General features: G+C 32.9%; 1 protein-coding gene and 2 long non-coding RNA genes across 3 annotated transcripts; 2 read left to right on the top strand and 1 right to left on the bottom strand.

Moving 5' to 3' along the window:
- Positions 1 to 16,435: 16,435 nt before the first annotated feature.
- LOC132741575 (zinc finger protein 737-like) lies at positions 16,436 to 54,278 on the top strand. The gene is made up of 10 exons (XM_060729777.1): positions 16,436 to 16,465; positions 22,871 to 22,995; positions 24,834 to 24,987; positions 25,534 to 25,713; positions 31,593 to 31,672; positions 33,545 to 33,656; positions 36,289 to 36,365; positions 42,726 to 42,923; positions 49,865 to 50,132; positions 50,566 to 54,278. Exons 2-10 carry the CDS (start codon positions 22,972 to 22,974, stop codon positions 51,585 to 51,587), a joined length of 2,115 nt encoding a protein of 704 aa, XP_060585760.1. The 5' UTR covers positions 16,436 to 16,465; positions 22,871 to 22,971; the 3' UTR covers positions 51,588 to 54,278.
- LOC132741574 (uncharacterized) lies at positions 19,472 to 21,899 on the bottom strand. Its single transcript, XR_009627294.1, has 3 exons — positions 21,649 to 21,899; positions 21,113 to 21,182; positions 19,472 to 20,536 (listed from the first exon to the last, which is right to left on the bottom strand). It is a non-coding gene; the product is annotated as an uncharacterized LOC132741574 (long non-coding RNA).
- Positions 44,198 to 48,005, top strand: LOC132741576 (uncharacterized). The gene is made up of 4 exons (XR_009627295.1): positions 44,198 to 45,276; positions 45,758 to 45,902; positions 46,301 to 46,575; positions 47,830 to 48,005. It is a non-coding gene; the product is annotated as an uncharacterized LOC132741576 (long non-coding RNA).
- Positions 54,279 to 54,877: the final 599 nt, after the last annotated feature.

The raw sequence follows: 54,877 nt of genomic DNA, 5'->3' as shown, positions 1-54,877 counted from the left end.
CTGATTTTTAATCTTTAAAGACTGCTGCACAATATTTAAAGTTTATGCAATGACAGTGTTCTACAAACACATAAGGAACATATTTTTCCGTTTCTTGTTCTATTTCTGTTATCCCGAGGCAAAAAAAAACAACAAAACAACAATGCTTCGTCACTATAGCACAAATTACTGAAATTAGTCACACTGTACGTGAATCTAAATCAAAGTACCAGTAGTAAATTTTGTCAAAATAGTCAAGTGTATATATTATGAGATGTCCGATATAGGGCACTATGTACGTGTATATATCATGACACACAAACAAGTCACGATGTACGAGTTAGGATCAAAATTAGTCACTATGTACGTGTATATATCATGACACACAAACAAGTCAAGATGTACAAGTTAGGGCCAAAATTAGTCAATATGTACGTGCATATATCATGACACACAAACTTGTCACGATGTACGAGTTAGGGCCAAAATTAGTCACTATGTACGTGTATATATCAACGTACGAGTAGGCCAAATAGTGAGATACAAAACAGCTGCTTCGTATACTACAAATTCTTCGTAAGTGTGTCATTATACTGTTAAAGAGAGTAAATGATCCATTCTTGTGCATAACCATATGCAGAAACACAAGGACGCAGTTAAAGCCCGTACCCGCAGGTGCATTAACCATCTATATAGTAGTAAAATAATTGACTCATACATTAGAATTTATTCAGACAATATATTTCAAAGAAAAGTACAATGAAATATTGAAATTTTAATTACAGCAAAATATAAATGGATGTATATATATTATTAAAATGTCACATCAATTCATGGTATGTAAATAAATATGTTTATGGGTATGGGTCTGTAAATGTTCAAAGTTAGACAATGCATTTTCTGTTATGTTCTGTTCTGTAAAATTGTTTGTAATTGAATATTGTATGAATGATATGAATCATAATATTACATCATCATCATCATCATCATCATCATTATTATTATTATTATTATTATTATTATTATTATTATTATTATTATTATTATTATTATTATTATAAGTGTAGCTCGATAAAATCAAAGTGCTGAAAGCACTGAATGCGACGGACAGAAATAGCACAAAAATAAAATCCATTTGCAGGAGGAATAAAAAGTTGAGATGTATTAGTTATCGGGGTATAGTATTTAAGTACCAGTACAAGAAATGGACTCTTGAATTGCCACAGTACCGGTAATAGATTTTAGTTCAGTACTGCAGTACCAATATTTCTTATTCGAAATATGAAAGTACCAGTACATGTATAAGCATTTTTATATATAAACTACATTTTGTTGAAGATATACTACCAACCAAAAAAAAAACCCTTTAAATATACATGTATTTTGATCATATATTTCTGAGCAACAAATTGAATGCCAGATGGTAATTACTTATCTATATCATAGATTAAAGCAGCATGCCTGCCAGATTCATGCTAATTTATATGAAAAATTTGAAAATGTGTTTAAAAGTTTATTTAGTGAAATTACCAAAAGGAAAGCCAATTTAAACATTATCAATGGCACTTACAAAACCACGTAAAATTACTAAAAAGAGAATAAAATATGCAAAAATAAGCCCTTTACTGCATTAGTAACGCAGGTACATGTAGTTAATATAGTTATAAAATACTGAAAAATCAGACATTAATTGCACATAACATGTAAATATTACTTGAATCTTGAATATTTTTACTTTTCCTAAAATCTTAGTACATTTTTTCTCAAGTTTGATTTTATTGAAATATTTTCGCTCATCTGGAGGTATGCAGCTTTAAGGCAAAAATAACAATCTTATAAGTTTAATCATAGAGATTAGACGTAAAATGAAAATGTAGAGCGACACAGATTATTATTTAAGGGTCTAAGTACATAAAGTGAGATACAAAAGTATGATTAACCAGATAGATTTAATACACAGTTACGAGGCCAAAACAAAATAATTAAGTGCGTGTTTTGTTTTCTTTTTTATTTTAATATCATTTTTTATGTTCAGCAGTATTGCTTTTTTTAGTTTTGCATAGGGAGAGAGAAAAAAACAACAAAGAAAAATGTATTTATTCCGTTGCTTAGGGAGAATATTGTGCTAAAAAGCACACAATTATTCGACTATAGCTTGAATTTTATCTGGAAATAACGTTTGGCACTTCAAATGAAGACAAAAACAGACTTATGATAAACAAAACGAATTACCTTAAAGAAATTTCATGATTGATACTTATATTCAACGTGATGATTGAGAGTTATCAAGTTTTTATATCAAGTTTAAAAAAACAATCCCTTATGTGAGAATCAATAAGTCAAGACTATTAGCATCGATCCGGTAACTTCATTATGCTTCAGTAACTAAGATAAGCAGATGTGGCATATTAAATTTAGATAAATATATCGGGTTCACGGCATATAAGCATTTTGACACAGTTATACGCAGTGTCTTAGATAATCAGATGCTATCTAGCCCAGGCACACAATTGAAGTTGTTTTTTTTTTTATTTCTTTTTAAGGACTTCTTTGTGAGTAGTACATTTCTTACAAATGCAAACACGGAAGAATAAAATCTTAAACTTTAAAAAAACGCGAGGGCCATTACCCTTATTTTTGAATTATGCGCCCCTAAAAGTGAGTTTTTGCTTTGTGTCAACTCTCGCAGTATAAGTTTTCTAAATTTGAAATTATTTTGAATGTATTTTATTTTATTTTTTATTTTTGTTCAAAATTTTGTATAAACAAAAACACGTTTTGCCTCTTTCTAAACCTTTAGAATAATGCGCAAAGCATGATATGGCGACAACAGGGAAAGTAAACTCAAACTTCTGGGTGATACAGACTATATGAAAAGGATCATCTGGATGTCCTTGTAATCCTAACGCTTTTTATTAAATATAGCAGTAAGAAAAATCACGATGTTCACCGAATTTACACAAGCTTTTGTGTAATAAGAACGATGTTACATGTTCTTATGACATCACAGTTTTTTTTATTTGCTTAGAAGTCATATTGCTTTCCGCATGAATTTATTTTTTTTTAAAGGATTTGTATGAAGTATGTTTATAATTATTTTGTTGTTGTTTTATTGTTGTTGCTGTTGTTGTTTAGGTTGTTTTCGTTATTTTTGTTGTTGGATTTTTTGTAGTTGTTGTTGTTTCTTTGTTGTTTTTTGTTTTCTTTGTTTATTAATTTCTTTAAAAACCAATGTTCTAGGAATGGCCTAATATTCAGTCCGGCGATGCCATGTTGTAAAAATGGGAATGACATTGCAAAAATCTTAAGTTCGATTGCTTTTCTACTGACAAGTTTAAGAAAAATTATAAGGACATTAATTTGATTTATGTTTGTGGCGGCTGTTTAATGTTCCCAGGTTAGAATTCGATATCTACCACAGAAAAACAACTTTGAACATCTTTGTTACAAAAAAAACGTATAAGAGATTACTAGCATGTAATTTTATTGGAGAAATTTATTCCACGTTTTTCAATGGTGTTGTGAAAATGATACAAAGAATCATTACAAGTTTTCTTAATTACAGCTCGGATCAAATCAGTTAAGGGATCTAATGTGATGAGTTTTGTTACATCACGTTTATTTACATGTATTATAAAATTTTGATTGAAAAATGAAATTAATTCCGGAATAATATTTCACAAGATGGAACTAGTGTACGCATTTTGGCACAAGCGATATTTTATTAAAGATATTTTGAATTGATATAAGATAGGAGACACCATGTCAAACCTACTCTGATTGGCTACTCATCAAGAAAGAAAACAACAACCCTATTTTGATTGGTTGCTAGCAAAGACTTATTCTGATTGGATAAAATTGACCAAAATTAAAGCAATTACAATGGTTGATACTTATAGGATTGCTATTTTTGCCGGTTTAACAATTACTACATTGTCTGTGTGCTCCGCCCTAGGGAACTATTTTATGTTAAAGTCAAATCTAGAGGCGGAAGTAGAAGAAAGAGTGAAACAGATTCGCAAGGAGTTTTATCAACTAGGCTCCGGGGGTAGCGCCGCAATGTTGCAAGCTGCGGACGGGTTTACGGTAACGGAGCAGATTGACAACAGTGAAAACTTTAATAAAATACCAACGGAAGATTTAGTTAAGCTTATATCTTACATGAATAGTACCCTTTCCAAAAATATCCAGAATTTGCGCAATATATCACAAGCTTTAGACGTCAGAATGAATACTAGTCAACAAAAGATGAAACTATTTGAAGATTGTAAGTAATTAAACGTAACTTCGAACTTGCTGCATAGTTTTTACGTAGGATTCTACTTAAACCAAATTTGCCACATCCGAACAGATTCAGTAACTACTTTCTTGCAACTTGAATTAATTGTGATTGAATATGAAATATGACTTGACGTAAGTCAACGACGTGTCTTTTGCCCGGTTCTCACGTAGTCCTGAACCATAGCCGATATGACTCGAGCCAAACTGTCAATCCCAAAGCAACTATGATAGTTTAGCTTTTCAAGTCTAAAGGCAGATTATACGCTTAATGTGATATCATTTTTCATAAAAGTAAAAAATGTAAACAAAGTGATACTTTGTCTCCTACAAAATACAAAAACACTGTACATTGTAACTGTACTAATTGAAAAAAGAAGGTAAAGGTAATTAGTTAATGATTAGTGACTATAAAAAGGCACCAAAGTAAAGAATAACTAACAAGGCACCAAAAAATAAATAACGCTTTTAGATCTGACCGTCACCAAATACGAAATCATTTTTGGTGACCTTTCACACAGCCAATCAACGGCGAGCTTTCATTTATGTTGAAAGCGATGTGGTTTCTAATTTTAACCCTGGGAAAACATGCAATACCTAGTAGGCAATTTTCACGATTTCGAGAACAAACATGGCGTTGTCAATTTTGCCGACAGGCAAAACAATATTGCCCATTAAAAATTGACTCTATTATTTCAAGTTCATTTATTAAAAATTACTTCATTTTTTTTTCTCTAACAAAAATCAACAATTTGTTTAATTTCCACGTATAACGGTACTGTGATACTTCTTCTTACGCCTATGTTAAAACAGTTTGATTGCATGGTTTAAAATAGCTTTCTCAGGAAATTCGAATTATAAAGAAAGCGAAACATATACGGTCGTCATCTGAACTTGAGTCAGATTGAATAAACTTTAAACTTTTATCACAAACGAGCTAAAAAAATATGTATTCGAACAAGTCAATAGCATCATATGTCAAAGTTGTTATAAAAGACTATAAAAATAATTTAAATAATATGAACTAGGCAACATATCCTTCTCCCATCTGTGAACGTAATTAACTGATTTCATCTGAAATTTCTTTGTTATTTGTACATCGTCAGTAACACGTGTCCGAAGATAAAAAAATATAAAAATAAACTTAAAACATGTATATACAAAATCGTGGCTGGGCAATATATTTCTAGGGGTAAAGCTACTTTTTTATTTTCTTCTAATGCCATGTTAATGCTATGAATAACAATAAAAGACCGTAGCGTTTCTGCTGATACGTTTAGAATAAAAGCGCCTACCATATTGACCATTCCGACATGATCTTTGAAAGATAATACATGTATAATACTAATTATGTCTGAACATATAATCAGAAACATCAGAACAGAACAGAACTTTTATTTCTTTGACAATGCTTACAATGATAATAGTAATTATTGGATAATCATATAAAGGTTGTTGTTGATGTTGTTGATGATGATGATGGTGATGATGTTCTTGTTGTTGTTGCTGTTGCTGCTGTTGTTGTTATTGATGATGATGGTGATTATGATGATAATGATGATTTTGACGATGATAAGTGACACTAATGATATTGAATGCAATACGTAGTAGTTATCATTATTCCCTGCGGTCTGGAGACCGCAGGGTATTGGTACGCGTTTAACTTTTGAGGCATGGAGGAGCACGTGACCTGTTTCGGTACATGGAGGAGCATGTGATCTGTAAACCGTACATGATTGGTTAATTGACCTTTTCGAAAACCTAACTAAATACCGTTTGCCGTTACGTTACGGATTTACCTGTAGGGAATTAGTCAGAATTGCCTTATCAAGAACAAAATCAAAGCACAGAAGGCGCTGAATTTGTTTGGGTCTCAGAATGTAAGAAAGGTGCAGGTTGTGAGATTATATGTATAGTGCCACCAATGCTTTCCAGCATTTTAATTGTAGTAAATTGGCTATAAGACTAATTGCAACACTGATATTCAATCCAATGTTTATTTGACTTTAACAATTTGAAAAAAAATGAGTTACCTTTACTGGGATTTGAACTCCAGACCTCTCGCTTCCTAAGCGAGCCCGAAAACCCTTCAGCCACGGTGAATTTGTATGTAAATGGCCTGAAGAAAACCATATTATTCTAAATTAGGGCTTGTAACGACTTTAACTGTTGTTTAACACAGATGTAAATAATCCTGGAGCTTACTATAAGCATGTATATTTATAGAGAATCAAAGGGCTGTAAGTTCTGTGGTATTTTCTGATATTTGCAATCTAAATTGTACTGTATATCTGTATGCATTTTCCTGTATAAGTTTATTTTTATGTATTATAATTCATTTTGCAAGGCACCAGAGTTTGATACAGACGGAATTCTGCATAACTAGAGTTGCATCAAAAAATCATTTATGTTCATTTTTTACGACAGCCACACTTTATCCTTGCATATCATGGCTACTTTCTTAACAAACACACTTAAAAAAGAATTTAACAAAAAAAAGGTTCCTCGACTGGGATTTGAACTCGAGACCTCTCATTCACTAAGAGAGCGCGTTACCACTGTACCACGGAGAAGTTATACAAACCTCTGAATAACATCAAGTCATTCTAAATTTAGAACTTCCATTGTATTTCGGGTTTGTAATCCTTATTAATTTCGAGGTATTTTGATTAGGATAGACCTGTTGTTTAAAATTGAAGTAAATATTTTAGCGAAAATCACACTTCCGACTTCCCTTCGTGGCGTGCACGTCGCTCGGAAGGCATAGGTCACACCAGATGGGTGACCTAGTTAGGTCACTTAGCTGGTGTGACCTAACCAACGACGAAGGGTGTGGCCCTAAAGAGAGCTGCTGCTCCCGGAAGAGGTGCCTTTCCTCTATTGTCATTTGTTCATGAAGCGAGGAATTTGGTCCTAGAGAAGGTCTACGACGATCGACAGCTTAAAAAGAACTCCGTCGCGGCTCTACGACATCGACGACGTTGCAGGCGAATAAGTCCTCCGTTGCAGGCTCTACGTTACCAGCAATCGTAATAGAGGCCGACTAGTCTGGGACATATGGGAAACCGGCGCCCAGTATAAATAAAACTAAAAACACACATTAGCGAAAATCTTCTCGCCCAAACAGTCCGACATGTAGAATCTATACATACCACTACTCGGTTTGTGTAGTATTCGGTAATCGACATCGCTAAAAATAGTATTTTCATTGATAAAATCATATTCATCCGCGTAATTTGTGATTGTGCATTTATTGACAATTCTATAAGCCAACGCTATTGTTTAACTTTGAATACGTTGTAATTTGTTGGATACTTGTAACAAAATAAAATATTTCTTTCTTTTAAATCGCTAGTTTTAAGCTGCTTTGAGAACTACTTGTTGTTAGGTTTGTCGTAAACTTCTGTGTCAGAGATTGAATGTCCGCTTTGTATTTACTTATTTTCGATCAGAAAATACAATAAAACAATATTAGAAATCTTCGACCATTCGGGAATTTCTTTGCTTGAAAATTAATGCGCCTGTCTTTGACCATCTTTACGCAGTGATCTCCCCTGAATTTTTCGGCATTAGTGTACATACAAAAGGGAAGTAACCGCTTCAAAAAAGTGGACTACTTTCGGCATTTGCAATTAACAACATTAGACTCTGAAATTTCGCTACCATTATTTGTTTGGTCTGACGACCCAAACAAATAAAAACTATTACGTGATATTTCTAATTTTCTATAATTATTTTACCGTTTAAGGTGGAAAAACTTGAATGATGTGTTTGAAAATTATCAATGTTTCTTTAATATCTATCTCAAATTTTACAAACAATAAATTGTTTATACTGAAAATCTACAAAATTAAAATATTCGTAGTGGCATCTGCTATAATAAATAGAGATATTTTCTGCGTAAACTTGTGCGTTTACTTTATTTATTTTTTGCTCGGAATTATTCATAAAATGGTAGGCCTATTTAATAATTTTCTTAAAAAGAAATAATTGTTTTATGTTCGACCTTCTCCGGTCTTCAACTGTCACCAGTTACCAAAGACCTTCTTCTATATTGATCGTTTATTCAATTGTCAACTATATTCCTGAAACAAACGTTTATTTATCCCCCCCCCCCGCCCCAAATTATGTTGAAAATAGTTAAATGAAATATCTTTACATCATTAAAATGTTCACCGCAGGAAACCATTTTACTTGTAATATTATCATGATTGTGAGAGTGAAGCACCACATTAAACACCGTATTCCTGTATATACCAGACAATTAAAGCGCTAGAATGCAAGCGTCACTCACGTGTTTAATTGTACTCCATCATTTAAGTCAATTCCATCATAATTTATAATAATACATCGTTTTTAACTTGCAGTGGTTGGTCGCAATAATTTGGCTGCTCAGAAAGGACGTCCGGGCCCTCCAGAAAAAGTAAGTACATACATACTACCATTCGGAGGCCCTTGGATATTATTTAGCGATATGACATTATAACAGTATTCATTTTTTTATTTCAGTCCCATCTTTACATGTATACATAAAATTATATATATAACATAAAACACAAACATAAAATACAAGGAAAGCCATTAAAGATACTATATTTTTCTTTCTTTTTTTTAGCCTCTAAGGGAGACAAGTCCACAGACGATATCACAGCAGTTCTGAGGAATTGTCCCCCTAGAAACACAAATTTCATATGATCATTATCATTCATTAAAAGGTTATGTTATATTTAAAACATAACATCAATATATTCACACCATTGCATGGTTTTCTTACTGAAGTTTACATTGTGGTATAAAATAGGACACAATGAATAAAACAATACTAAAATGTTTAAATACAAATGGTATTATAAATACAATGTATATCATTTAACCCTGGAAACAACGCATGCTCATATGACTTGACGATTTCCAATTATTTACTCCTTTTTAATTTTAAGGATATTGATATAAAAAAAATTAATATGGAGCCTAGTCAAACTGTTAAAGGCCCATTATGCCTCGGAGTTGTTTTTGTTTTTATTTCTAAAAAGCTTTTTTAATTTGGCGTTCTTTTATAGTATCCAAAAAGTTACTTATTGGCCAATAACCGGAAGCATTTTTTCCATATGAACATGTTTTTTTAGGGCAATAAGTACAGTTAAAAAAATAAGTATTTTCATGGAAGTCACAATACTGATTTGTTTACATTTTGTTACTTGAATGACAAACTATTTCATAGTAATCACTTTTTTTTGCATCTAACATCATTTAAACATTATAAAACTCATGTTTTCCATTCCTAAGGTGTAAATATTTATTTGTTTCTGAGGCATAATGTTCCTTTAAAACGTGCCTTGACTATACATATTTATTATGGCACCGATTACTTTTGTAAAGAAGGATAAGTAATTACTCTACTGAAATCAAAAGAAAGTTTCTTTTGGTTTCAGCAGACAAATTACTTAGCCTGACACATTTTCTAATATCAAAAACACTTTTTATAACTTTTCTAGGCTCAGACAGGCATAGATTCGACAAAAACAGCGAAAGAAAACAACTTGAAAGTGGTGTCAAAGGACGAAAAGCAAACAAAGAATCGACAAGTTACTTCTCCTGCTGGTATTTAACTTTATTTAAGTTTAATCAAGAAAAAAATAATAATAATAAAAATAATAATCTCAAGCATATATATAGTTTTGCAAAAAAACTGCAAATGGTCCACAAAAGATTATTGTGCCGATCAGTTCATGGCCCATTTCTAAAACGCAGTTTGATATATATTCGTTTAGTTAGTTTCATTAAGAGTGAAATAAAATAGTGAAAAACAGAATTCCTAAAAAAGCCCAACACGGCAAAATTGTAAAATGTAGCAGACTCGGTTTGATTGAGCCTGTTCATGGACGGTACTGGAAAGTGCAAGTTACCGTCCACGCCCCCCTAGCACCGACTTAAGCCGAATTCAACATTTAAACACAAAATTGTGAATTTTGAAATTAGAAACATCCGCAGATGTGTTCATACGGCGGTTATCATGGAAACTTCAATGTGACACAGTAGTGTCATTCCATGAAAAGCGGCGTATTGTCCCCAAGTAAAAGAATGCGTGTGCCCCAAACGAGAAAACAATGAGCGAAACTGAATAAAATAGAATTTTGAAAGGGGATCTGAGGTTAGGAAGCCTGCATATCACAGACAAGACGTCAAAAGACAAATTTAAAAAGCAGACAACATATCCTAAGGGTGATTATTCATTATTAAAGTAGGAATACTGGAACCACCCAAATTGAAAAAGGCCAAATACAAGAAACTAAAAATACCATCAAATATGTATACACAACAATAATGTCGTGCTGAATGATCTTCAAGGATCGAAATTATAACACCATTGATTAAATGTACGGGGAGACTTTTTACACCCGCCACACGGCACAAATAACACGGATGTGACAATGAAATAGTGAAAAACAGAATCCCTAAAGAAAGTTTGTTACCCTAACTTTGTCTTAGAAACTGAGAAATTTGACTTCACTCATGAATGATCTTGACCTTCAAGGTCAAATGTTTTAATTTTGCTTGATTTTTTCTATAATTGGCTATACTTCTGTTATGTATAAATGGATTGGAAGCAACAATACTTTGAATAGGACCTTCAAGTAAACTAAATTGGTTATGACCTTCACTCATCAATGACATTGACCTTGAAGTTCAAGTTAATGATTTTTGCTTGATGTTTGCTATTACTAACTAAAATTTCGTTATTTATAAATGGATAATCTTCGTACTACGACACAACAATCTTTAGGACAATGCCTTAAAGTAGACCAAATTGATAATTGTTATTTCGCAGTTTTTTCACTATAGTTGGCTTTAACTTTGTAATTAATAAATGTATTTTCTTCATATTTGTGCACAAGAATCAATGGGACAAGATATTGAAGATTAAATTGAATTTGACCGTGGTCTTAAGTGTGACATTGACCTTAATTTTACCTTGACACTTAAGGTCAAATTAGTGAATTTGCAGCAATTGGTGATAGCTTTGTTATCTTTTGACTTGATTAATTAATTTTGAATGTCAGACATAATTATTTTAAATCATAGTACATGTATAACCAATAGACTTTATTTTTTAAAATCATAGTATTCCCGAAATAATCTTTATTTTCACATAAGTATCTCCGGTACGAATTATTTGGTTATTTCTTGTTTCTTCATGATTAAAAACCCAACATCACCATTTTTTCCCGATTTCATTATCAAAAAACGCCGACTTTTTTAAATTAAAATTTGTTAATTTTTTCTTTGTTTTTTTCCAGAAAAGCAGTCTACTTCTCTTTTGGGCCTTTAACTAAGACGCTGAAAGTTTGTAAGTCTAACCACGTTTTCATTTTTAATTTGGTTTAATTAAAAATTTTAAAGGGGTTTAAATATAAATTAAAACCCGGGAAATTTTTTTCAAAGCCCCTGTTAAAAACATACTTCCTTAGTTTCTTTGTTGAAGAATTAAATTGTAAAGGGAAAAGAAAGCTCATTTTCAACCTTTTGTTAACGAAAGGGAAAAACCATCTGCCGTGCAAAACCGTGGCATGACGGACGGGATTACTTAAAGAAAATTTGCATTTTATGCATCAGCAAAAAAGGCCCCAAAAGCTGGTTTACAAAACAGCGGCTCCGCTGAAAAAAAAATGCAACTTTAAAAAAAAGGAAAACCAAACATTTACTGGATTTTTACGCCCCCAAGAATTTTGAAAACAAAAACCCAAAAACTTAAAATTAAACGGACAAGTTTTTCTATAAAAAAAACCGAATTGTAGATCTTTTCTTTCTTTTAAAATCGTTTCCAAAATTTCCTTTTTTAAAATTTATTTAAAAATTTTGGGGGTAAAATTTTCCCCAATTTGCAGAAATTTCTTTTTGGGTTTTTGGGTTTTTGTTTCATTTGAAATTCTTTTTTTTTGGTTCCCTGCATAAAACTTTTAAATTTGCATTTTGGGGCGATACATATTATTTATCCCATTGGTTTTATCAAAAATCAGTCAGTACCTTTTACAAACAGTTATTCAAAAGACGAACATATTTAAAGTAATATTTGTCACAAACTCCTTTCCTTGAGTTTTTTTTAAATTTTCTTCACCATATAGATTTTTCTTATTACCAAATTTTTGTAAACCGTCAAAATTATTCCCGGATCAAAACATCTGAAAAATAAACATTTAAAAACAAGTTGAAAAAAATCTGAATAAAAAAACTATTTTCTGTTTATAATTTGTTGCTTGTCGTTTGCCGCGTGGCGTGGTTGCTTGTGTGCTGCATGCTGTTGGTGTGTTGTTGGGTGCGTCGCCGCCCGAAGACGAAATTATTTAATGTATATATTCAAATTTTTCTTTGTTATTTCAAAATATATATAAATCATCATTTGTATTTTATGCTTTTAAAGGTACATTATGCATCAGAAACGAATATTTTTTTTCCTTCTGTACATATGAACGACAATAAGTAAATTTGTCTTGGTGCTTTTCTATAGTAAATATCGGAAAAAAGTGATCGCTCGGAAGCATTTAAATACTGCATTAAAATCAGCAAAATAACAATGCATTAAAACCAGCAAAATTACAATGCATTAAAATCAGCAAAACAACATGAAAATTGCAGACTCGGTTTGAATGAGTCTGCTCATGAGGGATAATGAAAAGTGCAACTTCCCTAACGCCCACTAGACCCGGCTTGAGCGGAACTCAATCTTCAACACTTATTGTGCTTGAATCAATGATCCCGAATGTTCAGAAAAAAAAGTAAAACAACAATGTTGTAGATTTAACAAACAAAGTATAACAAACAAAGTACAAACAAAATGAGAATTTAAGATATTCCCACTTATATCTGCTGCATTTGAGATAAATAATGATCAGTAATTGAGGCATGATTTAACTTGGAAAGAAATTTTTTTAAGTTCATTTTCTTTATTTCCTTTTGACAAAATTGCATAATTTCCTTATTATTTTCTTCAATATTTCTTCATTATTTCCTGCTTAATTATGAAATTTAAAAAAAAATAAACACACAAATTTGACCAGAGGTCATTATTTCCCAATGGGGGGAGGGGGGAAAGGGGAATCCCCCAATTTTTCCAGGGTCATTTTTTTTTAAAACCTTTGGGATAAAATTTTACTGGCCCGGGGGTAAAAATATTAGGGACAGGGAAGTCAAAAAATATTCTTTAAAAGGGGGGGGGGTAACTTATAAAACAATTTTACCTTTTATTTATAAATTTTTGGTCTCCTTTTTTTGGGAATTTAAATTTGGCCAACGGCCCTTTTTTCCCGTTTTCATAGGGGATACTTATTTTTTTATTTTAGTACAAAATATACACTGTACTATTTTTGGCCTTTTTTGAAAAAAAAAAACACAAAACCAAGGGGAAAAACCACAGGAAAAATGAAATCAGCCAATCAATACTGAGAAATCGAATTATTTAGCCCCCAAACATTTTACATAGCCAGGGAGTATCATAATGAACCCCTTTCTGCCTTTTCCATTCATCAATTTTATCCAATCAGCTGCTGTTTAGTCATGCGTTTCTTGAAGAATGTCCCACAATGCATTTTTCAGGTAAATGTAGTAATTTTCGTGAAATACATTATGCCCATATTTTGGGGCTAGGGAAACAACCCTTTAAATTCGGCCCTGTAAAATATATTAGGGAAAATCACTGTAACGTTAGTAAATACTACGATATTGGGAAACTTCATTTTGAAAATTTGGATAAATTTAACCATTGCTACATAATTTCAACAAGTTGAAACTTGCCAGTTCAAATTAAACTACAAAGTACTCTGAAGATGCTAACGATGATATACCATAACAATTTACTTTCATTATACAAAATACTGGGTTTAATAACAGAACTTATTTTTTTAGTTGATCTTGATTTAGACCTTTACTTAGCCACAATAGTGCCAAAAGGTTTTCTTCTCAACCCAAAAAAAAAGGAAACCCCCAATAAACCCTTTGTTAGAAGGTTTTGAAACCCCAAAAGCTACCCGTTCACTAGTTTACAAAACCCAAACGCTTTAAACCCCACTCTCCCCCCACCAAAAAAAATTTTTAATTTATGTAAATGGTTTAATAATATTTTTTCCGAAAAACAACAGTTTTAAAATTTGGTTTTTAATGCATCCAATTTAATTTAATCCTTCGGGTTTTCCCCCAAGGGAAAACCCCTCTTTTATTTCTCCCAATTTTATTTTTTGACATAATTTTAAAGTACATTTTTGTAGCAAAAATGTGTATGCAGACAAAAACCTGTCTTTTTTCCCGTGATTATAACACATTTTACACAGAAAAATGCCTCCAGACTTTGTAACATAAATAATACTAAATAATATGGCATTGAATCATAAGAAATCAAACTGCATGCTAATATTCTCTCGTTATCAAACCCGAAATAAAAATGTTTTATCTATCATCAAATAGAGTGTGCCAAGGAATCATTGACCAAAGCCTTGTATGGCATACACAGATAGAGTTAACAAAAAAGATTAACTTTTATTTAAAATAGAGTAAAACAAGTCAAGATATGCGGAAATTGTATTTCATGCATTACCGGAATTTGATAATGGATACGTGGTATTATGTAATAGTAGCGAAAAAATAGAGGAAAAAAAGCATGATATACCTTAAAATAAACAAAACGTTCTGCTTGAATGATACTAGATTTAAAAAAAACAAGACCATTCATCCCTACCGTTAGTTAAAGAATTAAAATGTATTCCATTCAGTACTCGAAGAAACTAGTTATCTAGTTATCATATTGGAATACTAGTTAGTACACAAGACAATATATGACATCAGTCTACGTGAAGGATATATTATAGACTTGCACAATTCAAATATGACAACTTATGTTCTATGATCTTCGTAGCGCAGTTGCTATAGAAAAGCACATATCAAAATTTATTTGGGTTTCAGTCTGTCGGTTTTTTATGTGCTTCAGTTCGGCAAATCGACGTCGATATTATAAAAAAACACGAACGAGTATGAATAACGAGTATGAATAACTTGTATTAATAACGTGTATTAATAACGCATATAAAATGTATATATGAATAAGCAACAAATATCAACACCTGAATCCCAGGCTAATCAATATTATGCAACTTACAAGTGTGGAATAACTTTCGGGGATATCTATATTCGCAATTCTAAAAGAAATGACACAATTTCGATACATATTTATAAGATACCTACTTAGAAGCAGTATTCCCTAATTAACATGTTTTGGTCAAAATTTTCTGTATTATATTATTTTTCTGAATACACTTTTTTTCTTCTTTATTTTTATTTATAACTAGCATAAATTCTCACATATTTGAAGTCAGTCAGAGACGTGAAGTGCCATATGAAGAAAATGTTAGTACACCACGACATTAAAATTTAGTGCAGTTCTTAATCAACAAATATCAATCAGTCAGTTTATTTATTATATTTTGTATATGATAACGAAATACATTGTAGGTATACTGTATTGATGGACATGTCATGTATTAGTACTACAGGTGACATCTCATGTAGGCCTAGATGTTCATAGCTTATGTTTTGTGAAATGTTATATGTATACCGACAATAAATAAATTTATTTGATTGGATGTGATACGAATCATTCCATTCGCTTTTCGTAAGAAATTCAGGTAATCCTCAAATGAATCAGTGCTATACACTGGGCATATATAAAAGAACCAGGGAGTCTTTTCAATAAAAGCTAGGCACTGGTGCTCGGATTCCTTTGTATCTCATAGCTGTTTCTGAAGTGACTAGTCTAAGAGTAATGTCTACGTTTTCCCGCGAGGCGGTTTCACATTAATGGAAGATAGATGATACCGAAATACCTTACAATCTGGAATGGGCCCTAGAGATCTTCTGTCCCTAAAATTTTTGCACCCGCCTGCTTTATATCACTAATTTACATTACGCATTAAAGTCCGTGTTTATATGGATTTACATTGTTTCAAGGAATTATTTGTTTTGAAAGCCTTAGCATGTCGGGGTTTTCACACCTTTTCAAAAATTTTGGAATAAATCCAACGGTTCCCATTTTATGTACGGAGTTGTTGTAATTATTATGCCGGAATACGGTTTCCGGAATAAAGCTATGTACAGCGTTTGTAAACACGGGATGAGTTGTCGTCTCACAGACGAGGCGGGAAAACAAAATTTGTGCTTTCCGAAGGTATCATGCATTGTTTCTAAAAGATTAAACTCATATCTTTATAAATCTTATTTGTCTTAAATACTATTTTCAATAATCATTAGCTCATTGTAACAACACCGGAACCCCAGTAAATAGCGGAGTTTGACTTCCAGGTTTTTTTCCATTTTTCGGAAAATTGCATGCAATCACGTTTTTTCAAAAATAAAACTTATTTAATGCACTAAAAAAACGCAATGAACCTTATAGATCTATATATTCTTGTTTTTCCTATAGCGGGCCGTTATAGAATCTAGGTCTGCTTCCCCAAAGAAAAATCCTTTAATTTGTTTAAAATCATGCAGGTTTCCCCAAAAATTGAATTTAGAGCAACTGCGGGTATTATCGGCATGTTATAGTTATCGGCATGTTTTTAAAATATCATTGGTGAATTTCAAATAAATGCGTCATATGCTATGTTTACGTCACATTTTCGCAGAACACTTCCAGGAAGCGCGAGTTTTGAACTCCAGATATTTTTTGCACAAGAAACATCAGCTAAAAAAAAGGTAAAATTGCTTCCTGTATGTTTATCTTGTTACGTAATTTGACTGCTTACGTCATCGCTTAACAATGTGGTGTCCGTATAAAGTGTGTTTGTGTGATATTTACTTAGTACAATTTGATTGCCTCTGTCCTATTGGGCGCCTGTAAGAGTATGTTCTAGGTATAAGACCACTAAATATTGCATTTTTTATTCCCTTCCCGGCTTAAATGGTGCCCGATAACTGTAACAGTAAAAAATGACGGGAGACAGTTATCGCACATTGAATAGCAAATAACAGTCAATTATTTTTTTAACGTTTATGAAAAATTGAGTTTTTACCGGCGCCAGTTTGAGTCCAGAGAGATATCCTGGATATGTGTTAAATACCCATTCCTTAAAAAAATTTATACAGAAAAACTTGAAAAATGTTACTGAAACAAACGATACATGTTTGATCCAACCATAAACTCATGAAGCTTTTGGCCTACTCATTGAACCAGGGTAAAAAAAATAAATTGGCACTTAGTACAAAACTTCTATTCTATATGGACATCAATCAAGAGCAAGACATCTGAGCATTGTTTTGGGTGGCATCGAATACAGCAGTAGATGGAAATATATACAGGGGATTGTTTCATTTTGTACTTGATAAAAAACAAGAAAAACTCTTTAAAAAAAAAAAAACATATTTATTAGATAAACAATTTCCTTGATAATATACATCATAATAAATATAAAAAAAGGGAATAAAATTCATACAGTTTTTTTTCTTTTTCCACTTAGATCATTTATGACAACCCCCAAAAATTTTGTCAGTTTTGACCATTTAAAAATGGGTCTCCATTAGTATGGTAAAAAATGGCATGCCCCCAAACTTTGGGGCATCCCCAAAACCCTTTGGGGTTTAATTCCCCAGGGCCCCCCTTCAGGACAAAGTCCAAAAGGGAGAGGTGCCAAAACAACCACCAAACCAGGGGCCTATTCCCAAATTTTTACTTTAAGCTGAGAAAAACACTTGTGGGACCAAATTCGATTTGGGTAGGAAATAAAGGGTTATAAAAGGTATAAAAATAAAACCCAAGAAAAATTTTTAACATTGTTTTTAAGTAGGGAAAAATTTTTTCAACTCAAATTACTATCCCAAAAAAAACAAAGTAAATTGGGAAAATAATACAATGTAATTGAATAATAATTAAGCACTTAAATGAATTAATCAAGCATTTAAAAGAATTGCTAAGAACTATACAACAATATAAACTATATTAAAAAAACAACAAACAAACATCAATTAAACTTGTTAACTAGAACAATAACATAACAATATATATACAGATTGCAGGCATCTTATTTCAATCTACATGTATGCAGGTTATCCAATGACTTTATAAAAAAACATGGTAATTAATTTAAAATAAAGTATGAATCAAGCACTTAAAAAATTGCTAAACAGCTATACAACAATTCAAACTAAAATAATTAAACAATTCTTAAACTTATAACAATAACATAACAATTAATATACACATTGAAAACATTTAACTCTTATTTCAATCAACATATATACAGGTTATCCAATGACACGTAAAGAGTTACTGTTTGAGGTAAAGAGAATTCTTGATTTAGATGGGAGAAAAAACCCTTTTACCAATAACTTGCCTGGTCGTGGATGGTTCAAGGCCTTTTCCCGCAGAAACCCAGAGTTTACAGAACGCACCCCAGCAGCTTTGGGTCACCAGCGTGCTGTGATTAACAAGGATATGATTACTGGTTAGTGTAGAACTTTTACTGCTGCTAGTCTTAGTTAAAAATGTATAATACAGATTTTTGAACATCATTTACAGCTCCTTTTTTCTTTTGAAGCAAAAGTCCTGAATTTTTGTACAAATCATTCATCACTAAATGATGTTATTTTCTGAGGATTACCATTGCTTTTCATCAATTATCTAATAAAGTAGTTTTTTTCCTGTTTGTTTTAGGCTGGTTTGAGGGATTGGAGTCTTACTTGAAAAAGGAAGTGCCAAGTTACAAAGACTTAATTTCAGACCCAAGGCAGTGTTGCATCTAGGACGCGCGATTGCGCGATTTGCGCATATTTTATGCAGATCGCGCATTTTAATGAAGTCAACGCGCGCCAAGTCGCGCATCTGACAATTTTTTAACTTTATTCAGTTTATCTTCATCGTGTCTTGAAAGCTTCAGCCATGTTTGTTTTCACTCGTGGTAATGACTAAAATACGTACTAAAAGCGTTTGTAGCAGCCGACTGGGTCATCTCGCGTGTATTTTAGTATTCGTCAATATTTTTATTTTTTCTACTTCCGTTTTTTAGCCGACGATAGCTGTCAAAAATGCCTGAACGTAAAATAAATGAATTATTTTCGATAAGTCATAGTGTAAGGTAAATGTATGTCCCCCACATTTTTTTCAAGTCCCCCACATTTTTCAGTTGAGTGGGGGACAATCCCCCATAATTTTGAAATTCTAGATGCAACACTGCAAGGAGGATTTTCAATGCGGACGAAAGTGGCTTTCCAATCAGCATCAAATCCTCTAAAGTTCTGGCACCAAAAGGTGCTAAACATGTTTATCAAGTCATCTCAAGTGATAAGAGTCAAATAACTGTAATGGCATGTTTTAATGCATTTGGCAACTATATGCCACCACTTATTGTTTATCCTGGCCAAAGGTTTAGGGATACACTGTTATCAGGGTTTCCTGAGGCCATTTATGGTCATTCAGCAAATGGGTGGATGGACGATGAACTCTTCACCTCCTTTGTTAATCATTTCCATGAATATGTGATGTCAAAGAATATCCCCCTTCCAGTAATACTTTTTGTTGATGGCCATAGTACACATATATCATTACCCACAGCAACATTCTGTGCAGAGAATGGTATAATCCTATATTGCCTGCTTGAAAATGCCACTCACATTTTACAAGCATGTGATATAGGATTGTTTTCCCCAATGAAGTCTAAGTGGCGTATGCATTTGAAAAATTGGCAAATGGATCACTTGGGGGAAGCTTTCACAAAAACTCACTTCCCTGAAGTGTTCAAGTCTGTTTGGGAAAGCGTCACGACACTCCAGAATAGTATCAGTGCCTTTAGGAGGTCTGGTTTATTTCCACTTACTCCTAAAGGTATTGATGAAACTAAATTAGGGCCCTCAAAAATTATTGCTGATGAGACACAAAGTCCCAAATGTAAAGATTCTGTGTCTCCAAATTTGCCCTCTGCCGATATTGCCAATCTGCCCTCTGCCGATATTGCCAATCTGCCCTCTGCCATTGCCACCCTGCCCTCTGCCGATATTGCCAATCTTCCCTCTACCAGTACTGCTAATCTGCCCTCTGTCAATCTGCCCTCTGCTAATCTTGCCAATCCGACCTCTGCCAATCTGCCTTCCATCCCAGCTGTCCCTCAAAGTACTGAGTCATCTGATGTTGTAGAAGCCCCTAGCCAAGAAACTGTCCTTGATGTGTCAAACCCTGTTGTTTTGCCTGTATCCAGACGTGATCAAAACTATGTTTCTCCTTCCTTTAAAACTTTACATGTGCCTGAACCTAAAATAAAGAAAAAAAGAAATACATTAAGGGCAAAACTCCCTAAAGCATTGTCAGGGTCAGAGGCATTAAAAATTGTTAAAAGAAAGGGGAGAAAAAAAAATATGACTTGAAGAAAGCAAAGATTTACAAAGGAGAGAAGACAGAGAACAGAAGAAGAGACAGAGAGAAGAAGATAAAGACCGGAAAAAAGAAAAGAACAAAACTAAAAAAAAAATAAAAACTTGCGCAACAAAAGAACAAAAGAATGACAAAAGTGATAGTGATGTGCCCTATATGGATGAAAGCGATTATTATGAAAGGGAGGTCTGTCCTGGGTGTAAGTTCCAGTGAGGGCAAAGAAATTATGAGTGGCTTTGGGTGCGACTCATTGTTCCACGTTGGTGCACATAGAGTGTGTAGATGATGATGAATTTTATGGCAAAGATGCTAATGAATTAAAAGGGGTCGCATTTCAGTGTGAAATGTGTGCCTGAGAAGTAAAAAGTATTGCCCGAGAAAAACAAAGTAATAAATAAATTCAGAATTTATCATTGTATTGTTTAGCATTTTAATTATCCTTCATCATAAACATACCTTTACCAGGAATTTGTACTGAATTTGTGATCCATGGATAGAGCTCACTAATACCAACATTGTCCCTCACCTAAAAATCAAAAAGCCTGTTCAGTGATTTATTTTTAAACTTTGAAATATCAGTACTGACATAATTTACTTAATGGTACTTACATTATTTTAGAAGTAATTAATCAACATGACGGAGAGAACATGTAATTATTTTTTGTTAAACACGTAAGTTTCTAACTTCAATAAGGGATTATTGTAGCTTGTGGCAGTCATTGAATAAACATGTTTTCTAAGTCTTATTTATGAATAAACATGCCATAAATCATGGAACAGAAACACATTTATTTTAACTAACACAACTATCTCATAAAATGAAAATGGTCGTTCAACAGGTGGTCCGAACCGGTCAAAATGGGTACGAAATGATACCGGTACGAATTGACATGACTACAAGAAAAAGAAGCATGTCAGGCATTTATTTATGCAACTGAAATTCTACGGTAAGTGCATGTGTTGTATACCGCTAATTAAAATCACAAACTTACCTTGCAAAAGAAATTACTGTCATTAATTAAAAATCAATTAAAAGTGCCGATAACTGTCACACACTGCCGATAATTGGTGCCACGTTGTGTAAAGTTACAAGTCGATTTCACATTATCAAATTATTACGAAGCACCGGTTACGTCATCAAGAACAAACAATACGGGCTCCGTTTATTCAATACAACTATTAATAGATGTTAAATATGCGTAATTTTAAGTCAGCATATAATTCACCGTTAACGTGCCGATAACTGTCGCAGTTGCTCTACATAAAGATTTTTTCTCCCCTTTTGCAAATTTACCCTGTAATTTTCCCCCAAAATGAAGGGCAGGGCTGCTTCCCCAACCTATGAAGAAAAGCCCTGCTGCAGACTGCATTTACCACAGGAGCTTGAAATTCTATCAATAATTGCCCTAAAGTCAAATTCCAAAAAAAAATCCATACCCTATAGTATATATAAAAATATAGGGTATGGATTTTTTTTTGGAATTTGACTTTAGGGCAATTATTGATAGAATTTCAAGCTCCTGTGCACTTACAAACTCGCTTGCATGATTTCAGTCGGCCATATTCCCTAGCCACAATGATAACTCAAAATTCCACTGTCTAAAATTCCACCAAATTATTCCCCTTTTAAATGAACTCAAAGAAGGACCTTTTCATTTTTTAAAACTTTTTTCACAACAACCCTACCCCTGAAATTGTGAATTTTTAGCACGATAATCTGTCAAATTGTGAAAAAATAAACAAGAATAAATCATCACCTGTTGTCACTTTATTCATAGATTTAATAATTATGTTCATAGTTCAAGTTTTCTTCTTTTTATTCCCTCGAATATATAATCAAATTCTCAAGATTGTCTTTTGTCTGGTCATTATTTTGTTTGGTATTGAATAGCAGTCCTGCCAATTGTGATTTTTTTACACATTTTTGTAAATTTTTAATGTTGTTTTGGTATTGTGAAGAGGCCATATTTCGGGGTCAAAATCAAACAAAAAAAATCACTGAAGACTTTGTATTTATTAATTTGTAAGTGGACTGTAGTCCAGATGTTTGTGCTGTTTTTTCTTATTTGGATAGTTTAAAAAAGATAGTTTAAAATGGTAAATTTGGATGATGGCCCCATCAACCCTGTGTGGCTTGTAATTGTCAGTGTTTTTCCCTATATTTACAAGTAAATTCTATGAGACTCATTAAACTTTTTTCTTTAATAACACTAGGTCACATGGACAATTTTAGGGCACCTGGCGATATTTCAAAATTTAATTAATTCTGGAAGGCTAAAGACAAGAAAAACAAGTGGATAAAGCTGTTAAAGAAAATGGCAAGAGGTGGCCCAAATTTGGTGAGACAACTTTTTATTGAAATGAATTTTATCTTTTTGTAGAATTGTAAAACTTCCTAAAAGTTTGTTCAAAATTGTATAAAATTTTGCCAACCAAAGTACACAATGATTTTTCAAAATGCAAATTTTCTAGATTAATTTAAGTTAGGATTTTTTTTACCAAGTATGTGAACTCAAGAGCTGCAGTCATTTTCTTGGAATCCACATTTAATTTATTAATTTACTCTTTTTCTTGGCAGCTTAGTAGTGACCATTTGCATCAAAGAAACAAAGTCCATAAATTTTTATTATTTAAACATATATTATTTAGCAAATGTAGCATGTAATTGTATTATTTTATATTGATCACAATATAAATGTTTCAGGATTGGAAATCAAGCATACTACTTTATATGAATTTCTTTCCATGATTAGGTTTTGTCATCAGTATTTTGTTTTATGCAATTAGTGCATGCATTAGATTTGAATTTCAATATTGATCTAAATTTATAAAAAAATTGTATATTATTTTGAATCATTAGCTTTTAATGGATTATGGGTCTGCAGTCTTAAATTAGCCTGATTCTGATAAAAAAGATAGAATTTTTAAAATTAATATTGGCTCACATTCACCAGAGTGAGACATACCTATCACAGGAATTTCAGGGCCCTTTTCCCCTTCTTTGCTGTAGCCTGTATCAGGGCACTTCCCCAAGCCAAATTACTACCTTTTTTCCCCAAAAAACAGTCTAAATTTCCCCTTCTGGCAAATATTTCCCCTTTAACTGAAGAATAAAACTTGTAAAGAAACTTTCTTGTTTTAAAATAGATAATTGTTTTGTCCAATGAAAGCTAATAATTCAATAACCCAATAGAGGGATACCTTGATTTAATACAATTGATGTTAACTCAGAGCCTCAGTCTGAGTTTGCAACTTTCTAAAAACAGCATGGGAAATCCCTGCTGCCTTATTTTTTAGTGCACATGTGATTTGTTACGACAATATGGCGACCGATACGATGTCACTAATGTAAACAATGTCACAGAACAAGAAGAAAATACGATTGAGTGACGTTTGTAATTGTTTATTAAAAATTGGATGAATTGATGACCTTGTGTACGAGTAGCACAACATGCCCAACTGTCGGAAATAGCGAGCCTAGCACATCAGTGCCAGTAATACAGTGTAAACTGATAATAATGTACCCTCTGAATCAAACCAAGAACCCTCACATGACCAACATAAAATACTATAAATAGGAAATATGAGGTAATATAAAGGGTCAATAAATTGATCTGTAAAAAATGTTTTTTACTCCTGTTGGACAGAAAGCTTAGTACTATAGTAAACCTTAAATGTGATTGGAGGAAGATATGCAAATAAATTATGATATTCCCCCGAAATGTGTGAAAATATGATATTTTCCCCAAAAGTGTGGAAATCGCGCATTTTTTCCCCACAAAAAGGGCTAGGGCGCCTTCCCCAAAACTAGTGAAAAGGCCCTGAATTTAGTGACACAGTCATCAGAGGCAAGCTGACAATTAATTGGGTCATAATTGGGAATAGCCCTTCTTGATAAAACAATGTGGCTGCTGTCATTGGAGATTTTATTATTCAACAGTGTATTGACCTTTACCAATTAAATTTCTTTGAGATTATATTATTCAACAGTGTATTGACCTTTACCAATGAAATTTCTTTGGTCATATAATGTCTGAGCAGTAATTTTCTCTGACCTCACCAATGGGCATACTGTGCTTATTTTTTTCCAGTCATCAGTCACTTTTATTGGCCCGGTCAACCAAGTTTGAATCACTGTTGAATATGTTTAAATAATCACGTTTTTTAATTTCCATAGGAGGCCATGAAGAATCTGGATCTGAACCAGTTTCTGGACAAAGATATTGATCTTACTCAGTTCTTCAGTCAACAAGAGCTGGATGATATGGGCATTCATCAGCAAACAAGACTGAAAAACATTGCACAGAATTATGAGATTATGCTCTATATGGGTAAGACTGTTATAGACTTTTCAGGGTTTAATATTTCCTTCTACCGCAGGGACCCGCCATAGGGTGAAAGAAAATATTCTTTAAAATCATGTAGTTTTCCTACTTTGATCACAACACTTCACTCATTCATTCTAACCATAGGAACTTGAGAATGGAGCCGCAAATTGAAGCGCATATTTCCCATCGTGTAACGGTTTTTAAAAATGTTTATGCTACATCTAAATATCATTTAGTATTATCCGAGTATATAGCCTCAAAAATATATTATCAATTGAACACAATCTGTTAGTTTTAAAACTGGTCAAATTTTACAGTATTTATTATAAAAAAAAAAGACAAGAAGTGACAATCGCCACAACATTCGCCTTTGGCTATACTTGATTACCTTTTTATTCAGAATTTTGTTTCAGTTATCTTTGCCGACTATCAGGTGTGGTCAGGATATAACTTTCATGTGTTGACATGTATCAGGTGGCATTATAACAGGCGTATTTGTGTTTTGATTTAGGCTTATAATTTTATATATATATATATATTTTTCGTTAGGTTTGCCTGCAATTAAACCCGACTTCATGAAAACTTGTCCTAAGAGAGCTAAAGGACCGAAAATAAGGAACCAGGCCAGCCATACTACCACCCTACCTTCTAAGAATAAAATTCAATGTTCTGATTCAGACAGTGATGAAACTTGGACTCCAGATTTAGAAAGAAAGAAAAGAGCTAAAGGTATTTTGTGATTGCTCAAGTCATTAGCAAGACATTTTCCATTTTGCTTTTTATTCACTTCAAGAAAGCTAATATTTTGCAATAAAACAAGATTGAATCTGAGAAAGGAAATATTTTTAAAGCTCTTGTTTTTGTTTGAAAAAATTGGAGCTTTTCTATAGTTACCGTTACTGTTATGTTGTCATTGAAGTTGCTGTCTGAAAATTGCATTAGGTCATTATTTTTTATTATCCCCTGCCGAAAGGTGTCCGACATTTTTGTCTGGATAACATATATCAAAAGACTTTGAGCTATCATCTTGAAGCTTCATAGGTGGATAGATCATATTGAGGAGGAATGCAGTGCTTAAGAATGATAACTACCCTGCATAATTTTTGAGTAATTGGCCTTTGTTATTTTTCAAACTTAATTTTTGTGAAGAGCATAACTCAAAAAGCCTTTGAGATTTCCATATGAAACTTCATAGGTGGATAGATCTCACTCAAAAGGTATGCAATGCACAAGCAGTCAATGATGAATTTAAGATTTTGAATTTACTAGCCCGAATTCCAGTTTCGACCTTATTCTACTATATTATTTAACTAAATTTTCTTAAAATTTTCACTGGCCCAAACTATTTTTCACTGGCCATGATCCACCAGGCCAGTGCGAAATTCAATGACTGCACAAGAATGATAACTCAACCCTTAATATTTTTTTAGTTATTGCCCTTTGTTATTTTCCTTACTTAATATTTCACCTGAGTGCAGCATAACTCAAAAAAATTCTTTTAGATGTCAACATGAAACTTCATAGGTTGATAGATCTTATTGAGGAAGAATGCTGTGCGCAAGAATGAAAACTCTTCCTTTATAATTTTTGAGTTATTGTCCCAAGTTGTTATTTTTCATACATTTTGTCAGGAGCTTATCTCAAAAAGTCTGAGGTATCAACTTTAAACTTCATAGGTGGATAGATCACATTAAGGAGAAGTGCAGTGCACAAGATTGATAACTCTATCCTGCATAATTTTTTAGTTATTGCCCTTTGTTTTTTTTTTTCAAACTAAATTTTTGTCCAGAGCATGATTCAAAAAGCCTTTGAGATATCAATATGAAACTTCATATGTGGATAGATCTCACTCAGGCAGTATGCAGTGCACAATAATGATAACTCTACCCATCATAATTTTTGAGTTATTGCCCTTTGTTATTTTTCATACTTAATTTTTCACCTGAGTGGAGCATAATTCCAAAAGACTTTGAGATGTTCACATGAAACTTCATAGGTGGATAGATCTTATTGAGGAGGAATGCTGTGTGCAAGAATGATAACTCTACTCTTCATAATTTTTGAGTTATTGCCCTTTATTATTTTTCATACTTTTTGTCCGGAGCTTATCTTAAAAGTGTCAGAGGTATCAACTTGAAACTTCATAGGTTGATTTTCGTAAACTTTGAACTGTAGAAGCAGTTCAATTTTAACATTGTACTGACAGAAGCTAGTGATTTCTATCGCCGATGAAAGGTTGTTTCCCTTAGCCCAAATTAGGTGTATAATTTCCCCTTAATTTTTTATAATTTTGCTGAAATTCCCTGAGTGTGCGTGTAGTCCTTTGCAGAACTTAAAAGCAGCTGACTTGTGAGAGTTTCTAGATAATCCAGCAGAGTTATCTCTGCAGGGCCCCTGACAAATAAGAGGTATACACCTCTGCTGGCTATCTCTGTGTATAGCTGGTTTACATTGAATTTCAATGGGAGAATGCAGAGTATGTAATCAACTGATCTAATAAATAAGCTAAAGTTTATATTTCAAAGTAAACTGATTAACACTGCAGTCTTAGAAATGGTGAATTACTGTTGTGTTCCACTATGTAATGGGTTTGGAGGGTTTCATTTTCAACAAGACAAAATATTAAAGAATAAATGGAGCGTATCAGTTAAGAAGTAAAATGAAGTTATGGTCTCGCACATTTGCCATGCCAATAATGATCAAAATGTTAGTTCTGGCTTCCAAAACTTTATAAGCCGCTCTTAACATTTTTGTTTTTCATCTGATGCGGCATCTGATCTGTTCACGTCATGTCATAGTATATAAACGGGTTAGCTGAAGACATTAAGCTGAGTTCTATATATATAAGTTCTAAATTCTAGATAAATTCTTAAGCTGACAAAATTGAAAAAGAAACCAATGTTTGGCAATTCCATTCAAAATTCGCTTGTTAAAACCTGGAAAGAATGTTCATGCATGTTGGTCGTGCATACAAAAATATGTGTCAGGTATTAGTCCGAGATGCATAATCTTATCGGTCAGTCAACTCATCATTTATTTTTCTCAATGATGCATATAATGGTCTCATTGGCCTTCCGTGCATCAAAATTGTATCATCACAAAAATCGACTTGCATACATATTTAGTATCATTCAGTGAATTACTGAATTCAAAATTTATCTAAAATTATCTAAGGTCACCTTTTGGTTGATAGTAACATTTAAGGACATGAATGGTGACATGTCCGGGTCCGTACTCTCGCGGATGGACCCTCATTAAGCCTAGAATACATACATACACCTTAAGCTAACAATTAATAATAATAATCACCCCTTGATCATCAAGAACAAAATTACTATCCAGCACCCATTTACTATATAAAATATATTTTATATACCAGTAGTAATAGTAATTTTCTTGTTGCCTGTAGTCAGAGACAGGTGCATAGCATCAAAACTGATACATGTGGAACGGGTAATAGGATTTGCAAAACAATTGAAAATTCTTAAATCAGAACTTCCTGCAGCTATAATTAAACAGGGGTCACATATTTTATACGTCTGTTTCATGATTCTAAATTGTTAACAAACTAGCTTTATCGTAGAAAATATTTAAGTGATTTGACATACTAGAATGGAATATCATGAATCATACAATACGTAGTTGATACTCATTAACAATAATGTGAATATTTTATTATTTCAGACACACATTATCATGATTATGTCACTTTTTAATGCACATACAAGTACATCTTGCCTTTATACATGTAATAAAGTATGTAAAGCTAATGGCCTGGTAGCAGAATGGGTTCTCCCTTAAAGTCTAAATTTCTGTCATACGTCTCAAATCTGTAAAAATTATATAACTAGATTCCAGGGTTCGCACAGGCCATGAAAAGTCCTTGAATTTGGTGGGTAGTCCTTGAAAACTCCTTGAATTTTGTCCAGGGAAAAAGTCCTTGAAAACTCCTTGAATTTTACAGGAAACTTGTGAATTTTGTTCAATAATCCACGAATTCCTCATTAAGTACCACAAAACGACTAAAATGAGTAAAACAGCGGCCAAAAAACAAAAGAAAACTCAAATATACATCAATTTTTTAAAAAAAATATGACTTCGTAACGAGATAGTAAGACGGTACGGAACGGGTATCGGCTTTTATACACGATTGAAATATTCATGACGTGTAAATTTCACGGACCGGTTTGGGTTATTCATAAAAAAATGAAGACGTGTAATTTCTCGCCAAAATGTGTAGAAAAATACCCTTTCATTAAAGAATTCAAGGGTGATTAAAGAAAGGCGATGTGTAGCGCTTGTGATAAGGTTATAGACGTTTCAGGAATGGGCGAAAGCGCTATAAAATCGCACATTAAAATGAGAAACACAGAATTCACAACAGCGAGAGAATGTAATCAGGATATACAATGTAACTAGCTTCTTCAGTTTAGGTGCAAGTACTATCTTGAATAAAGATGACAATAACAATAATCTGACAATACCACTCCCACCCTCTGAAGCAACTACTGCGAAATCTTGCACACTTAGAAAAAACTTCATAAATTTGATAGTACTTCAACAGGTATTTGCATGTAAAACACTAATTTCATACATAAATTTGTCGCCCTTTTACACATATTTGTCTTTAGTGTTTCACATATTTTAGTCCTTGAAATACTTGAAAAAGTCCTTGAAAACTCCTTGAAAACTCCTTGAATTTTGTCCTGGATGGTCTGTATGAACCCTGGATTCATTTTATTAGTCCCCTACCGGTTTAACCGGAGGGGACTTTAGGTTTACCCTCCGTCCGTCTGTCCGTCTGTCCGTCTGTCTGTCTGTCTGTCTGTCCGTCTGTCTGTCTGTCTGTCAGTCCGTCAGTCCGTCCGTCCACAAAACTGGATCCCGCGATAACACAAAAAGTACTGAAAATATTTTTATGAAACTTGATATATGGATAGATGGCAGTATGGAGATTATGCACGTCTTTTTTTTTTCTTCCCATGTTGAAAATTCTGGTTGCTATGGCAACAAATAGTCTGAAAATATGGCAAATTTAACACATAAACTGAATCCAGTGATAACTCAAAAAGTACTGAAAATATTTTTATGAAACTTGAAATATGGGTAGATGGCAGTCTGGAGATTATGCACATCGTTTTCTTTTCTTCCTATGTTGAAAATTCTGGTTGCTATGGCAACAAATAGCCTGAATTTCAAGATTTCTGATTTAAATTTTTCAGCTTTTTCACTATATGTTCTTTATTTCTTAAGGTGTTTACTTCAAACTTTAAATATAAGTTTCTGGTCATCAACCACATCATATGTGACAAGGTTTATAACTCTAGCACAAAAAATATCAGTATTACCTCCCTTGAACTTAGATTTTTTAGGGGAAAAAATGTTGTCTTTTTTAAATAACTTCTTTATTTCCTAATGTATCTACTTCAAACTTCATATATATGTTTCTTATTATCACTCGACATTTTTTAGAAGGTTAAATACTCTAGCAAGACTATTTCCAGAATTATGTCCCCATTTGAACTTAGATTTTTTTTCGAGAAACTGGTATTTTTCACTCCAACTTCTTCATTCCTTATAGGATTTACTTTAAAATCCAACATCGTAATAATAATGACAAGGTTGTATAAACATAATTTCCTTACTAAGCATGGAAACTTAACACATTACTGTGATATAGACAAACTTATTTTATTATGTTTTGTGGTCGATATTTTCAAATACAGACTTCATCCTCAAATTCATTATAAATGGCAATACACAGGAGTGTATGACAATTAAAGAACTTTTTGAGGGACCGGTAGGGGACTACTGTATTGCCCGCAATACTATCAAATGCTTGTTTACTAAAGAACAAATTTGAAGCAATAAACTCTATATGATTATATTTATTTGAAGCATCATGAATTTACAAATATACCAAAATATGTGTAATTCACACTGATATTAGTTCTACGTAAATAAAATGTATATAATGGCATTATATTTTAAGTTTTAACAGAAAAGTGTTGATTATTTCTCCAAGATCATTTTCATACTGTTATTCAGTCTGCATTGTCTACATTGTACAGTTGAAAAAAATACAGCAGTTTATATGTTTAAGATTTAATGTAATATATTCAATTTGTTAAATATAATAACCTTAATATTAAATGATAAAATCTTCTTTTATTCCTGCTGCTGAAGCCCCCTTGGTAATTAATTACTTCTTTAATTCAACAAATGACCAGTCAAAATACTCTGAAACTTTGTATTAATCTCTGTGTTTACATCAAGTGGCCGTAGTTTGTATACCTCTTATTTACTACTTCCGCTTATCAGTAGAGTGTGGGAAACTCCCCCCTGAACTGAAAGACAAAAAAATGTTACTTTATTTTAAGAAAGCCTTTGCTATGTATCATCCATGTTAAATTGGAAATTTTATAAAAATGTATAGGTAAATCCCATTCTTAGGTTAGTTGTTGGAATTTGATTTCAATTGTTTCCCCCCTTTCCTGATTTATCATGCTATATTTTCTCCTTCAGGAGGCCTCAGGTTGTTTTAAAACATGCTATATCTGATAAAAATCATAAAATATATAATTATATTAACAAAAATTATTTTCCAGAAAATAAGGTTTATCCTACTTTCTCAACACCAAGAAAGCGAAAATGTAAAAATGATGATATAAAAGAGAAAAAAACCAAGGTAAGTGATTAGTTGTCATATCAGAGCAAAAAGAGGTTTCTTTGAGGCATTTTAGCTCACCTAAACACAGTGTTCAGAGGTGAGCATTTTTGATGGCAGTGTGCATGTCCTGCCCCACCTTCAGTGGTTCTTCATTATCCACAATTCCTTTAAACATCTTCACTTAAACCAATGTGAGTTTTGACTAAACTTCAGAGGATATACATAGAGGGCCCTCACTGTTTAAATGGTTTAAGGTTCCAATTCCATAAAGTAGGTCACAGGAGTTAAAACTAGACTTAAAAATGATTTTTTTTCAATAGAAACTTCAATACAAGCATTTTGAAGAGGGTCACATAGTTTATAAAGACTTACATTGTAAACATGATCAAAGATCTGCTGAAATAGTTGATTGTGCCATCAGCACTAAAAAATGACAGAAAATCAGGGCAATCATGAAACAAAAGGCCAAACTTGTATTGGCACAGAAACTAGACCTATCTGTATTTAGTTGTTGAGGTTAAACTATTATGGGCAGGGACAGGTTTTATAATGATGTTAAGATGATTTTAAGATTTAATAAAGCCTCAAATGCATAAATATGACAAACAATAACAAATAACATGTTTTTTTTTTAAGCCGGAGGAACTAATATTGACTTTAATTGACGAATTCAATACTCAGCTATACCAACACCAACTGTATCTAAATCTACAATTGATAAGCCCTAAATGTTTGAATGTCATGAAAGGAAATGTGCAGTAAATGTTCTTGAAAAAAAATACAGTTGTTGTTTTAAAACATGCATCACATTTAAATGTTTTTTGAGTATTAAATACTGTAAATAATTTACAGTTGAAACAAAATTAAGCTGGTCATTGTTGTTGCCTTTTTTTCTGTGGTATAAACTTGTAGTACCCAAATGATAAGAGGTCAAATGATGAATATATAATTTTAATAAATGGTCAAACTTTAAACTAAACATTGATAATTTGAAAATATTAATACAATCTTTTATGTAACTATAAGATATTATAAAGTTGGCATCATTTACATTTGGCTCATTCCTGATACAAAATGGCCAATCATGTGGACCATTGGCCAGGTTCTTTTAAATCTTCGTCAGATGTCTGATTTGGCGTCAATGTCATTATGTGTCAATGTTGCTTTGAATACCCTCTAAATGGGAGGTATATAGTTATTTAGGGTTTCTTTTCAATGACTAATTTGAATGAAGTTTAATGAAGTCTTAAATTATGTGAACGGTCGGGACATGTTTTTCATTTGGTGCAAAAAAACAGCCAAAAAACAACTGGAATTGACTATGATATTAAGTTTATTTTTGCATTAAACTGTACTTCCCTATGTCTGTTGTCCATCAAGTTCAATCTTTTCTTCACTTCAAAGTCCATAAACACTGGTATGCATCAGCTTAGCTCAAAGAGTCTTTGGTTTGATCCTTGATTGGAGACACATGATATCTCTGTGATAATTGATCTTTAAATTTACAATGAGTTTATTATGGTCTTTTGTCTAACACTGCTTACAGTATTCCAAAATAATGTGGGATTAATAGTTTGGCACTTATAGAGAAAGTGGTAATTATTATAACTGGTTATAAATCTAGGAAATCTTGCTAGGTGGACCGACAGCAGAGATATGACAAAAAATAACTGGTTAGTTATCCAGGATTCTTAATCTGTTAAGTTGACAGAGTTGTAACAAAAAATGTATCAAAATCAGCATTCAAATCAAACTAAAAAACTAGTCTGATTTCTGCAAAACCATCACTCAAGACTGATTCACAAAGCCTAGTTGCACCTTGCACTGTTTGTATATTTAGCCCTAAATATGATAAATTTGAATTATATAATTTGAATGTTTCTATTTTAGGTCTTGAAGCAGTCTAGTGACAGTACTTCAAAGAAAAGGGTATATGAATTTAGAGAAAGAAAAGCAGTGAATTTCATGCATCTTGAAGCTCCAGATGATGACCATTTTCTGTGTATGATATATTTTGGAATAGGATACATTCTTTTAGTACACTGTAAAAAAATTAATAAACGCCATAACATGAGAATTTTGGTTACACATGCACTTTTAAGCATATCTAATGAAATGTTACATGTCGGGTTAAAACAAATCAGATATTTCTTTAGTTTTAACAAAATACAGCTGGATAAAATGTGACTGACCTTCAAAAGTAAAAATCACAACTGATTCAATTGTTCCATCACATAGATCACTTGTTTTGTAATTTTGTTAAAATATACAGGTGTGCAATGGGGCCCAGTATTTCGGCTGAAAATCAATATTTTGTCAATTGTTTGATGTATCGAAATTATAAGTTTTCATTTAAAAGAAAACACAAGAGAAAGTTTGATCTTGATATAATATTATTAGGTAATCTGAGATCACATGTTTCACATTCATATTAAATGATTCTAATTATCCAGTACAAATAAGAAAATTTGTTTCATCATGAAACTCAATAGAAATGTCTTTGTCTATCCATATGACAATCCATTAATCATTACAGAAGTAATATTCATAATCCAGCAACTATTCAAATAGTACTTCTACAAAATACAATACTGTACAATAAAATATACAAATAACACACAATTAGGGCGGGCGTGGAGGGTAAAATAGAATTTCAATATGTGATCTACTTGTCAAACAAATACAGACTGAACAAAAATTGCAGAAGCGCAAGAGACAAAAAAGTTTACCGCCAATAATATAAGCGACCAATAGAAAGTTGTTTACTGCCTACGTAATGCATAAATTAAAATCCACAAATGAAAAAGAGTTTTTAAAAGGTCAAATTCATTCAACCTTATGATTAAGTTATTTTAGTTCAAAATAAACAAAATGTTTAAATGGACAATATTTATTTGCTGAGCTTTGATGCCATTTACACTTAAATTTTAGTTTATGTTGTAAAATGCAGTTTTAAGTTAACTGATCAAATGTTGGTCAAATGCAAGTTTTGCGGTGGCCATCTGTAGAGCAATTACAGCAGTTGTATCAATACACCCGTCTGACAGAGCAGACAAATTAGTTGTGTTTTGTCAGTAAACATAACTTACTCTTGACTTGTATTTCATTTGATATTCAATGGTAATATTATACATGAACTTCATATTAAAACTATTTATTGGTGTGTTGTTCGGAAAGAGACGGTTACTTCACAGAGATTGCAGTGTATCAATAATTAATATCATAATGAAAATTTTTATGCCGGCCCAGGCCAAATAGTGGCCGGGACATATAGTGTTACCTTGTTCCATCCTTCTGTCATTCCGTCTTCCTTCATTCTGTCATTCCGTCATCAGTTTCCATTCATTATCTTGGTAACGGTTGCACACATTCAACTCAAATTTGACAAATGGATATGTCATGATTAAATACAGGTCAAGTTGGAATTTGGTCATGGTTTGATGATTTTTGGCAGAGTTATGCCCCTTTTACTTTGAAAATAATATAAAATTTTCAGTTTCCATTCATTATCTCCCCAACAGTATTTCACATTCAACTTAAACTTGACATATCAATATGTCATGAGAAAATACAGGTCAAGATAGAATTCAGTCATGGTCGATGATTTTTGGTAGAGTTATGCCCCTTTTACTTTGAAAATAATATGAAATTTTCAGTTCCGGTTCATTATCTCCCCAACGGTATAACACATTCAACTCAAACTTGACATATGGATATGTCAAAGGAATGCGCAGGTCAAGGTCAAATTTGAATTTGTCATGGTTGAATGATTTTTTTCAGAGTTATGTCCCTTTCACTTTGAAAATAATATGAAATTTTCAGTTTCATTTGATTATCTCCAATAGGGTACTACACATTCAACTCAAATTTGACATATTGATATGTCAAAGAAATGAGCTGGTCAAGTTCAAATTTTGTCATGTTTCGATGATTTTTGGCAGAGTTATGCCCCTTTAACTTTGAAAAAAAAGGAAATTTTCAGTTCCCTGGCAACAGTTGTACATATTCAACACAAATTAAAGATATGGATATGTCATAAGAATGCATTGGTCAATTTCCAATTTGGTCATGGTTTGAAGATAGCTCACAGAGTTATCCCTCTTGAACTTTGAAAAAAATCAGAAATTTTAAGTTTCCTTTCATTATCTCCCCAATGGTTGTACACATTCAACTCAAATTTAACATATAGATACAGCAGTTCAGGTTTGAATTTGGCCGTGGTTCAATGATTTTGGGCAAAGTTATCTTTCTTGAATGTTGGAAAAATTTTGAATTTTCAGTTTCAGCACTCATACTTTAGTGAAAATTTATGTAGCCATTATTTTGGCTACACATATGCAATATGCAATTTACAAAAGGTTTACACTGAATTATAAGTTTCAGTGTCTTGAACTTTGTATAAAAATGGTTTGTGTTAACATTGAATAGTTTTAAGTGCTTTGAATTTATAATAAAAAAGATAATTTGTTAAATATTATAACATCTGAAATTTTGGCTGCAAGCGGGGGCATCCGTGGCATGACAACACATTTCTAGTTGACAATGACTAATAATTTCTTTGTTTAAATTTGCACAATATTCATATATATATATTTTCCTTAATATAAATCATACATAATGTATTCATGTTTTAGACTGTGAGGATTGTAACAAAGAGTATGACATGGATTGCCCCATACATGGACCGTTGCAGTATATTAGAGATACAGCGGTAAATTTTTTATTTCTATAGGAATTTGTTCTTTTTCTTAAGATCATTTGGACTAATGTGCATTTTTTTCTTTTTCTAAAAATTATTTAAAGTTCCCAGTAATAAATTCATGGTAAAAGATATGTAACCTTTTAGTTGTCCCCCGCCTTTTCGAAGAAAAAAGGGGGATATAGAAATAGGCTCCGTCCGTCTGTCCGTCCGTCCGTCCGTCCGTCACACTTTCGTGTCCGGTCCATAACTTTGTCATAAATGAAAGGAATTTGAAATAACTTGGCACAAATGTTTATTATAATAAGACGATGTGTCATGCGCAACAACCAGACCCCTACCTCCAGGGTCAAGGTCACACTTGCTCATTCAAGGTCAACATTGCCTATTTGAGGGTATATGTCGTGTCCGGTCCATAACTTTTCTTATCTATGAAGGGATTTTGTAAATACTTGCCATAATTGTTCACAATAATCAGATGATGTGTCATGCACAAAAACCAGTCACCTACCTTCAAGGTCAAGGTCACACTTGGAGGTCAAATATTAACATAGTCTGTTACAGGGTATATTTCTTGTCCGGTCCATAACTTTGTCATTTATCAAAGGAATTTGAAATTACTTGGCACAAATGTTTGTTATAATAAGAGGATGTGTCATGCACAACAACCAGACCCGTACCTTCAGGGTCAAGGTCGTACTTGCTCATTCAAGGTTAACATTGTCTATTTGAGGGTATATGTCGTGTCCGGTCCATAACTTTCTTATCTATGAAGGGATTTTGTAAATAATTGCTATAATTGTTCACAATAATCAGACGATGTGTCATGCGCAAAAACCAGTCACCTACCTTCAAGGTCAAGGTCACACTTGGAGGTCAAATATTAACATAGTCTGTTACAGGGTATATTTCGTGTCCGGTCCATAACTTTGTCATTTATCAAAGGAATTTGAGATAACTTGGCACAAATGTTTGTTATAATAAGACGATGTGTCATGCGCAACAACCAGACCCGTACCTTCAGGGTCAAGGTCGTACTTGCTCATTCAAGGTCAACATTGTCTATTTGAGGGTATATGTCGTGTCCGGTCCATAACTTTCTTATCTATGAAGGACTTTTGAAAATACTTGCCATAATTGTTCACAATAATCAGATGATGTGTCATACGCAAAAACCGGTCACCTACCTCCAAGGTCAAGGTCACACTTGGAGGTCAAATACTTGCATAGTCTGTTACAGGGTATATTTTGTGTCAGGTCTATAACTTTTTCATAGATCAAAGGATTTTGAAAACACTTCGCACAAATAGTGACTATAATAAGAGGATGTGTCATGCGCAACACCTGCATCCCTACCTTCAAGGTCAAGGTCACACTTAGAGGTCAAAAATTAACATAGTCTGTTATAGGATATATTTTGTGTCGAATCTAGAACTTCTTCATAGTTCAAGGGATTTTGGAATAACTTGGCACAAATAGTCACAATAATAAGCCGATATGTCAGGTACAACACCTGCACCCCTACCTCTTAAGGTCAAGGTCACACTTAGAGGTCAAAGGTTAACAGAGTCTGTTATTTGGTATATTTTTTGTCCCGTCCATTACTTCTTCATAGATTAAGGGATTTTGAAAATACTTTGCACAAATAGTCACAATGATTAGATGATATGTCATGCGTAACATCTGTGTCCCTACCTCCAAGGTCAAGGTCACACTTAGAGGTCAAAGATTTACATAGTCTGTTATAGGGTATATTTTGTGTCCAATCTATAACTTCTTCATAGTTCAAGGGATTTTGAAAATACTTGGCACAAATAGTCTCAATAATAAGACATTATGTCATGCACAACACCTGCTCCCCAACCTCCAAGGTCAAGGTCACACTTAGAGGTCAAAGCTTAACATGATAAATTTTTAAATTCCATGTTTCATTTTATTTCTTTAACAAATTTATTGTTACATTTGCAGATCTAGCATTGATCATAATTTTGGACTGAATGTCCTGAGATCCATACCTCAATCTTTTTAATTAGCACAAGTTTATGCTTCATAGAAAACTCCCGGGGCGGGGGACGTTGGTAACTCTGTTACAAATTCTTGTTTAAACATATTTTATTTCAAACATTTTCACACAAACAATTATTACATACAATCATTAGTTACATAATAAACAATGCTGAAAAAGGATTAGATCCGAAAGCATTCAATGCTTATAGAGGTCTTTTCCTCATATGCAACCTTGAAGAATATTACAATGTCAGATTATGCGCACTAAATAGAAAATATGATGTCTTTTCCGCCATCTTTTATATATAAGTCTTCTGTTCACTATCATGAGTGTATTTAATAAATTTTTTAAAGATCCTGTAACACATTTTTTTCATGGTTTTATTTCATAAATATGATTCTCAAATTAAGATTTGTCAATATTGTATTTCCAATAAGCATTATTAGTCCCCTACCGGTTTACCGGAGGGGACTTTAGGTTTACCCTCCGTCCGTCTGTCCGTCCGTCCATCTGTCCGTCCGTCAGTCCGTCCGTCCACAAAACTGGATCCCGCGATAACGCAAAAAGTACTGAAAATATTTTAATGAAACTTGATATATGGATAGATGGCAGTATGGAGATTATGCACGTCTTTTTCTTTTCTTCCTATGTTGAAAATTCTGGTTGCTATGGCAACAAATAGACTGAAAATGTGGCAAATTTTACACATAACCTGGATCCCGCAATAACGCAAAAAGTACTGAAAATATGTTTATGAAACTTGATATATGGATAGATGGCAGTATGGAGATTATGCACGTCTTTTTCTTTTCTTCCTATGTTGAAAATTCTGGTTGCTATGGCAACAAATAGACTGAAAATATGGCAAATTTTACACATAACCTGGATCCAGTGGTAACACAAAAAGTACTGAAAATATATGTTTATGAAACTTGACATATGGGTAGATGGCAGTATGGAAATTATGCACTTCCTTTTTTATCTTCCTATGTTGAAAATTCTGGTTGCTATGGCAACAAATAGACTGAATTTCAAGATTTCTGATTCTAGTTTTTAAGTTTTTTCACTATAAGTTATTTATTTCTTAAGGTATTTTCTTCAAACTTTAAATATAAGTTGCTTGTCATCAACCACATCATATGTGACAAGGTTTACAACTCTAGCACAAAATTTATCAGAATTACCTCCCTTGAACTTAAAATTTTCATGAAAAAAACATTGTTTTTTTTAATAACTTCTTTTTCTGAATGTATCTACTTCAAACTTCATATAAATGTTTCTTATTGTCACTCAACATTTGTGAGTGTTCAATACTCTAGCAGCAAGACTACTATTTCCAGAATTATGCCCCTTTTGAACTTAGACTTTCTTTTGAGAAATTGGTAATTTTTACTCCAACTTCTTCAGTCATGATAGGATTTTAAAAATGTTATATTTTGATAACAGGGATGTTTAAAAAATAACTTTAGAGTGTCCTTCAGTCCATCTGTCTGTACATAAAAACTGTTTCCTGTGATCACTTTTAAAGAACTTTTTCAACAAATCTACTTAAAATAGGAACCTAAGTGAATGGCCAATGGCCCTTCAGAATGTTGCTTGGGCTCTTACCGGTAGGGGACTTATGGATTGCTTGCAATACTATATGATAATTGCTTGTTTATAAAGATATTTCCCAATTTAACATTTTATGTAAATGAAGGGAGGTAATAAGAACTTCATTTTCTATAAATTCTAAGTCAAATTTTCCAATAAGAAATGAATGCATGTAATTTATTGATTTAATATAATGTGCACAAATATTTGCAGTACAAATTTTATATATTCTTTGATGTTTGAAAATTGTTTTATTTGCATAATTATATACATATATAATTTTTTGCAAGTGTTGACGCAAATACACACACAGGAATACACACAGTAACAATATCAATCAAAAACAAAAGACGGCAACAAATGGCTGTTGATAAGAAAACAACATAGTGTACTGGAGCATTATACTGGATAACAGTCTGCGAAATTAACAGTTGTCCTATTGCCCGAGACAACCATTTTTTGGTTCGGACAACCAATTTATAAAAGTTTACTTGCCCGAGGGACAAATAAAAATTTGCAGAAAGTATTCATCAAAATGCCAACAAATAGTGATAAAATTGCAAGATATCAAATACAATTAAGTTTGCTTACATTTATGACTGTTTCTCACTGAAGATAAGTTTGCAGATTTGATCAATAATTGCTTGGAGATGTTCTGATGAAAATACTTGGGGCAACCAGTGTTTACTTCGGACAAACAAATTATTTGACATGGTTGCCTGAATGACACCAACAATTTTTAAACCCTAATTCCACAGACTGGGATAAATAAGAGTTGACAGTTTAATAGATTTGCATAAAAGAAGCAATGGTTTTTATTGTCAAAGTAAAACATTAATTGATTATCACAAATGCTCAGGATAACAAGTAATCATTGTGCATACACTTTTGCGAATTGACTTTAAAATGATGTGTAACAAAAGTTATGGATTGGACCAGATTGTCTAACTTCTGAGCTTTGGTGTATAACAGCGTAGCCTTGAATACCAGGGATCTAGGTCTTGTATGACACACTGTCACAACTTTTGTGCCAAATCATTTCAAGGTCCCATGATGCATGATAGAGTAATGGGCTGGACAAGATTTTTAACTGCTACCTTCGACCTCTAAGTCACCTTGACCTTGGAGCTAAGGTTCTAGGTCTACCACATGTACTACACATATGTGCAAAGTTATTTTTAAGAGAGAAAGTAATGGGGGAGACAAAATTTCTAACTGCTGACCTTTGACCTCTTAGTGTGAGACAGGTGTCTGAGTCTTAGGTATGACACTTCATCTTTTTGTGCCCAATTGTTTCAAAATTGTTTGATGTATGAAAGTACTAGGCCAGACAATGTTTTCTAACTGCTGACCTTAGACCTACAAGTATTATGTTGACCTTTGAGCTAGGCGTCTAGGTCTTGCCATGACACACTCATTGTGCTTAACATTTTTGCCAACTCCAGTGCATGGTTGAGTTACATACATGTTACTAAACAAGAGCTGTCACAGGAGACAGCCAAGCTTGACTAATAAAATACTGGACGCAGTAAGGAGGACAAAACTATGAAAGGAAAATCAATTATGTATAATTAAGTATTAAGTTATAGTAAAAAAATAAAATTTGTTAAAATAAATTCCAAGATCAAGGGAAATAATTCTAGAAATAGTCACGCTAGAGTTATGAACCTTGTCACACAACATGTATGTAATGAAAAGAAGTATATATTTGAAGTTTGAAGTAGTTACCTTAAAAAGTAACAAAGTTATAATATTTCTTAAAGAAAATCCAAAGTTCAAAGAGATAAATCTGTAAAAATTACTTCAAGAGTTATGAACATTGTCACATAAAATATAATTGATTATAAGGAATAAGTATTTGAAGTTTGAGGTAGATACCTTTAAAACTAAAAAAGTTCTAGTAAAAAATAACATTTTTCTAGTAAAAAAATCTAAGTTGATGGGGAGATAATTCTTGCAATATTGGTGCTAGAGTTATGAACCTTGTCACATCAGATGTGGATGATGATAAGGTACATTTATTTGAAGTATGAAGTTGATCCCTTTAGAAATGAATAAGTTACAGTAAAAAATAGTATTTTTTAAGGAAAATTCTAAGTTCAAGGGGAGATAAATCTGAAAATATTGGTGCTAGAGTTATGAACCTTGTCACATAAGATGTGGTTGATGATAAGGAACATATATTTGAAGTATGAAGTTGATCCCTTAAGAAATAAAGAAGTAACAGTAAAAAATAATATTTTTTAGGAAAATTCTAAGTTCAAGGGGAGATAAATCTGAAAATATTGGTGCTAGAGTTATGAACCTTGTCACATAAGATGTGGTTGATGATAAGGAACATATATTTGAAGTATGAAGTTGATCCCTTAAGAAATAAAGAAGTTACAGTAAAAAATAATATTTTTTAAGGAAAATTCTAAGTTCAAGGGGAGATAAATCTGAAAATATTGGTGCTAGAGTTATGAACCTTGTCACATAAGATGTGGTTGATGATAAGGAACATATATTTGAAGTTTGAAGTTGATACCTTAAGAAATGACAAAGTTATAGTGAAAAATATTTTACTGCACCAAAACTTTAATCTGAAATCTGGAGACTGACGCAGGGACGAGTAGGACAGCTCTCCATATACTTCGTATAGTCGAGCTAAAAAGTATATACGTTAGTAGATGTATGCATTTTATATGAAAAGACAGTGGAAGTTGTGGGTGTGTCTTTGTCATATACACACATTTCAAGTAAACTATATAAAGTTATTTTTTGTTACACAGGTGGGCCTAGAATATGATGAAGATAGAGCTTTGCATACATTGCCTCCAGGTTTGGTTGTTAAGTCTTCTAGTATTATTGGGGCTGGTTTAGGAGTGTTTACTGAGAGAGAAATTCCACCTCGTGTCATGTTTGGACCATATGGAGGTGTTGAGATACACGATGAGATGACAGCTCATGACTCTGGCTACTGTTGGCAGGTAAAACTTTCACATAGAGTTCATGATTAGATTTTATGTTGTTTTTTTCTCAAAAGGGGTGTGGAGTGTAATTTTATTGCCAATAATGTTTCTATTTTTCCTTGTAATGTCTGGATGATAATTACTATATGTCAATATATAGAGAATAACATGCAAGCCTGAGACGCCCTTTAATTCTAGCCCATATCAGCCTCGCCTGATAAAATTGATATCAAAAGACAGTAGCATGTTTTTCTATTTATCATGTAACACATTATAACTGTCAAAATAAAAAAATAATCTACTTTTAAATAGCGAATTTCGTTAAAAAGGGGTATTTTTGTTCAAAGAAATAATTCTTGAAAACAAATTCCTCCCCCCCTGAAACTTGGAATTTGTAAATGGCGGCCATTTTTTCTTTCGACTCGGATAAAAGATACAGCAGAAGTAGGCTTAATACGATAAAATTCTTACCTTTAATTTAAACATCAATCCAAAAATCCACTTAGAATCACATTAATTAAACTTTACTGCAATTTTTGTCTTGAATTGTCAAATTCAAAAGTTGACGATAATTTCAATCAAAGAAAAGTCAAATCGGCAACCAAACACAAGCTACACAAACATGCGTCTTATTTTTTAAACGAAACAATTTGTTCACTTATTAAATAATAATCCGGCGAAATAAATTAAACATAATTTACAAGTTCTCAAAGAAAATCGTCTAGCCTGTTTGTTGTGATTACATGTATAGTATGACGTGAACATTGATGATGTCATTTGCAACATAAATTATGACGTATCTTCATTAAACTATTCGCTATCTAAATTATTCGCTATCTAAATCGAAATAATAAATAAATAAATATCGCATTGTAAGGGTATGAGATTACATTGTAGAATTCACATGCTGATGAAAATGAGAATACATGTATAAGCAATTGGAAAAAGTCCGTTAAAATGGGCAGGGCTTATTTTTGATATCAGGTTACTGACCTGATATCAAAAATAATTATCAGGCAAGTGTTATGGGGCAGTCACCATAGTAGTTGCATGATAAATAACTGTTCATTTATAGGAAAAATATTAGCAGCCCAATTCAGAACACTTGCTAGAGCTGGTAACTGGTATTTAGAATGACCTTGGTTGAGTTCCATTCGGACTGCACTTTTTTCTCACCCTGTGACTGTGACATATTTTATCTTAAATATCTTCAGATAATAATGTTTGATTTATCAGCTTGCTATTTTTTTTCAATTGTCTGTTGGACAAATAAGTTGATGTAAGACACACTATATATTGAAACGTACCCGGGGTCTGCTAGCCCGGACACACTTCAATATCGACACGTGGGTTCTTCTCAAACACACGTAAATGGATAAGGGAAAATAGGGACACAAGGACTAAAAGATACGGACACCTGAAATAAGATTAACACAACCATTTATTAAATATACATTTCACAAACAATAAAATTGGTATATAGTATCTTCTATGGATGGCTCTGGCTTGGGCTCCTCGTCTTAGGTCAGGAATATTCTTCTGTTACGTCTAGAATAATGTATAATATAAGATGTAATGAGAGGCTTGACAAATACGGTGTCACGTCTTGCCTGTGGTCTGGTACGAATTCTATGGTAGGATTTACCATGAAATGCTATAAGGTTGATGGGGTATCTAAAATGGTAACTACAAAATACAGTGGTGTTCTACCCTGGTATATGGGTATCGCTATAAAATATGGGGTTATGGCTATGGAAACTTGGTCTACAGTCAGGATCTATCATAAATGGAAAATAATGCCAAACTAGGTGATTTAATATAAAACTTCTATATAAACTATTACTGGCACAAAGTATTATATACCTTTCTGGTGGCTGGAGATACATCCATATTCAATAATGTATAGATGTGGTCTGGTGGCTATCTACCAAGGTACTGACAATTTTGGCAGATTCGGGCTGCTATTTATAGTCTGGGACGCTGGGTGGCTAGCTTGGCTAGGGTGCCTAGCTTGGCAGTATCGTCATCGTCTCCGATGACGTCACTGCCTAGCTCGCGCGGGCAGAAATTTAGCCAGTGCCAGCTGCCATGTTTAAATTGGCAGCGTGTGGCTAATTGAACATTAAAACGGCTACAACGTAGAAAATAAGTTATTTTAAGTAATATAACCATCGTAAATATTAAAAGGATGAAGTTATCTGTACATGTAGTGTATGTTTTGATGATTAAAAGTTGATGTCATGAAGTACAGTTAATTACTTCAGTACTTGAGTAGTTTCCGGATACGGGTTTATTTTCGGACGTAAAATGATGGGCCTGATCGTTACATTGCACCCCGCTCACATGGATTCAGCCCCTGAATAGTAGGAAGGTAAGTATATTTACAGTCGGAAGGTTTATCATTTTACCTAAATAATGTCATTGGTAACACGACATAATGAAATAATTATATTATCGGGTAATTATCATTTGATAATTGGTTATTACATTAATTAGACAGAGGAGTTTAACTCAATTATTTGTCAAACTTGGTAGGTAACAGTTTAGGTCATAGACACATCGTATTAATGCATATATTAATTATTATACATGCATAGTAATAATTTAAATTTGCTAAATATTTGCAAATTTTCCATGTTGGAACATACATGTACGTATTGTCGGAATTGACAAAATAATTTATGGGTGTTGTATAATTACAACTTCAATTATATGGCATAAACAAATTAATCATATAAAGGGTCATGTATACAGGTATCATTCACTCCGCACAGTCAAACATTTAAATATCGCATTCAAATAGAGCTCTAATAAAGCATTCATAAATAAATACATGTATTTAATATTTACAGTGAATAGAGAGCTTGGGTGTATTGGTTAGTTGGTCACCTGGAGAAAGCGGTTATTACCAACTGCTCATCTAAACAGAAGTATACTTCATTACATCCTCAGCCTAAAATACACTCCTTACAGTGGGACACTGCACAATCATGGCTGGTACATTTAATAATATTCATAATAAATTAACACTTGGCTAATTTAAGCACATAGGCCGGCAAGTCATATAGACAATATATCATCATAGTAATTAAATATCATAACATATATGGCCAATATTTGGTACCCCCCAAGGTATACCAATAATAAAACTTCACTCTTTGCTTTCAAAGGTGGCATCACTTCTTTATAAGTGGAATACAAAACATTGCACTGTTTTGGTTAATCATTTAAAATTTCAATGTCATCACTCTAAATGGTAATTAGCTGTCCATTAAATAACTTTTAGGTCATAATGTTTCAGGCTAATTTGATGGTAATGGTATAATGTCTCTTATTCTATTTGATTTCTTCATTTAGAGTAACGTTCTCCAGGTTCGAGTTTTGTTATTCTCCAGGTTTGTCATATTACGGGAAAAAGGACCACTCTGATGTGCAAGCAGAGGAACGATGGTGTCCACCTGAAGTCAATATTTTTGAACAACAGGGAGCGGGTTAAAATGTCCACCAGATGAACAGGCAGTTGAGTAAACAGCTGTTCAAATGGGAGCAGGAAGGGGGTCCACCTGAAACTCATCAATGTAAAGGGTTGATTTGTAACAAGGAGCGGTGTATTTGGAATTCCATGTCTTCATTTTTGTTAAATATTCATCAGCTGGATTGGTAAGAATAGGTATACATTATTTATTTAAATATCACTTTCATTTAGGATCATAAGTATCATAGAACAACAACAACTAGTTGGTTTAAACTTCCTCTTATTATTAATCTCTATATTTTTTTTATATGTAATGGCATATTAGTAGCATATAAGAATTTAACTGTCTAGTCTGTTTGTCATGTATCTGTTAGATTGATCTCTTTTAAGGTCAGTTAAGTCTCTATTAATTGACTCTAATGATTTGCAAATGGTATCAAGTTTAAGGTCTTTTCTTTCCTGTTCTGGGTCAGTGACTGATGCTACTAATTTATTTCTTTGTTTATCTGCTGTACGGAAAGCCTCTAATCTAATAGCTGCTTGTTCAGCTTCTAATAGGGTTTTTGGTGATATTTCCTTTAGTCTTAATCTAATCTCTGAGTCTGTAATAGCATCAATAAAATGATCTAAGGCTATGGCCTCAATTACTTCTTTAGAAGCACTGGCATAAGTGTTTCTGGTCAGTCTGTATATATCTTGTGACAATTGAGAAATTGTCTCCCCTTTTTGTTTTACTCTGGTTTTAAGTTTGGCTTTAAAAATGTCTGTTCTATTGGCTGGACCATAACGTTGGTTAAGTAGGTCAACTAGCAGTTTATAGTCACAATGGTCTCTTGTATCAATCTCAGTCAACATTGATCGGGCATCACCTTTTAAACAGCTAGCTAGGCATAGTCCTTTGGATCTAATGTTCCAATTATTTAAATCACTACAAATTTGGAATGATATTAAAAATTCATTCAAATCTTCGGTACCATCAAAAGTTGGGGGTTTCACTTTGATAGTGTTTGTATTTGACATTCTATATGAAGAGGTCTGGTCATCATAAGAAATATTACTGCTAGGTATGTCAGTAGAATTTGAATTTCTGTTTTCAAATATATCTTGTCTTCTTTCTATGTTTTAAGTCTCTGGTCTACAGCTTCTCCCATTGAAGTGAGAGCATTTTTCATTTGTGTAGCAATCTCAAGCATTTTAGCTTCAGATTGGCTAAATATTGTCTTGTGCGAAAGAGGCTGGTCTTGAATAGTCTGAGTCTTGAGATAAAGAATCTTCTCTATCTGTATTTGTATGGTCTACATGGACATCAATGTCCATATCAATTCGATTTTGTGCCATCTGGTAACGAATAGCAATGTCAGGTTTGGTTATAATTATTCTATGTACTATGTATAATAAAAATAATAAAACTAGGTATAATGTATAATGTCTATTCCTTTCTGCTTTCAGGTTGGCCAGACAAGAATGCAGTCAGCAATGGGCATTCAAATAAGGCTATAATCATGCATCCAACCAACAAGTAAACTTGTTTGATTGAATGGTCAGCACCTTGGAAGATCAAAAATCTGGATCAGCAAATGAAATGAACTATGATACATAAATAATAAAATGTTCTGTCTCTTGGTCTCCTGGTTATTTCCCTGTAATGGTAAAGCAGACAACTGTTAATGGTTGATGATGGATCAATCTGGAAAATCTCATAAAATCATTGGAATCCCACTTCTGACACCAGTTGAAACGTACCCGGGGTCTGCTAGCCCGGACACACTTCAATATCGACACGTGGGTTCTTCTCAAACACACGTAAATGGATAAGGGAAAATAGGGACACAAGGACTAAAAGATACGGACACCTGAAATAAGATTAACACAACTATTTATTAAATATACATTTCACAAACAATAAAATTGGTATATAGTATCTTCTGTGGATGGCTCTGGCTTGGGCTCCTCGTCTTAGGTCAGGAATATTCTTCTGTTACGTCTAGAATAATGTATAATATAAGATGTAATGAAAGGCTTGACAAATACGGTGTCACGTCTTGCCTGTGGTCTGGTACGAATTCTATGGTTGGATTTACCATGAAATGCTATAAGGTTGATGGGGTATCTAAAATGGTAACTACAAAATACAGTGGTGTTCTACCCTGGTATATGGGTATCGCTATAAAATATGGGGTTATGGCTATGGAAACTTGGTCTACAGTCAGGATCTATCATAAATGGAAAATAATGCCAAACTGCCAAACTAGATGATTAAATAAAAAGCTTCTATATAAACTATTACTGGCATAAAGTATTATATACCTTTCTGGTGGCTGGAGATACATCCATATTCAATATACTATAGATGTGGTCTGGTGGCTATCTACCAAGGTACTGACCATTTTGGCAGATTCGGGCTGCTATTTATAGTCTGGGACGCTGGGTGGCTAGCTTGGCAGTATCGTCATCGTCTCCGATGACGTCACTGCCTAGCTCGCGCAGGCAGAAATTTAGCCAGTGCCAGCTGCCATGTTTAAATTGGCAGCGTGTGGCTAATTGAACATTAAAACGGCTACAACGTAGAAAATAAGTTATTTTAAGTAATATAACCATCGTAAATATTAAAAGGATGAAGTTATCTGTACATGTAGTGTATGTTTTGATGATTAAAAGATGATGTCATGAAGTACAGTTAATTACTTTAGTACTTGAGTAGTTTCCGGATACGGGTTTATTTTCGGACGTAAAATGATGGGCCTGATCGTTACAATATCGTTATAAAGGCAATTCTTAAGTGACATTATAAATGCATCTTTTCCTTATTTCTTACAAAAACATTTTTTTTGTCTACCATACCTTATGGGGGTGTTACAATAAGGCAAAAATGATATTGCAATATATTGCCATTTTGCCAAAGCGTTATAATTGCAATATATGGCAATATGTATTGTCGGGTATATGTTTTGATGTAAAGATGGAGTAACATTATTTATTATTATTATATGTATATATTCTTAGTAGAAAGTGTCACACAATTTGATAAACAAAACTAAAGTTGTGCATGACCTTTCACACCTAGGCCGCTTATGTAAATTATGCAGCCACTTCCTTCAACTTTTAAGTGTACTAGTTGTCGGATATTTTTATCTTGCCATGACGCCAATAAAATTCACCAATAAAAGATTTTATGCGAAAAAATCATACCATAGTACAAAATTTATTTTTTCATATTGCAATATATCGGTATACTGGTAAACCATTACACCCTTAATACCTTATATTTTTGGGGCAAAAAAGTACAAAATGTATATATATCTAAACCTCAAAGAAAAGAAATCTTAACTTCAAAGAAAGAAAGCATAATTACCAAAATATATGAATTGTCAAGTCAACTGTTGAGTTTAAAACTTTTATTAGGTCTAATCTTAGCAAAAACTTGTAACCTATTACATAATCACATCAACATATAATTTTGAATTTTCGCTTATTTTTGTTGTAGATTTATGCAAATGGCAAGCCGAGCCATTTTGTGGATGCTAGAGATAAAGTAACTTCAAACTGGATGAGATATGTTAATTGTGCACCCAGTGAATCTGAACAAAATCTTGTAGCATTTCAATTCAAGGGCAATATTTATTATCGGTCATACAAAACAATATTCCCTGGAACTGAACTGCTTTGCTGGTATGGCAATGAATATGGGAGAGAACTTGGACTTGTGCGAGATAAAAACCTACTAATCAGACCTAAACTTGTAAATGGACAAGGTACATGTATTTTGTTTACATTTTTCTCGATAGTTAACTAACTGTGACTTATGAAAGAGATTATAAGGGTGTTTTCTTTTTGTTCTTGCTAGAGATAATTTATTTTTTAGATTTTGATTAATTGAATTCTTTGCCAAAATAAATGCCAAATGTAGGCCTTTTCTAAATTCACAGATCTGTTGAAATGCATCTTTAATATCTACTGAGTGAAAAGTGAACTTTTTGAAAGGTTTTGTGCAAATTATTCCCATTTCTCTTTTCCTGTTACAATGCTAAATTTAAAAATATAGTCTGCTCTTATTAAACATTAGGTAAAAATCGTTGCTATTTGTAATACTAAACAATATTTTATAAGGAAAAGTAGATCTACAAAAAGTACAGATGTGACAAATAAAAGAAAAAGTAATGAAAAAATAATTATTGTTATTTTCAGAGTGCTTTTCCTGTGTGTATTGTAAATCATCATTTACCACTGCAATTTATAATGTTAGACATCTCCTTCGTATGCATGGTAGAAACAAACTCTCTCAAACTGATATTCAAGTGCTTGATGCATGGCTGCGAAAAAATGATGCAGAAGAATATTCTAAAGAAAGGCAGAAAAAACGTTATATTGGTGTAAAAAATCACTCTGAACAACCTACAAAACCAAATAAAAATGTTCAGTATGAAGGTCAAGATACACATCAAAATGCTGAAGAAAAATTGTGGAAGGAAAATAATCTTTATTGTACAGATAGTAAAAGTGCAGTATATAAAAGTAAACATGAGGGAGAGAAACGTTATAAATGTGATATTTGTGATTATGCATGTAATTATAGTGGTGATCTAAAGAAACATAAGAGAATACATACAGGAGAGAAATGTTATAAATGTGATGTTTGTGATTTTGCAAGTTATCAAAGTGGTCACCTAAAGACACATAAGAGAATACATACAGGAGAGAAATGTTTTAAATGTGATGTTTGTGATTATGCAAGTAATGATTGGGGTAATCTAAAGAGACATGAGAGAATACATACAGGAGAGAAATGTTATAAATGTGATGTTTGTGATTATGCATGTAATACAAGTGGTTATCTTAAGACACATAAGAGAATACATACAGGAGAGAAATGTTATAAATGTGATGTTTGTGATTATGCAAGTAATGATGGGGGTAATCTAAAGTCACATAAGAGAATACATACAGGAGAGAAATGTTTTAAATGTGATGTTTGTGATTATGCATGTAATACAAGTAGTAATCTAAAGACACATAAGAGAATACATACAAGAGAGAAATGTTATAAATGTGATGTTTGTGATTATGCATGTAATCAAAGTGGTGATCTAAATAAACATAAGAGAATACATACAAGAGAGAAATGTTTTAAATGTGATGTTTGTGATTTTGCATGTAATAGAAGTGATACTCTAAAGACACATAAGAAAAAACATATAGAAAAAATTTAAGAAAAAATAGAATAAGTTTTAGAAATTGATTTTTCAATGACGTTTGTTGTTGTTATTGTTGTTTGGTGTATGTTCACAAAAAGTGCCAAAGTAGTCTACCTCATGTTTTAGAACACATTTAATGAAAATAATGAATCTAGAATGAATTTGTCTTTAAGAATATGTATACTGAGTGACTTTCACTGCTACACATTAACTTAGTCATTTGCCTTTGAAAAAAAATCAGATTTTAGTTAGTAAACCACTTCTATCAGATTGGATATGTTCCAACTAAGAAAATAAGTACTTAATAGGGTGTGTTTTGTCGAGAAAAAACTAATTAAAAGCTATTTGTTTCTAGTTTATATTGTACGGCACTTTAATACAGCATTTTTCAGTTCCTGAATTTGAAAATGATTTCTTAAAAAAAAACTTTTCCAAAATTTCACTTTGAAACCACATCTATTACATGGAAAATGTTCTAACTAAGAAAATAAGTACCAACAAGTGTGTATTTTGTCCAAAAATAAAAAAGTTAAGGCAATTTTTTGTAATCAATGTTACTTAAATATTTTTAAATTTATCATTGAAAGATTTATTTTGTTAATTTTTGCCTCCAACTTGATTTTATCAGAAATAAATAAGTTAAATCCACTGAGCTGTAATTTTATTTTTGCTCTCTGAATGAAGTAAATGAAATAAAATATAAAACAATTGATTTTACACTGACTCATACTTTTTAATTGTCTTGACTCAAAAATGAAAAAGAAAAATGTTTATCCATAAATTTCATCTGCATTCCAATAAATGAAATTATGGTCAAGAGAAGAAAAAAGTTCTACATTTTTTCTTTCCCTCTGCTTTCTGATCAAGTTGGAAAAGAAGGAAAAGGAAGCTAAGGTTTGGGACAAGTTTGTATTTTATTGCACTCAACTGGATTACAAAAACATATTTAATTGATATTTGAGTCAAGGAAATTCCTGGGTTATTATACCCCCGCACAACAAAGTTGTAAGGGGGGTATACTGGAATCAGCTTGTCCGTCCGGCCGTCCGTCGGTTTTTTCTTGTCCGCCCAATAACTTAAGATATCATTGACCCTTAGTCTTCATATTTGGCATGGAGGTTAGTCATGATTAGTAGATGACCCCTATTGATTTTGAGATCACTAGGTCAAAGGTCAAGGTCACAGGGGCCTTGACTTCAAAAACCTTGTCCGCCCAATAACTTAAGATTCCTTTGACCTACAGTCTTCATATTTGGCATGGAGGTTAGTCATGATTAGTAGATGACCCCTATTGATTTTGAGGTCACCAGGTTAAAGGTCAAGGTCACAGGGGCCTTGACTTCAAAAAGCTTGTCCGCCCAATAACTTAAGATTCCTTTGACCTACAGCCGTCATATTTGGCATGAAGGTTAGTCATGATTAGTAGATGACCCCTATTGATTTTGAGGTCACCAGGTCAAAGGTCAAGGTCACAGGGGCCTTGACTTAAAAAAGCTTGTCCGCCCAATAACTTAAGATTCCTATGACCCAAAGTCTTCATATTTGGCATGGAGGTTAGTCATGATTAGTAGATGACCCCTATTGATTTTGAGGTCACTAGGTCAAAGGTCAAGGTCACAGGGGCCATGACTTTAAATAGCTTGTCCGCCCAATAACTTAAGATTCCTTTGACCCATAGTCTTCATATTTGGCATGGAGGTTAGTCATGATTTGTTGATGACCCCTATTGATTTTGAGGTCATCAGGTCAAAGGTCAAGGTCGCAGGGGCCTTGACTTCAAAAACCTTGTCCACCCAATAACTTAAGATTCCTTTGACCCATAGTTTTCATATTTGGCATTGAGGTTAGACATGATTAGTAGATGACCCCTATTGACTTTGAGGTCACCAGGTCAAAGGTCAAGGTCACAGGGGCCTTGACTCTTCAAAAAGCTTGTCCGCCCTATAACTTAAGATTCCTTTGACCCACAGTCTTCATGTTTGGCATGGAGGTAAGTCATGATTAGTAGATGACCCCTATTAATTTTGAGGTCACCAGGTCAAAGGTCAAGGTCACAGGGACTTTGACTTCAAAAAGTTTGTCCACCCATTTACTTAAGATTCCTTTGACCCACAGTCTACATATTTGGCATGGATGTTGATCATGACTATAAGGTGACCCCTATTGACTTTGAGGTCACTGGGTCGAAGGTCAAGGTCACAGGGACCTTGACAAAAAAAGCTTTTCTTCTCAATTGCTAAAGAATGTCCTGTCCGCAATGTATTGATTTTGACATTTTCACATTTTAAGCTTGTAGAATACATAACTTAGCAATGCACTGGCTTAGTAACCTCAGATTTGGCAGGGAGGTTGTCCTTGAGCGCTAAATGGCCACTGTTGATTCTGACAAAGTGGTATGCAGGGGTATTCACGCCAAGATAGTGGCAGTTCTAGTTTTACCATTTTCTCTCATATCTTAAATTCTTTATCATCATATAACAATTGGAAATAGATAGATTTTTTTTTTGCATTACACAGTAAACTCCGCTTATAGCTAACTCATTGGGACATTCAAAATCTGTTCCTTATATCCGGAGTTCCTTGTAAGCATATAGCGAATTAGTTCCTTATATCAGAAATTTTTAAAGCGAACAGTTTTACATATAACAAAGTAATTGTTAACCATTATCCTCCATTTTGAAGAGCATTTTGATTAAGAGAAATAACTTGGATTCTTTGCTATTTCAATCTTAGTTTTTCTGCCTTTTTCAATATCTCGTAAAATATCATATTTTGTTTCTAAACTCAGCGCTTTTCGTTTTCTTTTCATTGTAAAGAATAAACAAGAGTTCGATTTTTGCTTCCTTTTATAATGAATATCTTCTATTATATTTTAAGGGTGACTTTTACTCAAGATAGATGCTGATCTCTTTTTATTCAACCAAGCTTTCTTTTCAATGGACTTTAATAGAGAAATAGCATGATTTATTATGTTGAAAACCGATTGCAAATAATCATAATTATTTTCCTCGGGCAATAATCTTAAAGAGAAAAATAAAAGGATAAAATGAATAATCGTTTTATCTTGGTGACAAGAACTAATGCTACAAATACCTATTAGGTATTGCTATACACCTGTGTTGAAGTACATACAACAATAAACAGTACATTCCGTCAATTTCTAATCTGTGCCATTATGAAAACGAAAGTTAAGAAAAGGTGTGATCTGTTTACGGATAGCCGATTATGGAGTTTGTTATAAAAGTGTAATTTTCTGTACTTTTTATGGCATTGGGACTAAAAAATTTGTTCCTTATAAGCGATAA

This window comes from Ruditapes philippinarum, unplaced genomic scaffold (genome assembly GCF_026571515.1).
Source record: "Ruditapes philippinarum isolate M1 unplaced genomic scaffold, ASM2657151v2 ctg1149_1_1_1_1, whole genome shotgun sequence".
NCBI lineage: Eukaryota > Metazoa > Mollusca > Bivalvia > Venerida > Veneridae > Ruditapes > Ruditapes philippinarum.
This window is presented reverse-complemented; position numbering and strand designations above follow the sequence as displayed.

Bases quoted from the DNA above. Each gene is read 5' to 3' on its own strand.
- LOC132741575 (XM_060729777.1), top strand. From the start codon at position 22,972: ATGGCAAGAGGTGGCCCAAATTTG. The intron at 22,996-24,833 runs GTGAGACAACTT...TAATTTCCATAG, and splicing joins CAAGAGGTGGCCCAAATTTG to GAGGCCATGAAGAATCTGGA. The intron at 24,988-25,533 runs GTAAGACTGTTA...ATTTTTCGTTAG, and splicing joins TGAGATTATGCTCTATATGG to GTTTGCCTGCAATTAAACCC.